The 69,323-nt window shown below is 56.9% G+C and overlaps 1 protein-coding gene across 9 annotated transcripts; it reads left to right on the plus strand.

The window, feature by feature from the left end:
- Positions 1-3,281: 3,281 nt before the first annotated feature.
- ELFN2 (extracellular leucine rich repeat and fibronectin type III domain containing 2) lies at positions 3,282-60,483 on the plus strand. Of its 9 annotated transcripts, XM_070453927.1 has the most exons (4): positions 3,282-3,745; positions 12,471-12,615; positions 39,143-39,272; positions 52,196-60,483. In XM_070453927.1, exon 4 carries the CDS (start codon positions 52,655-52,657, stop codon positions 55,136-55,138), a length of 2,484 nt encoding a protein of 827 aa, XP_070310028.1. In that variant the 5' UTR covers positions 3,282-3,745; positions 12,471-12,615; positions 39,143-39,272; positions 52,196-52,654; the 3' UTR covers positions 55,139-60,483. The 9 variants fall into 9 exon arrangements, with proteins under 9 accessions (XP_070310028.1, XP_070310025.1, XP_070310033.1 ...); XM_070453924.1 differs by lacking the exon at positions 39,143-39,272; XM_070453932.1 differs by lacking the exon at positions 39,143-39,272 and having other exon boundaries at positions 52,256-60,483.
- The last annotated feature ends 8,840 nt before the right edge of the window (positions 60,484-69,323 follow it).

Here is a 69,323-nt window from a genome sequence, read left to right on the forward strand (position 1 = left end):
ATTAAAACTTGCACAGACTGTTCTGGGAGCCAGTGGAGGAAGAAGTACCTTGGTCAGCTTAGCTCAGGGCTGGTCAGGGAAGGCTTCACTGAGGAGGCAGACTTTGAGCAATACCTGATGACAGACTAGAACTGGACTGGTGGGGAAGGAATAGGAAAGTAGGAAAATCTTACAAGTTGAGGGAACAGTATGCTCAAAAGCAGAAAGGTGTGAAGAGGTGAGAGATTCATGGTATGTTCTGGAAAGAGCAGGCACTGGTATCTGGGATCCAGAGCATGTGTAGGATGATACAAGATGATGCTGGAAAGGTAAGTAAGGGCTTGATGGCTGAGGGTCTTATTTGGGCAAGGCAGGAAGTTTGGGTTTTATTCCTTAGCAGGGAGGGTGTACCATTCATCTCTGTGTCTGCACCCAAGGCAGACATCACCAATCGATCATGATACTGTCTGCAAAGGAAGTACCCAGGTAGCTGCTGTCAATCACTTGGCATCATCATGAAAAAAGGAACACACTTCATCCTTGCATGGGCTACTGGAGAGTTGAAATAGGTGGGTGATGAGGGAGGTTGTTGCAGGTGTTCAAGTGAGAGATGATAAGTCCTAACCTAGGACAAGGACCATGGGGGTGGATTTGTTGCTGCCTGCATTTGTCTCCACCTTACCTGTCCAGCTAGAGATTGCAAGCAGTGGATTCATCTCTACCCCCAGGCCCGGTCAGGGAACTCAGGGTCCTGTGTGTGTGTGTGTGTGTGTGTGTGTGTGTGTGTGTGTGCGTGCGTGTGTGCGTGTGTGTGTGTGTATTAGCTCTGTCTGGGCTCCATTGTAGGGAGAAAGGTGTTGTACTTCTGGACCTGTGCTAACCCACAGGGTTTGCCACTAGCCACATATGGCCATTTAAATCTAAATTAATAAAATAAAAATTTTAAATGCAGTTCCTGAGTCCCACTAGCCACAATTTCAAGCACTCAATAGCTACATGTGGTTAGTGGTTACTGTATTGGATGATGCAGATATATAATCTTTCCACCACCACAGAAAGTTCTATTGGACAGCACTGGTCTAGAGAAAGCTTAGTTGGGTGTCCAGATCATGTGAACCACCATGACCCTAGTTAGCCTAGGTCAATTCCATCTTCTACCTGGTGGCAATGACTAAGTTAAGAGCCTGATAGTCTTGCCAATTTATGTTTGCCTGCTAAGGACAAAGCCTCTGAAGGGAGAATCTTAGAATGGACTCAGAGCTTAAAGTAATCTCAGAGCTAATCCACCAGACTTGGAGCTTCCAAGGGGAAGGGAGGGCCCTCGTGGTGACTCCCAGCACTGTGCTGGAGACAGGGCTGCTTCTGTTACTCTCATATCACAAAGGAGGAAACTGAGGCTCAGAGGGGCTTCCCAGGGGGCGCTGGTGGTAAAGAACCTGCCTGCCATTGCAGTAGACCTAAGAGACACGGGTTCGATCCCTCGGTGGGGAAGATCCTCTGGAGGAAGACATGGCAACCCGTTTCAGTACTCTTGCCTGGAGAATCCCATGGACAGAGGGGCCTGGTGGGCTACAGTCCATAGGCTCGCAAGGTCAGACAACGACCAAAGCCACTTGGCACACGGGGGCACGAGGCTCAGAGAGGGGTGTGCCTTGTCCTTTGGCAGAGGCCTAGGAAAGTCACGCAAACTGAACCAGAACAGACTGTTTTGCTGCCTCGTATTCCTTGGAATCATTGCTGAGGTTTTTGGGCCGGAGCAGAATTGGTGGACCTCCTCCAGCGACCGCCTCTGGCAGGCCTCTGCACCGCAGAGCCGCCGCCATAGGGGTAGATTGGGGGAGCTTTCTGCTGTTGCTCCCTAGATCCACCAGAGGGCGCAGAAGCTGTTGTGCGTCCGCCTGAGGTGGGCGGTGAGGCGCGAGTCCTTCCTTCTAGCAAGGAGTCTGGGCTGGGACCCTGCTTCTCGCCGGCCCTGTGCAGGGCCATATGGCCCATGTGGTCCCTGACCTCTAGGAGAGCTCAGTTTAAAGGGCAGAGACAACGTAATGGCTTCTTTGGGTCTGCAGCAAGGGGCCTTGAAGGGTGGGTAGGAGTGTGCCAGCCAGCTTGGAGTGCAGTTGTGGAGGGCAGAAGTGGGACGCCCAACAGTTTGCTCCTACTTGGAGAAACCGTGACCTCGGTGGCCTAATTCTCAGAGCTTGTCTGCCCTCCTTGCCTCATCCTGGACCTGCTTTTCGGTTCTCAGTTGACAGAATGGAGGAATTTCTGAACAGATTCTTTATGCTCTAGTAACACCTAAACTCCGAGGAGTTCCTCACACACAACAGGTGATCTCATGCCCCTGTGCCTTTGCATATGATGTTCCCGCAGTCTGGGACATCCTCCCCCACCTTCTTCAGCTGACCAACTCCTACTCATCCGTTGATTCAGCTCAGGCAATGGCTTTTTCCAGAGAGTCTCTTCCATTCCTGGCCTGGATGAGATGCTTCTTCTGGGAGTTCCTGCTGCCCATTTTGCTGTGCACGACTTGAGGACTGGCATTGGCGCATGCGGCCCCATAAAAGTGAGACGCATAAGGCCTGTCTCGAGCAGGGCTTCAGCCAGTAGGTTTGCAGGCCCCAGGGGCTGAGGAGGGGCATGTTTCTTTCTGCACGGGAGGGACATAAGCCAAGTTTTCTCACTGGGTGCTTGTGTGCCCAAGTGTGTGTGTGTGTGTGTGTGTGTGTGTGTGTGTGTAGGGTGGGGATTATAGGCCCCGCATGCCAGAGCTTCTTCCTGCATCTCCTCCCTCTGTGTTTACGTGGGGGACGGTGGCTAGGGAGAGGCTACGGCTCGAAGGCCTTAGGAAGCATCTCTGGGCTGCAGCAGAGCCCAGTGCGCCTCTGGCCATACTTCTCGAGGGCTGGGGAAAGGTAGTGAGCGCCGCCCAGAGTCCTGGCCCAAGGACAGAGAGACCTGGAGCCTCGTAGTGCTGTCCCTAATACCAAGCTGGCTGCTGACCTTGGGGGATTCCCTGCGCTCCTCAAGCCTCAGTTGTCTTGCCTGTAAAATGGGGACGCAGCAGCCACACTCCTCCAGTTGCCAGGGATTGAGCACAGGACCGACGATCGGGAATGGGGTGTGAGGGGGCTCCACTGCTGGGGAGGGGGGAGTCCAGGGGCTGCAGGCGTCTTCGGGAGGGCGCTGGGGGGCGCCGCGCACCTAGGGAGGCTCGCCCCGCCGTAAGTTTGCCTCCAGCTGTTGAATGCGCCGGGGGCGGTGGTGGGACCGGGTCCCCGCAGGGTCAGCGGGGCCGGGGGCCAAGGCGTGCTCAGGACTTAGCCGTCTGCGGGGCCGCGGCTGGCAGCCGCGGAGCCCGGCGCGGCCCCCGCCCGGCGGGCGTGTGTCTGTGAGCGTGCGTGTGTCCGCGGCGGCATCGAGCCTGGAGAGGGGGCGGGAGGGGTCTCGCTGCGGCGAGGCCTGCGGAGGGCGCGGGCGCGGGCGGCGAGGGCGGCGGACAGCCCGCGGCCGCGGCCCCTGACGCACGCTGCGCTCCAGCCCCCTCCCGGGCGCGGGCTCCGGCGAGGCAGAGGCGCGAGGCGGGCGGCGGGGGCTGCGCGCACCCGGCGGCGGCTCACAGACACACCGGCCGCGCCACAGACACACACCACACACCGAGCCCGCCGGGCACCGAGCGCACTCGCACTCGCCCTCACACTCCTGCGCAGGCCCCGCAGCCGGCGCGATCGGAGGCGGTGCTCGGCCCGGAGCCCGGCAGGGGCCGGAGGTGAGTGAATTCCTTCGGATCCGAGCGCCCGCGGCCGGCCCAGACGGTGGGAGTGGGCGCTGGGGCCAGAGGACACCCGCTCCGCCATGGGGGTGGGGCTTGGAGGAGGACCCAGCCGGGGGAGGATGAGACGGGGAAAGCCACCCCCGGCGCCTCCTGGGTCGGGGGATCCCCGTGAGACGCCCCCCGCCTCCGGGGAGGACCACCCTGTGCGGGGCTGGGGGTGGTGGACGGAGGCGGGGTGGGAGGACAAGGAGGACGGTCGGTGAGGTGAGCAGTTTCGGGGCTGGTGCAGAGGTTTGATGGTGGACGGTCGTGCCAGCCAGCACTACAGCGAGCCTCTCTGCCCCCATCTTTGCGATTCGGGGGCCCTCGCACCCCTCTTTCAGGGAGTGGTGCGGGGGTCAAGGAATTCATCTTCTAGCTGGTAAGGGGGAGTTGATTGGTGCGGGATGACAGCTGAGATGGGGGGGTGGGAGCTAGGGTGGGGCTTTACTCCCCTTCCCCGCAGGAGGGCGATGGTTTGGTAAGAGGACCAGCTTTGGGGAGTGGGGGCCCTCAGGGGGTGGGGACCTTTGCAAAGGCTTTGCCCCTTCCTCTGGTGGCGCTGGTGTGGGGCAAGCAGCGAGGCAGCAGAAATCGGCAGACTGCAGCTCTGGCAGGGCCAGGGCCAATGCTGGTGTGTGTGTGTGTGTGCTCCAACAACTGGCAGAAGAGGGGGGCAGGGGGTGGGTGTGTTGGTTGGTAAGATGATGTGTGCACGTGGGGAAGGATGTGTGTTCTGTGTGCGCACACAAGGCTGTGTGCAGAGGTGGACTCCGCTCTGTCTGTACACACACACACACACACACACACACACACACACACTCTCTCTCTCTCTCTCTCTCTCTCTCTCTCTCTCTCTGTCTGTGGTCCAGCAGAATATTTGGAGGGGAGAGGGCTGTGTGTTTGTCTACGTGTGAGCTGGGGGAGCTTGTGTCCAGGACGGAGGCAGCCAGATTGTGGTGTGTCAGGCGTGCCCAAGGAGGGAGATGACTGGGATGGTGGTGCTGACCCTCGCTGGGTTCAGCTCTGGAGAAACGTGGTACGTGGTACTTGAAGGCACTTTCTGCAGCTCTGGGCTCCCTGCTATGTCCCTTCCACCCGGACCCCTCCCACCCCAGTGCCTGCCTTTGGAGGGCACTTGGATCCCCTTGCCGAGACACAGGTGTTGGACGGGAGAGTGTGTGTGTGTGTGTGTGTGTGTGTGTGTGTGTGTCTGGGCTGCGGCTGTTGCTGTCAGCAGGGCAGGCTGTCGGAGGAGAGAAGGGGGGAGGAGGGGGTGCTGGCAGCACCTGGAGGGATGTGTTGGAAGCTGCCTGCCCCAGGCTACCAGATTTAGTTACGGAGGGACATTTTCATCTGGGGAGCAGCCTGGGGGGAGAGTATTTGCATGTGTCTATGTGTGTGTGCTTGGCTTACACACCTGTTCTCAGAGCCTGTGGGCACCTGTGGGACGTGTCATGTCTAGGCCATCAGCAGGGCATGTGGGTCCACATATATGTGTAAACATGTGTCTGGGGAGAGAAAGGTCTGTGCCTGCATGCACGCACACACACACACACACACACACACACACAGGTGCTGTCTGTAAATGCCCATCCTGAGTGAGCTGTGTACACCAGTGGGAACTCTGGGCCATCGAACCCAGGGCAGGAAGGAAGCAGAGAAACTGAAGGGGGTCTCAGGGGGGTGTGTTTGTGTGACGTCAGTGAGGATCTCTGGGTGTGACGTCAGCTCCAGGTTGCCAGTGACGTCACTAGGACAGCGGTGTGAGAGGTCACCCCCAAGGACCAGGATGATGTCAGTGGGCAGGTGAGGGAGGTGTCACCATGAGGGTATGTGGTTCAGCGGGGTCACCTCCCTGTGTTTTGAGAGGTGAGAAGGGGAGGGGGTGGAGCTTTGGAGTGAGCAGCCCTTCCCAAGAAGCCCCATTTCCTGAGTGGATGTGGGACCCGTTTCCACAAGGCCTGCCCCACCAATGGCACATCTCTGCTACCTCTCCCTACCCATGTCCCCACTCTCCCCTCTGCCTGGCACCCCACCAGTCCCTGCTCTCCACCCCATCCCAGTCAGGCGGCACAGACCTTCAGGTGAGTGTGTTCTGGTGGGTGAACATGTGTGTGTGTGTGTGTGTGTGTGCGTGCGTGTAAGTGCAGGTGACAAACAGAAAACAGTCACAGCGAGGAAGCCAGAGACCTTTGGTTCTCATTCCATGTTGCCGGTCTGTGTTTTGTGATATAGACATTTCCATCATCTCTTTGGGCCTCCAGTTCTCATCTGTCAGCTGGGAGATGGTTAGGGACTTGAGGGGGGAATTACAGGAGACAGTGAGCTTCCGGGGGGCTAGATGTCCAGCACATGGTAGAAGTGAGCCCCGTCCCTTGGCCTTCTGTCCCCCCCCCCCCCCGCCCCACCTAGAGCAGCTGTTCCCCTGTTTTGCTTTAAGTCGAAATTCGTCAAGGGCTTTCTTTTCTCTCCTTGGATCCTCATAGCAGTCCTGTGAGGCTGGCAGGCGGGCTATTGTGTGGCCATTTGACAGATGAGCAAACTGAGGTCCAGAGGGTAAAGTAAGCTATTGTTTCGTTCCTTAGTGAGAACTCCCCTGCTGGTGGATGTGGGGAGACCCCCATTTGATGGGCAGGGCACCTGCATTTAACAGAGGGACAGGGAGCTCTCTGCAGTGGGGCGAGGAGTGGGAAGTGTCAGGGTGAGGAGCCCAAGGCCGGGAGCTCAGTGGCGGAGATAGAGGCCTCCTGACTCGAGTCCAGCGCCTGCTTGTTCTGGCGCCCCAGGAGATTCCGAGGTGGCCCGACTGATCGGAGCGGCTGCGTCCAGCGCCAAGCCTCCTGTAGTGGGGTCGGCCTGGGGTGCTCATCGGGGGCTCTGAGCCTGCTCCCCAGGCTGGTTCCCTGTCCCTTGAGGTCTGGCGGGATGCCTGCTGTGGATGCAGTCCTCGTTCCAGGGACAGCTCTGCTGTGTCCTGGCCGTGTGTGACGCAGGGATCAGCCTCCCCGTCTGTCTCCGAGGTGGCGGCTGCTTGCCTGCCAGGCTTACTGCTGAGCAGGAGAGAGTGGCACCTCCTCGGGCAGTCGGGATGGTACCCATCATAGCTTCTCTCACCACTTCAGCTCCAGTGCCCCCAAGTCGGGCCCTCCATCCTGCCACCCCCCCCCATGTCCCCCACTCCAAAACTGCTGTGACAGCACGCTGTGCAGACCCGACAGCCAGGAAGCAGATTGCCTTGAACCCCAAGTCTCCTTAACAAGTCAGGCCTCTTTGGGGAAAGCTTTAATAGTCCAGGTTAACTCAGTCCTCTGCCTCCTGCTGTCCCAGCCCAATCCCCTATTAAATTTACCTTCTCCTGGCTCAATGAGCACCTGGGGCAGAGGCGCTGTCACTAGCACTGGGGATGGTGTCTGGGAGAGTTGCAATAACAGAATCCCCTCCTTCCCACCACCCCCAGCTCTGCAGACAGCCCCCAGGGAGGCTCTAGAGAGCCCCTGAGGACTGGGGAGCCATCTGAGCAAGCTTACACCTGGGGTGCCAGGGGAAGGGCGCTGGCTGTATGGTACTGCTGACAGCAATAATTATAGTGATAATAATAATGATATTAGCTGATATTCATCGAGCCTGTACTGAGAGCCAGCCCTGGTGGGAAGCTCTTTATAGGCGTACTCGTTGTTTAATCCCACTAAGCCTTCTGCAGTACAGCTGTTATTATTTCTCATTTCCCAGACAAGAAACAGACAGGTTACTGACCAGCTCTGGGCCACACAGCAGCAGAACCATGACTGGAAGACCCATGCATGTACTCTTTGCATTGTTAACCATTAACTGATGAAGCCTTTTGCTAGGGGACCCGGGGCATCTCGGGGTTCCCCTCTCTCTGAGGGACCCCTCAGGGACTCACTTTGCTTGTCTGGAAATTGGGACAGTGACCCTGCTGTAGGGAATCAGTGGGTGTGGCTGCAGGGACAGAAGCGCAGTAAGGCTCCTGGGTCTCAGCCCCTGTGCCCCCTCCCTCTGTATTGACCTGTGACATTCTGGAAGGCAGGTCCTTGCTCCCAGATTCGCCCACAGTGCCTAGCACAGTGCCGGGTGCACAGTGGGTGCTCCCTAGGGGTTCCCCTGGGTAATGGAGGGGATGCTGCTCTAGGATCACCATCTTCCTCAGGCCTGAGGCTGTCGAAGCCTCAGCGGGGCCCCCTGGTCCACTCCTCCTCCCTCTCCCTGTCTGACTTGTGGAAGAGTGGGAGCTCAGGGTCCCCTTTCTGCCTCTTTGTCTCCTTGATGTGTGTCCCGGGAAAGAGAATTCACTTCCAGAAGGTTCTGTCTCTCAATGTACAGGGGGGGTAGTGGTACTGAATTCCTAACTCGGGTTGGTTACATAAGGGAATGACAAGCATGTAGCATTGTGTCTGGCACATAGTAGGTGTCAATTAGATGATTTCCCTCCCCCTTCCCATCTGTCTCCTTTATTCATTCCTGGTTCCCTGGAATGGGGCTTGGGGTGTGTGTGTGTGTGTGTGTGTGTGTGTGTGTGTGTGTCCAGCCTTCTCTCTTTTCAGCCTGTAGTTTCATTCCCTGAAATGCATAGAAATTGTTTTCTAGAGCCAGGCTAGGGGAGCCCGAGGAAGCATGAGAAGAACTTGGGAGCAACATACCTCCCAGCTGGAGTGTATAGAGGGGCTGGGAGGGGAGCAGGGCATGTTTTTGTGGGTGTGTCTGTGTGTGTGTATGTACACTGGTCACCACCTCTCTTGGGCAAGCAGGGAGCCATTCCCAAGGGCCCAGCCTCAAGGCTGACTCAGTTTCCCTCCTTGCCCTGTCTCTATTGCCTCTCTTCCCCTACAGTTCTCCTTGGGTCTGGGAGGAGACACAGGCTGTGGGGTCAGCCTGCCTGCCATCCTCCCTTCCCTGCCCTTGTCATTACCTGGGGCGGATGGGGAGGAGGTCTCCTGTCTGCCTCTCTCACAGTGTCAGCTCCAAACAGGCAGAGACTAGCATGCCCTCAAAAGGTACTTGTTGAACAACTTTCTTTCATCTACCAGCTCCTGAGAATGGGCTGATGTATTTTGTATTCAGTTCACACGCACACACATACACACTATTACAAGGATGTCTCCCTCAGGAATAACTGCTGTGCCTGGGACTCAGACAGGAACCCCCAGAGATGAGTTCCTGTCCTGAGGAGACATGAGACACTGGGATTGTCTGCCAGGAGCCTGGTATGGGGCCTGCACACAGTAGGGCTTGCTTGATGGGCGGTCCCTGTTAGTCTGTGACCTGGCAGACCAGGGACTGGTGCTGAGCCGGCCTTGGAAGCAGAGCCAGAGAGGGGATGGCTTCCGCTTTGGGCACTGCAGAGTCCCCAGGATGGCATGCCCGCTACGAGCCAGGCTCAGGGCAAAACACTGTCTATTATCTTGTTTAATTTTGGCTAGAGGATTGTGGAAGAGGTCCAGCTGGCCTCTAGGGTGGGGGCATGCCAGGTGGAGACCATGTGAGCTGAGGTCTGGAGGTAGGAAAGCCCGGAGTGGAATTTGGGACAATGAGTCTGGACATGAAGTTTGGGGATCAACCACACAACAACGTAAATAACCCTAAAATCAGAGCTAAGAAATCCAGCATTATCCTTTCTGTCAGAGAGGATCAGAGTCTGTGGGTACTTATTTAGATGCAGATCCTCAGGCCCTGCTGGCAGAGAGTAGGGTCGATGGGGAGCCCAGGAACTTGCATTTTTAGTGCATTTCCAGAAGATGAATTCACCCTGTTTGCAGAGTGGATGGCAGCTGAGGAGGCTGCTGCCTATTCCAGGGGATCTTCCGGACTCTCCAACGCAACCTGGTAGGCATCAAAGCCATATCCGATTTACAAAGTGGGCCTGAACACAGAGGAGCTAGGCGCCCTCCCTTGGGTGATACAACATTAAGATCCAGGCCCATACTGACTAACACTGACTAATAACCTTCGTGTTCACCGACTGCTGTTGTAAGCCTGCTCAAGGAGTCCTTCGTCAAACCCTCAGAACGACCCTCTGCATCCTCGCTGTTGCACAGAGAGATGGAGGCAGAGTGTTCACGGCCTCACTGCTGGTAAAGGCCTGAAGTGCGGTGGGGTGGGGAGGAAGTAAGGCTGGAGCGGGCCTGCTCCAGCATCTTGGAAGGAGCGATGCCCTCCCGTCTCTCCGCCTTTGGTGCGAGGACGCGGGTGGAGCTGAGCCTGCGGCTGTGCCTGTGAGCAGAGGCCAGAGGCGGGGGTGGATTGCGGAGCGGAGCTGCCGGGAGGAGGAGGGCGGAGAGCCAGGAAGGCGTCCCGGAGGAGGCGGCGACGCAGAGTCGCGTAGCGGCGGCCCGAGGCGGTTCATCCGGTGGGCACTCTGGCCGAGGCAGGTCCGGGGTCTGGCGGGAGGCGGGGTGTCTCCGCCCAGGGGGCGAGTCCCCAGGCTGGCCCACGCGGTGTACCCAGGCCCCCTACTGGGCACGTGCGCGGCGGTGGGGCTGGAGCCGGAGCAGCCGGAGGGGCGGGGGAGGAGGACGGAGCGGGGGAGGAGGACGGCGGGGAGGGGAAAGCCCACACGGCCTCCGACCCCCCGCCGCCAGTGCGGCAGCAGGGACCCCGCGGGGTCCCATCCCGGCCGCCCGCCGCTCTGCGGAGCCCCAGCCCCGCGCCGCCGGCCCGGCCGGGTTGGCTGGGTTTCCGCCTTACTTTCCTGTGCTTAGAATTTGCAGCCGCATCTCCCGGCGCTCGAAGCCAATTTCACAGCCTCTGGGCTCGGCGCGGTGCGCGCGATTGTAAACCGGCCCGCATCCACGGAAAGGGGGCCGAGGAGGACCCGCCGAGGCCCCGTGTTTTCTATGGGGTGTGTGGGTCAGGTGGGTGTGGGCCGGATGGGGTGCGCCTCCGTGAACTGCCCTGGGAGAGATGGGCGGGGATGCAGGCGTGGCCATGCGTGTGCAGAGTGGCCCCCCAGTGTGAGCCACCTTGGGGATGCCCGTATGTGTTGGCCTGTGTGTGCCTACAGGGGCCCCTGTAGGCTTGTTCGTTTGGGTGTGTATGGGGTATGGTCCGCAGTGAGCAGGGGCCGGTGTGTTTCTGTGGGTGTGTTGACCTGTGTCTATGCAGGGACTCAGGTGTGTTGGTACATGTGCCAGTCGCCAAGTTAGGGCAGACGCCCCCGTGTCTGGATTCTGTAGGCAGCTGGGTCCAGTACCTCAGGGTCTGTGTGTACACGTGTGTCTGCGGGAGAGTGAAATTCTGGGGGGTTGGTTGCTGTCTGGGTGTGACCCATGGGTGCTGGTGTGTGTGTGAGGTTGTAGTGTGTAGCCCATCCCTACAGGGTGTGTCCCATCCCTGTTGGCCACTGGGTGCAGGGGCAAGTGTGAGCCCGGTGGCTAGGGGGAGAGTGTCCCTCCGGACCTGGAGCTGGAGCTAGCTGGCTGCTTCTTTATCCTCTCCGGCTGGGGCTGGTGGATTTGAGGCATCGCGGGGATGGTGGATGGGGCGGGGTGGGGTGGCCGAGTGTGTGTTTCTGTTTCATTGCTGCCGCTGGCTGTCAGCACGCGGTAGGTCTACAATATGTTTGTGAATGGCCGTGTCGAGGGGGCCGAGGTGTGAGCCCCTGCCTGCGGGGGAGGGCCGGGAGTACCATCTGGGCTGATGAGGTGTGGGGCCAGGCAGAGAGGGGCCTCCGCGGGACGGGATGAGTTGTATGCATGTGCACGTGTGCGCGCAGATGGAGGGCAGATTCGGCATGTCTGCCAGGGGGTTTGTGAGTCTCTGCAGGTGGAGGTCAGGCAGGTACGCTGCTCTAAGGGTGTGTGAGCAGTGGGGCAGAGACACTACAGCCGGCAGAACACAGGTGGGGGCCACGGGTGGGTGCCGGTCCTCGCAAAGTTCTGAACAAGAGATGTGCTGGGGGTAGGGGAGGGGTGCTTCTTCCCTGCAGTAGAGAGAAAGAGGCCCAGCTGTAGAAGGGAGCGGGCCCAGTCGGTGTTGGGGTGACTAAGAAGAGGGTGGCGTGGTTGGAGGGGTGTGCGTGGGTATCGGCCATCAGGTCAGTGCAGGGTGCGTGTGGCCATCCCCACTTGGGTGTGTGTCTGTAATGGGAAGTGAGGTGTGGAGCTGGGACCATGACTTGGGAGGACCCTCCAGGCTGTGGGCCCAGCCAGGAGTGAAGGACATGGGAAGGGATGAGGTGGGTGGGAATGGGGGCCCTCAGCTCCCAGAAAATCTCTCCATCTGTTGTTTGCACCTCCTGCCCAGGGGCCACGGAGAGATTGGAAAAAGCCTTGTGGCCCCCGCCCCTCCCCTCCTCTCACCCCTGCACCTTGTGGGGTAGGGTGGGGAGTTCCCATCCCTCCGTCTGGGTCTCGAGCCCCTTCCCCTCCCTGTCTCTGCCCTGTCATCTTTCTGTCTCCATCTCTCTGCTCTCATCGCCCCATCTCTCTGCCTCCATCTCTCTCCATCTCTGCCTCCATCTCCTTCCACTCCTTCCCTCCCTCTTCTCACACTGATATTCATTTGTGGTATATTCGGTTGCCATGGGAAACCTAAGAAAGAAGTGAGTGTACCCTTCAAGACTTCAGCATTTTTCCCTCCTCCCCCCCTCCTGCTGTCCCCCCCTCCTCTCCTCTCCCTCCCTCCCCTTTCTCCCCTTGCCTCCTCCTCCTCCTCCTCACAGGAGAGGACTTGGGTGAGGAGCTGCCGCTGCACCTGAGACCCCACTGCTGCCTCTGCCGCTGTGGTTACCGTGGGGACCTGCCTGAGACCAGGCCAGGGACAGAGCTTCGCTGGCCAGAGGGGCTCCTTCCGTCTGCAGAGATCTGGTAAGGACAGGGTCCTTCTCACGGTGTGTGAGTGTGTGGCTGTGTGTGATCACGGCTCACATGACCTGGCCTTGAAAACCCGTGATGTAGCCTGGCCTCTGCCTCCTATTCCCTTGCCCCTGCCCCCAGCTGCAGGCACCCCCAACTCTGCTCCTCCCCAGCTTCCCTTCCACAGGGCCTGCGAGGCAGCTGGCAGAACGCAGGCCTTTGAGGGTCTGGGGCAGTCCACTGGGGAGGGGTGGGGAGGAAGCCCCTGCTGGCTCAGAGACTCCACTCCTGCCCTGTAGCCCAGCTGAGAGCCTGAGCTGGGCCTGCCTGAGCCCCAGAGCCCTGGGGGCATCTGTGGCCCAGCTGGGGGTGGAAGGACTGGTTTCCAGGGGATGGCCTGGGAGGGCATGGCCTCTTCTGCCTCAGGTGGGGGCCTTTCCATGTGGGGCGGACTGAGGGGCTGGGAGTGAGCTGGGAGCAGAGAAGCACCGGCAGCATCAGAACTAGGCCGCATCCAGTGTCATTGAACTTGGAAGGAGGCAGGAGAGCAGTCTGACACTAGGAGGCCACAGGCAGGGCAGCCGGCAGGAGCTGTCCCAGCTGGGGCTGGTGGCGGCCCTGGAGAGGAGAGGCCAAGGCTGTCACTGTCACCGTGGCTGTGCTGGTGGTGGCCACGTGGAGGGAGTTGTTGTCCAGGCGGGGCGCTGAGTGACGGTGGTTGCCGTGGCAAGGGAGCTGCCTCTGTGGCATTGTGGTCTCCATGGAGAGAGGAGACAGAGGGAGGAGGCTGGCTGTCTGGGCTTGGTGTTGGTGGTTGCTAAGGAGAGGGAGATGTTGTCTCTAAGATGCGGTGGTCCCCATGTGGAGGGGCTGTGGCTGGGCAAGGTGTTGGGGTTCCCCAGGGGAGGGCTGGTGTTGGGTGCTCTGGAGGGGGCTTGTGGAGGGAGGGAGTGTGGTGGGTGCTCCATGGAGGATCAGAGGAGGGAACGATGGGGGAGGGGCTGCTGCTTTGGTCTTGGTGTTGCTGGCACAGGCTGAAGGAGGGTTCTTTGGTGGGGGCAGTGAGGCACACTGGGTGAGTCTGAGCTGTGCTCTCTGCTCCCGTTGCTCACCCTGCTCTGTCCAGACCAGACTGGGGCCCCTGCTACACCCCTGGCATCCCTTCTCCCATGGCCTCCTCTTGCCCAGGCCTCCTGTGCACTTCGTGGCCAAGAGCTCCTGCCTCCGCTCCTTGAGCCTTCTCTGTCTTCAGGGCCTCACTCATCCTTCATCTGGACACGTCCTCCCTCCTTGTCCCCAGATGACTTTATTCCTATCCTTCGTGTTTGCTGAGCTCTGGGAAGCCCAGCACTGATGCTTGCCTTTGAGGTATCAGAGAGGGGAAGAGACTCGCCCAAGGTCACACAGCACAGATGCCCTGAAACTGGGGTTTGATCCTGGCTGCCTGCCTCTCCAAAGGTCCAACTTTTCAGGCCTAACTCCTTCCTCCAGAGCCTCCCCACCCCATTCAGAGTTGTCTCTCTTCCCTCAGTCCCCAGATATTCTCCAGAAGCACACATTCCATTTTAATGTCACTAAGAGGCAACATGGAAGAGCACAGAGTTTAAATCCTGACTCTGTTGCTTACAGCTGTTTGAGTCTGTGCCTCAGTTTCCCCTTCTGTAAGATGGAGATGATGCTTCTGCCTCTCAGGGTTGCTGTCACCTGAGATAACTTCTGGGATGCCCTGGTTCCTGGCATGCAGCAGACTCTCAGAAAGTAGTAGCTACCACCATTATCGTAATTCCTTTAAAGAATGACTTTAAAATGTTTTTCTTACTTGCCTGGGGTGGACAGGGTGACTTCTCACCAGAGATCTGCCTCATTTTGTCCTTCTCTGTACTCATTGGGCAGCGGAGGTGCTGACCTGACATCAAGGAAGCAAGAGGTGGGGCCTGGTTGTCAAGTCAGGGTGGAAGCTGACTCCCTGTCTGGTGCTCCCTGTGAGGTGCTCCCTGCCTGCTCGCTCCAGGGGCCTGGACGTGCCCTTTAGTCTCGTGGGCCTTGTACCCCTAGCTGTGCTGGGGTACCGCAGCCCCTTGGCTTCCTCCCCAGGGCCCAGGGTTCTGAGCCAGCTCAGCCACCCCTGGCTGATGGTACCCTGGAAGTATCAGGGGAAGGCTGTCCTGTTAACCTCTTGGCACCACCAGAGGACAAGCCAGGCAAGGGACTGAAAAGGATATACAAAGAGGGACATCTTAGGGGTCTGGGAAGTGACCAGCAGGATGTCTTTACAGTGCCAGAGATCTGAGTTCAGATCCTGCCTCTGCCACTGTCTCGGTGGGTGGGCCTGGCAACTTTTCTCTGCCTTTCTGGACCTCAGTTTCCTCATCTGTGTAATGGGCATAGTGAGAATCGTCGCTACATCACCTTGACAATGTGAGGCAGGGGAATGAAGTTAAAACCTACAGGGAGGTGTTTCCTGGAGTGGCAGCTGCTCCTTCTAGAACCTGTCAGCCTTCTTCACCTTTCAGACTGAGTTGGGTAAGAGGGGAGGGAGTGGTCTTGGGTGGCCCCAAATGACAGAAGTGGGCCCAACCAAGTACAGACCTCTGTTAGTCACGAGAGACTTTGTAACAGTCAGAGCTGTCTTCGGATGGGGTGGAGGAGGAGCCGAGTGCTCTAAGTGCAGTGAGACCACAGAAGACTGGCAGGGGCAAGAGCTGAGGATTAAAAGACCCAGGTTCATGTCCTAATGTTGCCCTTTATGGGCTGTGGGATCTCGGGAGCCTCAGTTTCCCCACCTGCAAGATGGGAGGAATAATAATGGAACAAGGGTTCTGTTAAATGAGTTCAGATATATGGAAGAGATCTAGGAGTCCCTTGAATCCACACGGCATCTCATTTTCCAGAAACAGAAAGAAAGCAAGGTTCAAGAAGCTTAAGGGGTTCATAGCAGTAATACTGACACCTGCTCTCTACCAATGTTCTGCTATGTGCCAGGCATTTTCCCACATGCTCCAGGTCTCATTGAATTTCCTGGCCTTTGCACTTGCTGTTCCTTCTACAGGAGTGACTGTCCCTTCTGTGCCCACTGCTGCTCCTCAGGCTTGTGGTATGGCCGTCTCCTGTTCTGGCTCATTGTCGACTCCTCAGGGAGCTCCCCACACCCCCTACCACTCTGTTCATTGTTCTGGTTCTTTCTCTGTTTCCTTATAACCCCAAATGCAGCCTATGCTATTTTGTTTATTTGTTTATTATCCATGGGGCTTCTCCAATGGCTCAGCAGTAAAAGAATCCTGCAGTGCAGGAGACGCAGGAGATGTGAGTTCAATCCCTGGGTCTGGAAGAACCCCTGAAGGAAGGCAGTATTCTTGCTTGAAAAATCCCATGGATAGAGAAGCCTGGCAGTCCAAAGGGTCGTAGAGTCTGATGTGACTGAGCTACTGAGCACTTGTTATCTGCCCTCCTACTGTCATAGAGTATCAGCTCCATGAAGGTAGGACCTTTTTCTGTCTTGTTCTCTGCTCTGTCCTTAGGGCCTTGAATGGGGCCTGGAACATAGTAGATGTTCAATAAATACATGATGACAGCATGGATGGGTAGCCTGCGGCTACCTGGAGGGTCATCTCATCAGCCCCATTTTACACAGGAAAGTGGCTCTAGGGAAGGTTGGTAGTTGCCCATGGACACACACCGGAAGTAGGTAGCAGACCTGGCACTTGACCCCAGATTGGGCTGATTCTGGATCAAGTCCTTTTCCTGCCATACCACACCTCCTTGCTGTGGGGAGCTTTGCATTTTAGGCTATAGAGTTTAGACTTTACTCCGAACACAGAGGCAGAATCACAGAAAGGCCTTTAAGTAGGGAAGGCTCCTGCTGGAAGGAAAAGATTTTGGTAGCAGTCAGAATTGTCAAAAGAGATCAGTTCAGCTGCCCGCTAGCTGTGTGGCCTTAGGCAAATTAATCGCTCTGTGTCTCAGTTTACTTGTCCATAAAATGGGGATACTATCTTGGCTGATCTCAGCTGGCTTCTGGGAGGCAGTGGGCTTTGAGCTTTGGTTTGAAGACTTGCCTCCATGGTCCCCTCCTCAGGGTGGGAAAACAGCATCTGCTGAATCACCCCAGTCCCCAGAGGCCCCACTGTCAGCCCTGAGGGATTTGAGGTTTTGAGTTCTGAAAAGGGGACTTTTTCTGTGCCTGGGACAGGCCATTTTCTGCCCTAGCAGCCTGGTCTCTCTAGTCCCACTCCACCCCTACTGCCCTTAGAAAAAGAGAGAGAAGATCAGAGAGGAGAGAGAAGGTTTTAATTGAGCACCTACTATGCGCCAGGGCCATTCCTGTATGTATCCCCTTTCACAATCGCAGCAGCACCTGCCGAGCAGGTTTGTTATACCCATTTTCCAAATGCCCAGACTCAGGCTTGGGGAAGTCTTCCACAGGGCAAGAGCAGGGATTTGAACCTAGGTTCGGAGGCTTCTGTCTCCTCTGTGTTGGAGGAGGGGAGAGAGTGATGAAAGTGTCTGGGGTGGGTCTGCTCTGGGGTTCCCTGGGGGGGGCTGTTGGTTTCAGCCCTCCAGGATGGGAGCTTAGAGTGGCCCTGATTTCAGAGGCTAGACCTCAAGGGGTTTGGATGGGCAGACCACTCCCACCAACCCAACTCCCCCCCACCGAGTGCTGGCAGCCTCACTTACCCCGAGAATAGATCTAGCCTTGTGTGTGGTTATCCCAGTGTCTCACTCAAGACCCCATTTGTTTGGGGAGGAGAAAGGGGGGTCTGTGGTACCCAACAGAGGTGGGATTCATGGACAAGACAGGGGAGGGAGTAGCCTGCCTGGTACGGGCCAGGCCTGAACGAGTGCCAGGAGGGAGTGAGAGGAGGGGGCGTGGGCATGGTCTGAGGTCCTGCTTGGGGCAGAGCCTTGGGCTGGGGGCTCTGTGAATGGAGGTGCAGGAGGAGGGGGTGGGAGTCCCACTTTCAGGACTCCTGGTCTAAGGGAAGGAGAGTGTGGTGGCCCTGTCCTCTGGGAGCCTCAGGTCTTAGGGGAGGTGGGGAGAGGCCAAGCCACCAGGATCCTTGTCTGAGGGAGATACAGCCCTGACTTCCAGGAGACCCAGTCTGAGGGTGGAAGCACTGTGGGTGTTTCTGGAACCATCTGCTTTCTGAGTGCAGGAAGAGAGGATGGTCCAACTGAGTAGAGTCTCCCTGAATTCTGGGAAGACTTCCTGGAAGAGGTGGTCCCTGAGGACTGAGAAGGGGTTGGATTCAAGGCGGGGCCTACAAGAGGGCCTGTTTTGTGGTTGGAAGCAAGGCCTGGTGGGTTAGGTCCTGATTCTGAGTGGTCATGTGTGCTGGAGTCTCAGTTTGCTTGTCTGTGAAATGGAGATACTGCCAGGCTCCTGGAGGGGATGGAATGAAATGGGACTGGAGGGAAGAGCACAGAGTAGGCCCACAGGGCTGTTGGGAGTTGCGTGAAGAGTTCCAGAAGCTGCCAAAAGCCCATTCCCCTTCCCTCTGCCTCCATCTGTGGTCACAGCTCCGCTAACCCGGCTTCGATCTTTACAGGCATAAGAGGGAGGGCAGAGTCTAGGCTGAGCACTTAGGTGGAGAAAGGGCTCCTTCCTGCCTCTGACTTACTGTGTGACTCTGCCTGGTCCCTCACTCTTTCTGGACCTCGAGGGTAGAGTTGGGGCCAGCCAAGGACTCTGAGCATCCTAGTAGGAGACAGATCACAGCAAGGGGTTGGCAGAGCTGAGCAGGTACCCCAGGCCATGGTGGCTCAGGGGCCCTGGAGCTCAGCAGAACCTGGGGGAGCAAGGCCTTTCTTGCATTTGCCAGACACTCTGGGGTTCTGGCTTAGGGACAGCAGGTCAGAACAGAGAAACTCCTGGTGCTGTAAAAGGGGGTGACACAGTGGTCAAGCATGTGGGTTCAGGTTTTGGGTCTCCCCCAGATTCTACCCATAAGTGCCTCAGTATTCTCACCTATAGAATGGAAATAAATATAGTAACCACCTCATAAGGCTGATGCTATAAAGTGCTTAGCCCTGTGCCTGGCATACAGTGATACTCAATAAATGCTAACTCTGTTTCTTGGGTTTCCTGGGAGCAGGCAGGCAAGGGCTTCACAGCCATTCCAGCCACCACCTTTCAGGCTGTTGAGGACAGGCGGTGGCTTGTGGAATCATAAAGCCTGGGATGCCAGGGCAGGAAATGTGGGGGTGTCTGCCACTGGGGCTCCTCCCACTCTCCCCAGTGCCTGCCGAGCAAGATACTGTGGAAAGAGATAATGAGTTTTGGAGTAGGCAGCGTGGGTTCCATCGCAGCTCATTCATCCGCTTGCTGGCTTCCTGGCTCTGGGCGGATCATTTTCTGAACCTTAGTGCCTTCATCTGTAAAATGGGATCAAAGGCTTTTATGAGGATTAAAAGGCAGTACCCATCCAGTCCTGTGCCAACGCTGTTGATACCTACTGCCTCCCATCCTCCTCCTCCTCTTCCGCTTACTGATTTGGTGCTGAGGTTGCTGGCAGGTGAGGGGCTTTGGAAATGGAATTCCCATCTTAGTTGAGATGGCAGCTGACCCAGAAATTCTGTCCTGGACTCGGTAGGGAGCTTGAGGTGGGAGCTGTCCTTGGAGACAATCTGAGTCTCCAAGGCAGCTGCAGATGCTGAGGACCCTGGGGACAGTTGGGAGGTGGGATTTGATGGGAAATCAGGACCCTAGAACTCTGGAGGTTTCCATCTAGAGCATCTGTACGAACACCTGCACCCACGGGCAGGCTGATGACCACAGAGGTACTGGCCCAGGGTCACCCTGCCCTGAGTGGCCGGGCTTGAAGGTAGAACATGGTCTGGCAACTTCAGCTTGGGCACTTTCATTTTCCATGGCACCTCTGGGCCAGGCTGAAATGACTGCAGGTGGAACAGGGTCACCCAGGGCCTGGGCTGAACTTTCTTAGCTCGGCCTCCGTCTCCTCTTCAGCATCTGCCCACCCTCTGGCCTGTACCAACCCCCAACAGCCTGACCCTCCCTGTCTGTTTGGGGCAGCCTTCGTATCCTTCCCTCAGCCACCTGAGGGAGATGGATGGACTAGAGCCGGGTGTGCGTGGGTGTGAGCACACACGCCCGGAGTGGTTTCATGTGTTTGCAGTGTGTTGGAGTGTGTGCATGCAAAAGGGCATGTGTGTGTGCAGCCTCTTTCTAACTAGGGGCCTGGAACGTGCCCTGGGACAGCTGCTGCCCCCGCATCACTGGGGGCCTTGCCATGTTTCTGGGCACCTACAGACACTTGAACACCAGCCTTTTGCCCATGGGGTTCAACTTGCCATCTCTACTCAGGAGGCTGTGACTGCACGCTCCAGGCATCTCCCCTCGGGCACAGCGGGACCCATCCCGATCCACCTTGGCCTGGGGTTCCCTCACATGGCTGTCCATGCTATGGGTGACTGGGTCAATTACAGTTTTTCCACTTTCACTAATAGTGCATGACTTCAAATCCTCACCTCTCTCACCCAGCTAGCTGCCCTGTGACAGCCGGCTTCCCTGTGCCCTCGTTTGTGGGGGTCTGCTGCCAGGGCTGAGTATGGCTGGCTGTGCTCCACTGTGGGCTGAGGGTTTTAGGCAGGACCCCCATTCTGAATGGGTTTCCTTCCTGCGGGGCCCACCAGAGCCTGGGGAGCAGTGCGGTGTGGGGGTCCCAAGCCAGGAAATCCCTGGCTGTCCCCAGAGCAGGATGCCCGGATCAAGATGGCTGTAGCAGTGCTGGGGGCCAAGCCATCCCTTGCCATCCCCACCTGCTGGGTCCCGGGACCAAGAGCAGCTGCTTTATGACCTGGCTGGGCAGGTCCCCTGAGTAGCCACAAGAGTGCCTGAAGCCTTTGGGAGCTGGGGCAGGGGCAGGTGGGTGAATTCCAGCCCCCAGAAGGAGGAGATTCGGGAGGTGGGGACAGGGTCCAGAAGCTTGGCCCCCAAGCTGCACTCTCATCCCCAGGGGCCTGAGTCTGGTCAGTCTCAGAACTTCTTTGTTCTCTTGCCTGAGTTGGAGACACCTCAGTGCTGTCAGGAGAGAGCTGGGCCCAGGGTTTGAGTGTCGGCTCTACCCCAACCCTCAGTGGGACCCAATCCTCAGGCTGCCCATGGAATCAAAGCGAGTCATTTATTCCTTTTATTTAACGACATCCATATAACATTTGGAGCTTCCCAGGTAGCACTAGTGGTAAAGAACCCGTTTGCAGGTTCTTATGCAGGAGACAGAAGAGATGCGGGTTTGATCCCTGGGTTGGGGAGGTCCCTTGGAGGAGGAAATGGCAACCCACCCCAGTATTCTTGCCTGGGAAATCTCATGGACAGAAGAACTTGGTGGGCTACAGTCCATGGGACCGCAGAGTCGGACAGGACTGAGTGACTGCGCACACACATTTACCTTGTGCGGGCACTGTTTGAAGAACTTTATAGAATTTAAAAACTCACAACAATCCAGCAAAATACCATTATCCCCATTTTACAGATGGGAAAATCAAGGCCCCAAGAGGTTAAGGCTTCTGCCCATGGTCACACAGGGAGTCAATGGTGCGACTGGGATTTGAGCCTGGGCCATCTGGCTTCTGGGGCTGTCCCAACTGCTTTGCTGTGTTGCATGCCATGGTAGTCTGTAGAGGGTAGTGCTTGAACTGACTCCTAGGCCAGCCTGGTCCCCTGGTCTGAGCATTGACAGTGGTCCAGGAAGGTGGTCTTGGCATCCCGTAGTTGTGGCAGCTTGGGATCAGGCCAGATTTGAGTGTCTAGTGTATCATTTACTGAGTAAGGAACTTGCCCTAACCGAGCCTCAGTTGCCCCATATGTAAAACAGGGTAACAGTATCTACTTGGCAGGGCTGTTATGAGAATTTGATGCAATGCGCTGTGGGGGGTACTCAGCATGTGGTGGCAGCTGTGATGGCCCCATGACAGGGTGAGAGGGAGGCAGCTTAAGGGGTGCCCTGTGCCAGGAGAGGGGAGTGTGTGCCCTTGGGAGCCGGTGATTAGGAGAGGATGGGTCGGAGGGGGTGTACTGCCCGTCCCTCTCATCGCTGGGGCCACCTCCCACCTGGTGCAGCCGGCCCGCCCGGGGCTGGGACACACACAGACACACCTACTGTGGAGAAACAATGGCGCGTCCTCTCCTGTGAGGGCTGGGGTGAACCCTGGAGACCCTCTGGTCCTGCTCCCTCGTTGTTGCAAATGGGAAACTGAGGCCCAGAACAGAGAAGGGATTTGTACTGGGGCCCACAGACAGTTCTGATTATCTGAAGTCATTGCTGAGCAGGGCCTTTTCTAAGGAATGCAGCAGCATCCCTTCCCACAGTAGCCCTGTCCTGGCCACACTGGTTCTCATTCTGCAGGGTCTATGCCCTGCAGGGGATTTTTCTACAGCCTGCGCTCTGTGGATCTGCTTACATCTGACTCCCTGGCTTGTCCACCACAGCAGGAGCCCTGAGCACAGGACCTTGTCACAGCTGAGCCTGTATCCCGAGCACAGAGCCTGGTGCCTACGCAGTAGATGCTCAGTAAACAATGGGTGAGGAATAAGTGACCCTAGGAGTGATCCCTCCAACACTGTCTCCCGGGAGAGTCTGAATTTCAGTGGGGGGTGGAGAGTTGCCCAGGGCCAAGCTGGAAACTGCACCCTGGCCTCCTGGCTCCCATCCTGAGCCCTCTGTGCATTCATAAACAGATGCAACACACACACACACACACACACACACACACACACACACACACACACTCCAAAATGCACACATACTCTATGCCATGATTCAAAAGCTTCACGCTGATCATTGCTCAATTTTCTAGCTTTTTAGCTTTAAAGTGTCCATCTGTCCATCTCTCTGCCAAGGCCGTGGGCTGGACACCTACTGAGGCACCTGCTCTGGGGCCTCTCCCAGAGCCTGAGGCTGTCCCAGGAAGGGGCAGGGGTCCTGGAAGGGGGCCCTGGGAAGGTGTGATCTGTCCAAGTGACACCCCCCCCACAAGGTACATTCCCTGCTGTGAACCCAGTGAATTCTCTGTGTCCCCTTCTTCCAGCCCCACCTTGAAGGCCCACCTGCCCAAGTCTTCTGGTCCCCGCACCCCAACACTGAAGCTGTCTTAGGTTTGGGGGAAGGGGTATCATTCCTGGGGACCAGACTCCCCCTGCCTCCCCCGGGAAGTCTGCCCTAATGCCCGGGAGGATGGTAATTAGTATGAGGCAGGCTGATTAGCTCAGAAATTAAGTCTTTGTTTTCTTCACTCCCCAGTTTCCCTAATTGAGCAGATGCAGAGCGGGGGAGGGGGAGGGACTGCGGGGTTGGTCACGGGGCTGGATGGGAGCACGCGTGGCTATGTGCTCACTGCAGGGGTGGCAGGGGTGGGGGTGGGGGTGGATAGGGGGCACGGTCAACTGGGGTGGCCTGGTGGAGGAATGCCAGGGCAGGTGTGCCTGTGGGTATGTGCCCAGGCTGCAACCCCTTGGGAGGGCATCACACCTGGGGCCCCTCTATCAGAGCTCCTCTGCATTCATTCCTTCCTTCAGGTCTTCACATCCAAAAATTAGTCATAACTGCTGCTTTTATTGAGCACCTACTGTGTACATCCCCTCGGCTAGATGCCTTTTGTGTATTTCCTTGCTCAATCCTCAGATGATGGTGCAGGTAAGGGACCCTCATTTCTTCAGGCTCAGAATCTAAGGCTCAGAGAGGTGAGGTGACTAATCTAGGGTCACACAGCTCGGAGCAGCCAGGGCAGGGTTCATACCCAGGAGGTCTCATGTGGCCCTGCCCTGGGCTGGGGGAGAGAGGATCCTCTGACCAAATGGTGGCCAGTCCAGGTCCTGGACACTATGGTGGGTGAGGCTTATGTCCTTCTCCTCAGTTAGATGGGGGCCAGTCCATCTACCTTCTTGGGTTGTGGGGGAAAGCGGTAACAACAGCTGTATTGATGACAACTAAGTGATGATTTATGTAGTGCTTTCTGGGTGCCAGGCTGGTGACAAATGCTTTACGTGTTTTCACATTCCATGTTCACAGTGATCCCAAGAGCCGTGGCAGACAGCCTAATCACCCCATTTCACAGTCTCAAAAGCCAAAGTCCAGGGAGGTGAGGGGCCTCTCCTGGTCCTAGTTAGTAAGTAGGGGACCAGGATTTAGCCAGGTGCCATCTGACTCCAGACCCTTCCTCCTTGATTGCGGCCCTTATGTGTGGTCTAAAACCCCTGTGCGGTGCCCTGTGCCCGGCAGGTGCTCAGCAAAGGTCCGTGGCCTCTATCCTCCCTGAAAGGTTCCTCCCTCCAGGTTCCTGGAGAGCCTGTGTCTCTGGGGCACAGCCTAAGGGTCCAGGGGGATGGCCCTCCTCATAATATTCTATGGGGTAGGTATTACTTTTATTTCCATTTTACAGATGGGGAAGTTGAGGCTCAGAGAGGTGAAATGACTTGCCCAGCCTCTCACAGCTGGTGAGGTGAAGGGTCAGGGATTTGAACCTGGTTGGTCTGAGTCCTGGTGCAGCCGTGTGGCAGACTCCCAAGCATGAGTGTCGGCTCCCAGCTGTGTCCATCCCTGAGGGCTGATCCTGCCTGCCTGGTCTCTGGGCGATCCCTCTGCTTCCCTGGTTCCTCTTAGCAGCCATGTACAGGGGATGCCCAGGTCTCATCCTTCTCTGGCTGTTCGGCAATGGGCATGGCTACCTGCTGACTGGACATGTCTTTTGGGGTGTCCCTCTGGCCCCCAAAACTCAGCTTGTCCGATGCAGGCTCTTCCTTTCTCCTCCTGCCTTCTGGCCCATTATCTCCTTCTCTGAAGTTCCCTGTTCCAGTGTGGGCATTGCCATCACTCAGCCAGTCACTTCAGCTAGCCACCTGGACTTGGAAGTCATCTCTGAACTTCACCCCGGGCCTCCCAGCCTGCAGGTCACCAAGTCTTGCACTCTGATTATCCCACTGCCTGTCCTCCCTGCTACCTTTATCTGCGTCGAGTCACCATCATGAGTCTAGATTATCGCAGCAGCCTCCTCAAAGGTCAACTCTCATTTTGCCCAATTCATCCTTCACTCTTCTGTTGGCCTGGACTTCCTAGCATGTCACTGGTTCCCCGTTGTCCTGGGGCTTAAGTCTAAGTTCCTTAGCCTAGCTTCTGAGACCTGCTGAACTTGGCCCAGCCACAGGGCTCCTGCCTCTGGGCTCCCTCTCCTTCTCATATGCTGTGATCTTGTCTCCTGGCTTCATTCCAGTTTCTCCGAAGTGCTACCTTCTGGGTTCTGTGCAGGCAGTTTGATCATCAGGATCACCCTCAGTAGAGCATTCCTTCCCCGGCACTGGGGACATCCTTCTAATTCTAAGAGCCCTTTGCAGGGAGCAGTGTTGCCCATTTTGCAGATGGGGAAGCTGAGACTCGGAAAGCTAAGCTGGCATCTGAACCCAAGTCTCTTGCTGTGGAGTCTGTGTTCTCCCCCATCTGTGTCCATGTGTGTCTGCACGTGTGCGCATACAGCAGGCACTGCTGTCTGCCCTTTGAGCCAGGCAGTGTTTGGGCTAGGATGAGCGCTGCCTCCCTGGGAGGAGGTCTGAGATTGTCTCTGGAGGCCCGAACCTGTCTCTTCCTGTTAGGGGTGGAGATGCTATATGTCAGCGTTGTGGGGGTGTCAACCCCTCACTAGCCCCCGAGACCACAGCCTCCCAGCTTCTCCCACTTCTCTCCCCTTCCTTCAAAATAAACACCCGCGAGCCCAAACCACCCATCCAGCCAAGGCACAGATGGAACCAGAGTTGGAATTAATTAGTTCTGTTGCCAAGGCAACTGGGATCCAGTCTTCTCTCTCCCGCCTGCCCCTACCTCCTAGGCCCCGCCCCTGCCTCTCTCGGCCCCACCCCTCAAGACCCTGGCCCCGCCTCTTCCCCAGCAGCAGCTGGTGGTGCCCTTGTGCCCTTGGAGAATCGAGGAGGGAGAGGATAGGTGTATCAAAGAGCTGGGTTCGCGTCCCCACTAGGACACTCTTGGTTTGGTGAGAGCTTGGGCAAGGTCCTGAACCACTGGGAACCACGCTATGAGTCGACCTACCTGGGGAGGGGTACCCTGGAATGGATTTGAGAGACTGGTAAGAACGGAAGAGTGAAAGTGGCCTGAACTGGTGATACCATTGAGACTAGCAGTGGGCATGTGGACTGCAGCAGCAGGTGTCCAGGGTCGGGAGCTATCAGAGCTACAGCTGGCAGCAGCTATGCGGCCCCCTACCCTGGCCACAGGTTCTGACTCAGCTCTGCCTCCTCCATCCCGACCTTCCTGGCATCCTCTAAGCCTGCATCTTGCTGACTGGACACCAACAGCCAGGGCTGTGTTCTCCATCTTTTGTCTGTTGGTCTGCCCACCAGTCCACTCTGCACTGTCTCTTCCTGGATGACCCTGAGCAAGTTACTTAGCTTCTCTGTGCTTCCACTTGTCTGGACAATGGGCATAACAGCATCCACCTAGTAAGTATGAAAAACCCCCAGCGTGGTGTTAATATTTAGTCCGTGCTAACCACTTGTTGCTTCTGTGTCTCTGCTGGCTGCGGGCCAGGGGGTGCCCTGTGAGAGGGGTTGTGAGGAACATGGGACAGTGGTCCCACCTTCTTCTTGGGGAAGTTGAGGATGGTGATCACGGCCACACTGTTGAGTTGTTGAGACTCCCAGCCTTACCTCTCTGCTCTCTAGGATGGGCTCACTGTGTCTTGTCGCAATGCAGATGGAAAAATCAAGGCCAGCAGGGGTAGGAGACAGTGGTGGCAGTTGTAGCTGGTGTCTCAGGGGCTGGCCCTTCCAGCGTTGGCCCTGCTTTCTGGATCTTGCTAGTTGATGCTGGCTGGAGGGTGGGACAAGCCAGGTCTTCAAAAGCCAGGGCTTGAGTCTACCTCATTGTAACCATAGGGAATGTTTTTCTCCTGCCTGGGCCTCAGTTTTCTCTTGTGCAAAATGGGAGCTCATGGGACTGGAGCTGGTGATAACTGATTGGAGCTGGCCGGGGCCATGGCTGTTTAGACTTTGTGCCAGCAGAAGGGGGCCAGTGTGGGCAAATGAGGTGCACTGTCTGGCCAGGGCCGTTCCTGGAAGTGCACTCAAGGTAGATGTTGTAGAGGGAACCTGAGAGGAAAGGGCAGCTCTGACGCCCAGGCCCCATCTTTTGGAGGCCCCAGTGCTGGGCTCTGCTAGGCTTGCTATCATCTGGCTAATAGGCTATTTGCTCTTCCAGGGAAGCCATCAGGGAGGTGGCTCTTAAGCTGGCATGGTGAGGCAGGGGCTCTGGAGAGAAAACAGGCCAGGACTGGGGAGGGAACTCTCCTCCGTTCCGCAGCCCCTCCCTCAGGGACTGTGGGTAAGTCGCTACCCATCCGTGAGCCTGTTTCTTCATCTGTGAGTTGGGCCTAATGATGAGATCAATGACCCACTGGAAAAGCTTTTGAGAAGCATAAACTAGGGGTAGCTAACTCAGATACCCATGGGGGCTTCGTCACAAAAAATGAGCATCCGGGCCGAGGAAGGCAGTAGGGTGTGATGGGGCCTGTGGTAAAGGCTCTGCCTCATAGCATCAAACCCAGATTTGCATCAGCTCTGAGCCCACCAATAAAACCGATCCATGGGTAGCCAGCTGGCCCCAGAAGGCAAACCCTACAGATGGATTAACTGAAAGGGAGCTGTTTAACTTTTTTTTACATAATAACAAGGTCTGACATTTATTGAGGGCTTGCTCTGTGCCTGGAGCAGACTCAGCACTTCACTAGGATTACCATGTTTGATCCTCACACTGACCCAGAGGCCAGCTGAGTGCAAGCGTGCTTCCTACTTGGTAACTGAGCCAGTGAAACCAGAGAGGTTAAGTCAGAGCCCAAGATCACACAGCTGTGGGGGTAGGGAGCAGGGCCCATTCCCGGGACTTTGGTTTCCTATCTGAAGGGCAGAATGGGGTAGGGGGAAGGGCAGACCCACTTGGCAGCCCCAAAGATGTGGCTTTTCGTTTCTGTTGGAGAGGAGGCTGGGAGAAGGAGGAAAAACAAAATTAAACAAACTCAGGGTGTTGTGGAGCTGAGGAAGAATAACTTATTTTTTATGAGCTTGTTAGCATTTGTGAAGTTAAGTAAGTAGAAATTTATGCCATTCATTTGCATGCATTCAAGGAAGGGCTCCCTGGGCCCAGTGTGGTACCTGGATGCTCACAAGCCCCCCAGGGCAGCTGCCCCTCAGCTCACAGGAAGTAGCTGTTTTCTGGGGTTTCTTCAGATCCGTTTCCTGATGGCCCACTGTGTGCCTGGCACTAACAGCTGTGGCTGTCCTTGCTGTGTCTAGAAGCAGCTGATCTGGATGCCATCAGAGTGGTGTGGCCCTTGGTTCAGAGGTTGAATGTTCTACACATGGTTTGTAGTCTCTTCAGGGGCCTCAGAAGGTGCAGGAGGCCCAGAGACCACCAGCTTGGCTGCCCAAGAGCTGGGGGACCTGAGACATGTGATTTCATCTCCCCGGGCCTCAATTTTTCTCAGCTGTGAAATGGGGACAGTAGCAGCAGCACATGCTCATCTGAGATGACGTTGGCTTGCGGGGCTGGCCTGCCCGTATTCCTAGTTAACCTGGCTCTTTGGGTCCCTTTGTTTCTGGTGGAGCTGGATGATCTGAGAACTGGCAGACCCCCTTTCTAGGAGGCCTTCCTGGAACCTCTACTGGGCCTCAGCCACTTTGTCTTGAAGCCCCATGGCTCTCTGACCTTCTCCCTGAGATGCCTGGTCTCCTGCGCTCCTGCCTTTGAGCTGTGAATGTCCTCAGGACAGAACCATTGTGTCCAGAGCCCTGGGAGGCCCTGCTCCTGCCCCAGGGCTTGAGAAATGGTGCTAAATGAAAGAGTCCGTGAAATATTTAACCTCAGCCTCGTTTTCACTGCTCTGGAATGAAAAGCCCCTTCCAGGCGTGTAGTGATGTGTGGTTTTACAGCACTTTCAGACGCGGCTGTCATTTGATCTCCACCTTTTGATCCCCACATCCCTTGTGCTCCCCTCACCCCCAGCCTTGGAGAAGGGAGGTCAAGGACTGCAATGAGGAAACAGGCCCAGGCAGGAGCGTCAGGATTTGAATCCAGCACTCATTCATTTGTTTTGGTTGCTGGGAAAGATTGAGGGCAGGAGGAAAAGGGGGTGACAGAAGATCAGATGGTTGATGGCATCATCGACACGATGGACATAAGTTTGAGCAAGCTCCAGGAGTTGGTGATGGACAGGGAAGCCCTGGAGTGCTGCAGTCCTTGGGGTTGCAGAGAGTCAGACACAACTGAGCGATTAAACAACCAGAGTTTGTTCATTTGGCTGTGTCAGATCTTAGTTGCATCATGTGGGATCTTCATTGCGATGCACAGACTATCTAGTTGTGGCGTGTGGGCTCCAGGGTGCATGGGCTTCAGGCTTTAGTAGTTGCTGTGCATGGATTTAGTTGCTTCTGGGCATGTGGGATCTTAGTTCCCTGACCAGGGATTGAAACCCAGGCCCCTGTATCACAAGGCGGATTCTTAACCACTGGACCACCAGGGAAGTGCCTCATTTATTTGTTCATGGAAACTTTTGAACTCCTGCTCTGTGCTGGGTATTGGGGATCTTGGGAAGAGTAAGCCATGTTCTGCCCTTCAGAGTCTTAGAGGCTGCACTCAAAAAACAGGCGCAATGAGGGTCGAGGGTTAGGAAGCTGCAAACTCTCATTCTTTTGTTCACCCAGAGGAGTAAGGTGGCCTTCCCTGGGGCTGGAGCACACGAGTGAGGAGAGAGGTGAAGCCAGGAAGTCAGGGAGGGCTGTGGAGGTTCTTCAGGCCTGATGGGAGTCTGCAGGCAGGTGAGGGTGTCGGTGGGGAGGAAGGTGAGGGCCACAGCAGTAGTTCATGTGAGCCACTGGAGGCTGGCGGAGGTGGGGAGAAGCGGGTGGATTCACATTGGTCACGGTTGGCTAATGGAACTTGTTCCCTCTGCCTCCAGGAGCTCAAGAGGGGAGCAGCGTGTTTATTCGGCAGACAGTTCTCCAGCGTCTGGTGTGGGCTGAGCATCGTGCAGGATTCTGGGGAATTGGGGGGGGGGGGGAATGAGAACAGTCCCTGCCATTAGGAATCTCAGAGCCAAGTGGAAGGCAGATGAGGCTGACTGCTGCCTGGGTGGGCTGGAGGGCTTCCTGTGGGAGGTAGCTTTGAGTCTGAGGAGTAGCAGGCAGGAGGCAGGAGCGGGACATGACAGGTTGTGGCCATTTCAAGGGGAAAGGCCAAGAGGTGTTGGGTGAGAAGGGTAAGAAGCTCCTATGTGAGGACTTTGCAGTGGGCAAGGAGCGTGCAGGAGTCTGTGCAGGGCCTGTGAGCTCCAGGCAGGCCAGAGGAGTCCAAACTGTGTAGCCTTCCAGCAAGAGAGAGCCTGCCACCAGCTTTCAGAAATGGTATTGTGGATGATGCGGATCAGGACGGAAGGAGTGGGAAGACCTGAGGAGTTGGGGAGGGGATTCTCCAAGGTGCTCTTCTGGGGTCAGGCTGAGGAGTGGGAGGCTGGTGTAGTAGAAGGGGGCTCAAGGGTGAGTCCCAAGTAGGAGGAGTCAGGCAGGTTGTGGCGGAGGCACGTATATGCAGGCATGTGTATGTGCAAGTATGTGTGGGGGAGGCACGTCTGCACAGGCATGTGTGTGTGCAGGCATGTGTGTGTGCAGGCATGTGTGTGTGTGCGGGCATGCATGTAGGCGGCACACATGTGTAGGCATGTGTGTGCGGAGGCATGTGTGTAGGAGGCATGCATGTGTAGGCATGTGTGTGCAGAGGCATGTGTGCACAGGCATATGTGTGGGAGGCACGTGTGCGTAGGCGTGTGTGTGCGCAGGCATGTGTGTGTGGAGGCATTTGTGTGCAGAGGGGGGTGCTGTGTCTCTGGACAGTAGCCTCATTGCAGGAGGGGTGTCAGCGGGCAGAGTTGCAGAGATGGGACCAAGCCCAATCTTGACTGTGGGGATAAGGGCCTGGGAGGCACCAGAGGCTTCCGAGCAGAGAGGCACTCCATGAACCTGCCTATGCTTCAAGAAGTTTCTTCAGGCAGCTGTGCAGGGGCTGGGCAGAGGCAGGTCTTCTAGGTGTCTGTTTGCCAGGCTGCGGGACCCTTCCGGGGAACTTTAGCAGGTGGCAATGGAGAGGACAGAGGGTGGTGGAGCTCAGGAAAGCCTCAGGGGAGAGGTGGTATTTGATCCGGGCCACTGAGGGCGAGAGGGTTCACTCTGTGAAGGTGGAAGGAGGACCCAGCAGGTGGTTTCAGTGGAGATGGGAGAGGCCAGTCTATTCAGGCTGGCTTTGAAGGATTAAAGGGAAGGTCTGAGCTGGAAAGGAATATCATTAGTGAGGACCCATCCCGTGCTGATCATTCTCTGCCCAGCGCTGCACGCCCAGCTCTACACTTATAGCTGCAAGGCTTTGGGAAGATCCTTTGTGCCTTCATTTTGTTGTCTGTAAAGTGGGGATATTGTAAGAATTTGCCTCTTGTGGGGCCACTTAGGGGAGTTAATCTACCTGTAGCCCAGCCTAGGAGATTCTCTCTAGTTATTGGCTGTGGTCATTTCTGTCTCCTTTGGCACTCATGGCAGGCCTGCAGGGCATCCTCCCATCCTCAGGGACAGATGAGAAATCAGCTCAGAGAAGCTGTTCAGGCTCTCTGAGGCCACACAGCTGACAGAGGTACAGAGCAAGTGTCTGAACTGAGGGTGTGCAGGACCCCAGTCTTAGCGCTCTCTCCTTAGTGCCTGAGGCCTCCTGGAATGACTGGACTCGGGGTGAACAAGTCCCCTCCTTTGACTTTGAGAGCTACCAGATCTGGTGCAAGGAGAGTGGACAGGAGTCTGGTGGGCAGGTTCGAACCCCTGGCTTGACCTTCACCGGCCATGAGGCTCCAGATTAGCTGCTTGCCCTTGGTCAGAGCCTCAGTCTCCTCATCTGTAATCAGAGGCCCTGCGTGCCCAGATAAGAGCTGCTAGGTCTTCTTCAAGGTCAGCTATGTCAGCCCCCTGGCCCAGGTGAGGCTCCCAGGAGGGGCTCTATCCACCTTCTCTCCATTCCTCCGCTCCTCTGCCCCTGCCTGACCATGCTGCCCCAAGCAGGCTGGGACCATGGTGAACACGGGAGCCACAGCACTGGTTGAGGCCTGAGTGGTCATAATAATAATGATAAGGAGCTGGGAGGCCATGTTGTCATCAGTAGTAAAAACAGGTCCACTCAGCGAGTGGGGAGGGGGGCAGGTGAACAGGGACAGAGGCCAGCTGGGAAGGACATGCCTGGGGGCCGTGTGGTTCTTGTGCTTTTTCAGTCTGCATGCCCCAGGTACTTCCTCCGTGCCAGGCCTCTTGATGGCACTGAAGTGACACACTGTATTGCCTTGGCTCTCAGGAAGGGAAATGGTGACTGAACGGGGGGACACCACTTGGAGCTTGTGAGCCGGGGGATGCTGTGGAATGATGAGGCCAGGGTTAGGGTTCAGCGCAGGCTTCCTGGAGGTGGTAGTGCCTGAGCTGAAGCTGGTAGGGGTTCACAGTGCTGGTGGCAAGTGGCAGGGAGAGGAAAGGGCCTTTGTCAGTAAGGGGGCTGGGCCAGGAAAGTGAGTAGGGGCCGGGGCAGGAGGTGGGGAAGGTATGGAGTCCCCTCGTGGAAGCGTCACATGCCAGGAAGGAACTTGGCCCCTGTCCTCGGGGCTGCAGGGAACTCCCAGAAAGATTCTGAGGAAGAGAGACAGTGTCAGGGCTGCCCTGTGCAAGACTCCCCCTGGCCACCATGAGGGAGGGGCTGGAGAAAAACCGGGCCATGATGGGCAAGGGGGCGAGTGATGATGGCGGCAGGTTCTGGTGAGGTGTGGAGCAGAGGACACATGGGGGAGACGTTTTGAGGATGAAGTTGGTGGCTGGTCTCAATATTCTTTTCCGGCAGGGGCAGGAGGAGTTTGTGATGGTGGGATCTGTGGTCTGGGCAGGCAGGCAGGATGGTGGTGACCTTGACCAAGAGAAGACGTGCACAGAAGTGGCTTGGGTGAAAGGATGACCTGGGGCTGAGCCTGGGGCCTTTCAGGGCACCTGGGGAGACATCCGACAAGCTAAAGTTCAGGATCTGGGGGACCAAAGGCATGCCCGAGGTCACCCTGGAGGGGGCTGCACACATGGGTGGGTGGAGACAGAGCCTAGAGGGACAGCAGCCTTTGGGGAGCTGAGGCAGGAAGCGGGGGCCTGAAGGAGAAAGGATGTGGCTGCCAGTCTTGGGCAAGACTCTCACCCACTCTGGACTCAGTTTCCTTACCTGTTACATGTCAGGAGCCCAGATGTGCTGAGGGGGCTGCCAGCTCTGACCTTCTCTCAAGTACCCCAGAGGGCCTGAAAGTGGATGAGGGAGGTGACCTTGGGGGGGTTTCCCACACACAGTAGTTTTGATACAGGGCCCTGGAAATGATGCACTAACAGTTTGGCCAGAATTACTGAGCATCTTTTGTGTGCCGAACCCCAAGTTGGGGTCTGGGGCAGAGAGGGGAACTGTCTATTGTCCCCACCCTCAGCACTCACACTGGGAGTGCAGTGAGGAAGTACCCAGAAATCCACTGGTGTTACCCCACTTTTAGCAACCCCAATCTATGAAAATTCAGATTCTCTCTTAAGAGAAATTAGAGGCTGGTTCACCTCCTGGTGGCTCAGATGGTAAAGCATCTGACTATAATGCAGAAGACCAGGGTTTGATCCCTGGGTCGGGACGATCGCCTGGAGAAAGGAATGGCAAACCCACTCCAGTATTCTTGCCTGGAGAATTACATAGACAGAGGAGCCTGGTGGGCTACAGTCCGTGGGGACACAGAGTTGGACATGACTGAGCAACTAACAGTTTCTCTATTGTACCAAATATGGATTGGCCAAAACATTCATTCAGGGTTAACCCTTGGTGAATGAACATTTTGGCCAACCCAATAATCTGCAGGAGGGTTTTCTTAAACAGCCAAGATCCCAGGGCATGTGTGCTGGGTTTCCTCTTGCCCGAATTCCCTCCTGGCCAGAGACTTCCTTGCCCATCTTTGTTTCCTCTGCCTTGTGCCGGGAGTCCTAGTCCAGCCCCACAGCAGGGGCTCATTAGCTATGGATTGTCTAGTTGGCAGGGTGCAGTCCTTTCTGGGGATGCCCGGTCCCCCTGGGTCCTGGGCGCAGGTCTTCAGAGGTAACAAGCCCCTCAGTTAACCATCGTCTTCTCTTCTGACCTCCTGTTACTCTTGGTGACAACAGGCAGGCACCTGAACCCTGTTACTCCCAAACTGTGAATGAGACCCCTGCCCCTTCCCACCCAGGGTCCCTCACCCCCTGGTGATCCCCTGTGGACCAGAGACCTGTTTTTCCAGCCCGGGGCCTGGTGTGTTGTAGGCTCTTAGGCGTGGGGATCATATGCTGCTGGTGAAGGGCCCCTGGTCTGTCTGTCACCCTCTTCCAGATGATGAATCTGGGGCTTGAGAGGGAAGGGCATGGCTCAAGTCCTTGCTGCCATGGAGCCGGGGCTGGTGAGGGAGACACGGTGGAGACGCTTCTCACCCAGGGCAGCCCTGGCATCAGAGGCCTGGGGGGATTTGAGCAGAGCTGGGGGGACAGACTAGCTCCACGGCTACAACTTGGGGTGTTCCAGGCTATTTCACTTCCTCGCTGTGTGCCCTTGGATGAGTGGCTTCACTGCTATGGGCCTCAGTTTCTTTATCTCTCAAATAGGTATAATAATTGTGCCCATCTCCCAGGGCTATGGAGAGGCTTGAATGAGTTAGTGTAAAACCTACTGAGGTCTGGCATGTAGTTAGTGCTCGGTGCCTGGAGCCCAGGCAGTAAAGCTTGGCCCCAGCCCCGCCACTGACTAGGGGTGACCTGGGAGCCCACGTTCTCTTTCTGAACCTCTCACTTGAGAAATAGGTCTGATGACCTTCACCTTGTCTCCCTGTTGACAAGGTCACAGGGGGCTGTGTAAGCGGGGGCTGTGTCTGCATGCAGATGAAGAGTGGCAAGGCCTTCACCGGGTCTGCTGGGTTCCTCGTTGGCATGATGCAGCCCTATGGGCTTGCTCTCTGGACTTGACAGAGGCATTGGTTCAGGCCACAGAGCTGCCAGGCTGACTGTGCCGGGGGCTGGAGCTGCAGTGGAGAACACCCTGTGCTTGATGGCTGGGCGACGTGGGAGGGACAGATGCCATCAAGGGGGTCAGACAAGAGCCAGGAGAGTCTCCATGGCAGAAGGGAGAGCTGCCTTGAGGGGAGACGCAGGAGAGGGGGCTGGAGTGGGAGGTTGGGCCAGGCCTCACAGGGCCTTGACCTTCAGAAGGACTTCCAGCTTCAGCCTGGAGCCACAGAAGATTCTGGAAGGGCTTTAAGAGAGGGGTCCTCAGCGAGTCCACAATAAACAGGCTATTTTGAGAGGCTCTCCGGCATCTGAGCTAAGGGTTTGGGGAGGCACCCAGGGGACACCTGGAGTTGCTGGGAGCCAGTGCTGCCTTCTAGACAAGGGCCATCAGTGACTTGAACACTCAGGTATGTGGCTTGGGCAGGTGTCAGGATGGATTGGAGATGAGGGATGAGGCAGGGGGTGGAGTCAGGTGTGGTTTAGATAATGCGGCCGAGGCACAGAGAGGTTTGGTAATGGGCCCATAGTCACACAGCCAGAGAATGAAGCCTCAGGCCCAGCACTGGCATGAGGCGGCAGCCTGGCCCTTCTGCTGTTGGCAGTCCAGCAGCCCCACACAGAGGCGCCTGAGGCGCGGAGAAGGAGGGCAGTGCAGCCAGCAGGGCAGCGTCCTCACGCTTTGTTCACGGGCTCTGCTCTGTGCCAGGCATAAGGGGATCAATTAGGGCATATGCCAGGGAGTGGGGGCCCATTCTGTGTTGCCTGCACCCCCCATTAGGTAGGGTCGGTGTACAGAGGAACCAGTCAGGAAAGGATGGAGCCAAGGCAGGATGCTGACCAAGGGTCCCACCTCCAACCAAAGCGGGTGATGGTGATGAGCTGGGGATCCCAAGTGAGATGGGGAAATGGCCTTGACCTCACTGGGCTTGGTTTCCCCATCTGTAAAGTGGACGTGGTTTTGAGAAGGCTGAGACAGTGCAGGACTTTGCCCAGGGCCTGGGGCCTGGTATGTGCTCAGGAAATGCTGGGCGCACTTATGATTATTGTTGTTGTCATCATCGTTGTTGTGTGGCAGCCGGAGTCCACCCTTACTGGCCACGAGAGTCAGTTGGCCTCTGTGATCTGGGAAATGTTCTGGTCTGCCAAGCCAGCTTAGCTCAGGATACATGATGCTGGCTGCAAAGCCCAGGCTCAGGCCCAGGTGTGAATGGGGGCCACTGGTGGAGGAGAATCCAGAAAACAACAGGGACAACTGGGTCCTGTTTTGTGGAGAACAAAAGGTCATGTGAGCCCAAGAAAGACTTGTAAGTGCAGGGAAGGGTTGAAGGAGCCTGCAGAAGGTGGGACAGGGCCAGTCTTGACAAGCCTGGGCAGTGTTTGGAGACTGTCCTTTGCCTCATTTTACCAGGTAAACATGCGGCAGGCCCAGAGAAGGTGAGGGCCTGGCTCAAGGTCACACAGCAGCTGGTGCAGACCTACTAGCTTGGGGGCCGGGGCGCTGCCCCACTCTGTGAAGGAAGGATGTGATCATTTATCAGAGGAGTTTAATAATGAATGAAGTCGAAGTATCTTTAATGCAGGCAGCAGGCCCGAAGTAATAAGGGGCCCTGTATTAATTCGTAAGTTAATGAATATGCAGGTGTGTCTGAATGATTAATGGGGCTCCCGAAGGCCTCAGAGAGGGGTGCATGAGCTGCTGCTGATGGAAATATGAATATTGCATACATCTGGGAAGTTGGATAAACCAGGGAACAGGTGGGCATTAATGAACTAGAGGACTCTAGTGGCTCCAAAGGGCTGAATATACAGATACTTGAAAGCAGATATACAGGGTCATGGCTAAGTGCTCTTATTTCTTGCTGTGTGATCTTGAGAAAGTCACATCACTTCTCTGAACCTCCATGTCCTCATCTGCAGAATGGGCATAAAAATAGTAGCTGATTCCTAAGATCCTGGGGATGAAATTCAAGACAATCCCTTAGTACCAGAGGCAAGCGTAGTGCGGGCATCTGATAAAAACTGTCATTGCCTTGTTAGAAAGGAGGGCAGAGGAGTGGTTGAGGAACGAAAGTATAACAGTAATGATTAAATTCCCTTCAATATCACTAACACTTTACAGTTTGTAAGGGGGTTGATATTTCCTCTGTGGCTTCCCAGTTGGCGCTAGTGGTAAAGAACCAGCTTTCTAATGCAGGAGATATAAGAGATGAGGGTCCGATCCCTGGGTTGGGAAGATCCCCTGGAGGAGGGCATGGGAACTCACTCCAGTATTCTTGCCTGGAGCATCCCATGGACAGAGGAGACTGGAGGGTACAGTCCACAGGGTCGCAAAAGTCAGAGACAACTGCAGTGACTGATCGTGCACGCACGCTGTTTCCTCTGCTCCTTGAAGCAGCTGCATGGGGCAGAGGACATGGCTCTTGGGAAAGCTGAGGCTCCAAGAGGGCTGGTCCCTGCCTGAGTCACCCAGTCGGCAGAGGCAAATTCAGGCCCGGGCCCAGGTCTGCACCCCTTGCCGGTGAATTTCGGAGGGGACGGAGGTGGAACTGCCAGTCAGCAGGAGAGTCCCACTGAGGTATTGACCAAGAAGGGCCTGGGGTTGGGGAATCCTGCACCCTCTCCCAGAGCCCCAGTTTTTCTGTCTGTGGCATGAGGGTCTGTCTGCCACCCAGAGCTGTTTTGAAGCTTTGGAGAGAAGATGGGATACTGCACCCTCACCTGTGCTCAGCGTTTCGGGGAGTCTCAGACCCTGCAAATGTGTACCCCTCTGATGCTTGAAGCAGCTGTACCTGGAGTTTATATGCACCAGCCTATCTTATATATGGGGAGTTGGGTCCTGGGCCATGCTTGTAGCTTTGAGGTCCTTGGGCACATCCCCTAGCCTCTTTCAGTCTCCATTTCTCCATCCTCCAAGTGGGCAAATTGTGTATTAATTGTGTGGGCTCCTTCCTGCTCCCCACCCCCCCGCCCCCGCCATGTCATGGCCTTGTGTATTGGCGCCCTTTCTTTTAAGCTCCGTGACATTTTATTCATTCTTCGGTCCTTTTGTGAATATTTATGGAGTGCTTCCTGGTGCTGGGTTGGGCTCTGGGTTTACAAGAAGAGCGAGACTGCCCTCCTTGTCCTTGGCCTTGACGAGGTACTGGTCCAGGCAGACGCAGGTGTGAATCTAGTGTCAGGTGACACAGGCTGGGATGGGGCACGGAGCCTGAGGTCGGCCTCTACCCTGCCGGGCTTGTTTGTCTTGCTGTCTTCCTCACTGGAGCACCTACCTGAGGCTGTGCCTTTTGGCAATGAATCCTCGGCTCCCCCAGCAGGAGATCCTCAGAGAATGGCTGTTGGAATGAATGAGAAAGTGAAGGAGTGAATGGCTGGCATCCTAGGCCCCTTGCCCTGGCTCTCCCAGGCTCCAGGCCAGGGAGCAGAGGCCCAGCCAAGCCCTCCCTTGGTTGTCCCAGGTAGACCAGGGCAGCCTCTCTTGCATCCTATTTTATTCCTCCTGGAACTCTAGCCTGGGCCCCAAGGCCCCCCTGCCAGCCTGGCTGGGTCAGGGAACTCTAGGTTGTTGGATAAAGAACCTGAGGCGTCATGGTTGTGTTGTAGCCTGCTCTTGCCAGATGGGGAAACGGAGGCCCAAGGAGGAGGGGGCCAGGGTTTGAGCCCCTGCTGGGCTGCTCCGCGGGCTTGGCCCTGCAGTACCTGGCCTGGCCAAGTATTTATAGTCTCTGCTGATCTATATTAACATCAGGGCCTGCCCAGGCCTTTGCAGCCTCTGGATCTGAAAGGCTTTGAACCTTCACAGCCATGGGGCTCATGCTGGGCCCTGTGCCTGGAGTTCTTTCTTCAGCCCGGGCCTGGGCTCCAGCCACCTTTTGGTGGGTTCAGCGTCTTTGGGGTTTTTTTTTTTTTATTATGCCTTGCTTTCCTCCCTTCTCTGCAGGGAGACTGTGTGTACAGCATGGGATCAAGCACGCGGGCTGTGCGGCCTCAGGGGAGAAGCCTCCCCGCCTCCCTGAGCCTCAGTCTCCTCATCTGTAGAATGGGCCATCATTCCCACCTGACTTGGTGTTCCAGGCACTGAGGGCTCAGTGTGAGCGGGAGTCACTGTGTACCCTCCTCACATCTCTTCTGGTCCTCATCACAAGCCGTCCTCAGAGCCCCTAGGGACTGGAGTGTCCTATCCAACGGCCAGAGGAGGCCACTGAGGCCCCAGGGGCGGTATGACTTGTCAGGGCCGCGCTGCCTGTTGGAGCAGAGTTTCAGACTCCTCTAAGTTTGAATGTTCCAGCTTCCCAGACCCTCTCCTTTCCAGGGCCCTCGGGGTCCTTGGGGCAGGCTGCCCCCTCACCCCACCAGCTTGGTTCCCATCCCCGTCGCCATGGGAACGGCTCCACTAACTCTATGCTTCTCTTACAGAGCAGAGACGACTGGCCGCCCTGAGCGCAATTCAATTCAACAGACATTTACTGAGTGCCTACTATGCGCCAGGCCTTAGGCTAGGCACTGGGGTGGGGGCGCAGAGAGGAAGATGGAGTCCCGTCCTCAGGTAGCTCTGGGCTGGGGGGTGAGGAGAAGACAAGCAAGGGCTGAACAAGGACAGCTCAGCTCCAGGAGAAAAGCTGCCTGTAGGTTTGGTAGCAGCAGATACTTGGGTTCAAGTACATCCCTGGAGAGCTGCTGTCCCTCGCCTGTGCCTCAGTTTCCCCATCTGTAAAACAAGGGGTGGGGTGAGGTGGGGTGAGACAATCTCTAGGATCCTTCCAGGGGTCCAGGAGGGTGGAATCAGGGCACGGGGGAAGACATGGTAGGGAGGCCCACACCCTTCCTGTGGAGAAGAAATCTCTGAAGGCTTCCTGGAAGAGGAGGCATGAAGCCTGGGCTGCAAGGGGGTAGGGAAGGTGGAAATGGTACCCCAGGGTCAGGAAGAGCTTGAGCTAAGGCCCAGGGGACATGCAGATGGGAATCCCTGTAATTCTGTAGGTTGAGAAGGGATGTGGTGGGGTGTGAAGCTAGAGAGGGAGGGGGGACCCACGGCTTCATGGTGGGGTATGAGCTCTGTTCTGTGGGCCGTTGAGGACTGAGAGTCAGTAAGAATGGCCCACCTTGTGCTGCCCCCTTCGCCTGCCCTCTCTCCTGCGTACACTTGACCGTCACGTTCCTATAGAACCTGTGACCATGGTGGTACCTGCATGTGCTGGACACATTACACATCAGTTCCCATGGCAACCCCATAAAGTGGGCATTATTGGGCCCATTCACAGACGAAGACACTGAGGCTGAGAGAGGGAAGTTTTTGCCCAGAGTCATGATCTGACCCTCAGTTTTCCCATGCTTCTTCCACTAGCTCTCACTTTTTGTGGGGGGGGGGGGGCATTTCTGTCCTGTGTGACACCGGCCATCCTCGGAACCCCCAAACTCATAGAAGTACCTGCCAAGAGCAGTGCAGTTGGGTTTGGAGGTTGGGGGTGGGCAAACCCTCAGATATTAGCAGGGCTGGCTTTCTCCAAGACCTGAGCTTCTGTCCCCACAGACATCCTCTGAGATGGGAGTGAGGCAGGGCTCCTTCCCACTTTACAGATGAGCAGACTGAGGCCCTAGGAGTCCAAGGTCAATGCAGTGACAGCATTGGCAGGGAGCCCCTTCTCATCACCCAGCTGAGGCTGGAGGGAGATTCAAATCCCCTGAGATCTGTGCAGAAGCTGACCCCCACAGCCCTCCCCCCACCCCAGGGAGTGGGAAAGACTGGCATTAGAATCACAGACCTGGGTTCAAATCCTGGTTTTGTCTTGCACAAACAGTGTGATCTTGAGCAAGTAATTACTCTGAGCCTCAGTTTTCTTATCTATAAAGGGAGACAGCAGACCTCTTTCATTCAGTCATCAATACATGTTTATTCAGAACCTGCTGGGTGTCCGGTGTTGGGCTTTAGTGGAGAATCAGACCTTTACTTGGAGAACTCAGCTCAGGAGTCAGAGCAGCGGTTTTCATTCTGGTTGTGATGGAAGAAGCCCAGGGTGCCGTGGGAACCCACAGGAGGGACCCTAGCCAGACCATTTTGATTGGTGGAGGGAAGCAGGAGGGCAGGAGAGGAAAGCAGGAAACCAGCTCTGCAAGACCCCAGAGGCTGGGCTTCAGATGATTCTTGTTGGAAACTTCTCAGATCTAAGGGAGCCAGTGAAGGCTTTTGAGCAGGGGAGCACCATACTCTGATATATGTTTTAGAATGCTCCTCCTCTGCTGGGTGGAGAGGGCGCTAAGAGTGGAGGCAGGGAGACCCCTGAGCATGCAGATTGAGAAATTCACTTGGGGCAAGGAGACTGAAGCAGGACAGGAGCAGTGGGAGGACATACACCAACACCATCCAGGTTGTGGGCACGTGGGGATGCTCCTGGCTGGCTCAGGGACAGGGGAGAAAAGCAGGGGTTGGGGAGCGGGCGGGCAGTGGGAGGCGAGTCCAGTCTTGGGTGAGGACAGGTTGAGTTTCACATGCCAGGGAGGGGTCCAGAAGGCAGTGGGAGGGAGATGGTGGTTGGTACCAAGCTACTAACAGAAGCTTTGGGAGGGGTGGAGATGCTGGGCAGTAGGAGTGGGAAAGTAGATTTGGGAAAATCAGAGGGTGGGGACCAGGACTTCAGGGAAGGTCCCTGCAAAGTAGCCCAAAGCGGGAGGGGCCTGGCAGGTAGGAGGAATCCCGGGGTGTAGGGACTTAGGTCTGCCCAGGAGATGACAGAAGTCACATGTGTCAGGCAATCTGCCCAGTGCCAGGAGCATGGGAGGGGCCCTGGAGGGTCAGTTCCCAGCTGGCTGTCACCAGAAAGCAGAACCGTAGTGTCCCCTACTGCCATCCCGAGGAGGAGGGGGCCACCGAGGAGGAGGAGGTATTTGGGAAGGAGGGAAAGGGGAAGAAACATTTGCATGCATAACAAGGCTGAAGCGAGGGAGAGAGAAAGAGGGAGCAGGGGATGAAAAGAAATTACCATACGCCGGGATCTTGTTATTCAACCCAATTTTCAAAGGACCACAGCTGTCGCACTGAGATAATCCGTTAATTATAACAGCCATTGTGCTTTGGCAATGGGAGAGAAACCGAGGCTGGGGAGCAGGCTAAAGGCAGGGGTGGGAGCAGGTCTCTGAGAGGGCAGGAACAGGCAGGAAGGCAGACACTGTCCAGGGCCAGGCCTCATCCCTTCCTCACTGCCACTGCTGCAGCGATGGGTGACACCCTGTTTGTGCCAGGCATTGTGCCACATCTGTGAGCCAGGCCATCCTAACCATTCTAGAGGTAGCTACGAGCACTTATGTGCCAGACCTGCTCTGAAGCTTTCGTTCTCCCACCCTCTGAGGTCGTGCCCTTCTAGTCCCATTTTACAGAAGAGGAGACTGGGACTCAGAGGAAAGAAATAGTTTGCCTGGGCCACGCTCTTCGTTCAGTGGCAGGGCTGGGATTTGAGCTGAAGGTGGCCTGTCCTTCTAGGAGAACACTGAGGAGGGCCGGTCTCCATGGGTTGGCCACACAAACTTGGTGGACACGTGTCCTGGGCTCTGGTTTCTGTGCAGCCGGCAGTCCATGGGGTGGCCCTCCCCTGGGCACTTCCGGGGCTCCTCCTGCCCAAACAGAGCTTCCTTGTTCTCTGATGCCACAGCTGCAGGCCCCTGCAAGCCATACCCAGCGCCCCCCTCCCCCGCCTTGCAGAGAAGCCAATCTCAGGGCCAGGAGAGGGACCCCATGCAATCACCTGGTTTGGGATTGTGATGGACTGTCACCCTGGGACGGGCCTGGCCCTGGCTGGCTATGTGCCCAGGTGGTGGCCTGGGAGAGGCCATGGGGAGGGTGGGCAGGAGTGCCAGGTGAGCAGAGCAAGGGGAACCTGAGCTCTGGGGGAGGGGCAGGAGTAAGGGGCCATTCTAGAAGCCCCAGAGCCCTTTGCCGCAGTACCCGCTCTGGTCTGTGACTTGAGCAGCCAAGGCTTTAGGCCTCCTGGTGTTCACAGCAGCCTTGGTGGGAGCCTCAGCCCGTCTTGGCTGGCAACATTTTATGGAGTAGGAATTGTATTTGGGAGCCTGTTACTCCCAAACCCCAGCAGGAGCCCCTAACTTGACCCAGGAAACCGAGCAGCATTGTTGAAGAGCCAGGGACCCCGCAGGGCGACAGGCAGGTCAGGGGGCTGTGTGGGGGTGCCCTCCTGGTTTGGGGTCCCCACTCCAGTGGGCCTGCTTGGAGGTGAGCAAGGGTTGTGGATGGGCCAGGGCAGTCCTGTACCATCAGTGACACAGAGGCCAAGTAGACTTTTAGGATCAAGGAACTACAGAACTCTAGAGCCCCAGGTTCATAATCAGAGACCTGCCATCCCCACAAAAAAGATCTATGCCTTCAGAGCGTCCCAGAGCCACAGAACCAGGGAGGCTTGTGCCATCTGCCCTATCTCCACAGGGATGTAGAAGGTAGGCAGCCAGTTCTTCCAGTTTGCCAGTCATTCCAGAAGTGGGGATTTTAAAAATAAAATCTCCCAAGTTATCAACATTGGCAAGTAATTAAAAAAAAATTTTTTTAAGCCATTGTCCAGATGAAACAGGAACTCATAATATGCCTTGACCCAGAGCCTGGTGCCATGGAGGGTCAAAGCCACTCTGTAGCAGTTGTGAAACCTCAGTTTCCTCCTCTGTAAAGTGGGAATAATAATAGCACGACTCATGAGGTTGTGCAGAGGATTAAGTGAATTCACATGAGAAGTGCTTAGGCCTACCCGTGTCAGCCCAGGACTCTACTTTCGTTTTGCCCCAAGGGCTGTGCTCTCTGCCACCCGGAGCCTCCGCTTCTCCCCGTGGGCTCCAGCCGTGCCAGTCTGCCCTAGGACAGGCCTGAGGGTGTTGGAAAGCAGGGAAATATTCACCCCTTGGGGCCCTGGAGAGCGAGCAGAGACGGGAGGGTGGGCCTAGCCGGCGCCTGGTACATAGTAGGTGCTCCATAAATGTTTATTGAATGAATGAATGGAGGCCATGCAGGCAGAGGCAGCCGTGCGTGCGCAGGCACTGGTGAAAGAGCGGGTCCAGTGGAGACTGGTGAGTAGTGCCCGGGGCTGCAGCTGAGCGGGGCCTGGGGTGTGCCGGAGCCACGGCCAAGGGGCCAGCAGGGAGCAGGTGGGGGGGCAGAGGACAGGTGTGGGGGGAGGCAGGGGCCAGGTGAGCGGCAGAGACCAGGTGGGAAGGCAGGGCCAGGTGGGGGAGGGCAGGGGCCAGGTGGGGGTGAGGGGCAAGGTGGGGAGGCAAGGGTCAGGTGGGGGAAAGCAGGGGTCAGTTGGGAAATCGCAGGTCAGATGGAGGAGGCAGTCCCTTGAATGGCCTGGAGGATTCTGGGAAAGTCAGAGCTGACTCCTGCGGTGGGACTGGGAGACAGACTTATAATACAGGGCATTCTTGGCTGTGAGCAGGAGGGTCACATGCTCTACACAGTAGTCCTGGGGGTGGCTGGGGTGGATGGTGTGTTGCTTAGGTTCGGGGGGTGGGTACCAGGGAGTGGGCCATGTGAAGACTTGCCCATAGAACCAGAGTCAGGGCCTCTCCTACCAGGAGGCTGGGTGGTTTCCCAAAAGCCCTTCCATCCTCCTGCCTACCTCCTTCCACGGAGGTCTGGACCCAGCACTGGTGCCAACAGATCCCACACCCCTGGGAGCAGGGGAAGCCCAGGCCCCAGTGGGGTTCTTGGGAGATGACCCAGTAATCAGTCACAGAGGGCTGGGGGTGGCCCCAGAAAACCAGAGAGACAAGCACTCAGCTATCCCCCCTATAAACAGATGAGGAAACTGAGGCCCAGAGGGGGCAAGGCGCTGACCTGCCCAAGGTGACACAGAGAGCCTGCCCTCCGAGTGTCATAACAGCGCGTGGCACAGCAAGCTGGCCCAGCCCCCTTCTCTGGCCGAGGTTACTCCTCAAGGAGATGGGTGCACAATGCATTGAGGCCTTGCCAACCCAATTAACCCCTGTAACTGTTGCTGTTGATATGGCCGTGTTCTTACTAAGCTCTTCTGGGTAAGTTGGAAACCTGGTGAAGGTAGAGCAAGTCTGTCTGCAATAACACACATCACAGGCACACAGAGGGTGTGCAGTGAAGCTGTGTGGGTGTGTAAGAGCGTGGGCGAGTGTGTGGCTGGTTGGACAGTGTGCCCTCCCTGCCCCAGCGCTGAGCTGCGGGCCTGCTCCCTGATTCCCTGTGACATGGATGCAGCCGGCACATCCTGCTCACCTGGTGCACCAGGGCACAGAGCCGGGAGCGGGTGCCACGGCGTCAGGGGGCAGGAGCCAGCTCCCCTGAGATGTGGAGCAGCTGGCACGGAGGCCTGAGACTAACAAGACGTGATTGAATGGGAGTGGACGGAAACCCGGCACCTCGGGTGAAACCAAAACAGATACTTCCCGGAGCTGCCTGACGACATTCTGAGGGCATCGGGGCAGCCTGGCAGGATGTGCGAGGGGGCCTGGGGGTTTGGTTGACATCTCGGACAAGGTGAGGACACACTGCTGTGCATGTTCATGCTGCTCTAACAAGCATGGAGCCGAAGCGAGTGAGGCAGAGGGTCCCTGGTGCTTGTCACCACTCCAACCATGTTGGTGCTGAGGCTTAGCTCTAGGTGACACCTTTTAGGAGGGACCCTGACAGCAAGCATGACCCAGCATGGCTGGACCCAAGGGTGTGGGACTTGACACCATGGAGTAGGAAGAGCAGTAGAGGACTTGAGGCCGTTTAGGCTGGATATGCGGATGGCAGAAGCATGAGATAACAGTTGAACAAATACCAGAAGGACCTCTGAGGAGGATTCTTGGCCGCAGTGGCTCCAGATGGGCTGTGTCTGGCCAGTGGCAGGCAGGGACCAATGAGTGGACAGAGGTATAGCAGCTAGGTCTGGCTTTGTAATATAAAGAAATCTCTAACAATCAGAGCTGTTCAAGAAGGGAGTCAGTAGCCTCAGATGGTTGCTGAGATCCCTGTCTCTGGAGGTATGCAAGTCAGGGGAAGTCATATCTGCAGGGATCCTGGGAAGTCTGGTAGTTCTAAGAGCTCAGGCCAGTTCAAGTTCCTGGCTATGTGGTCTAGGGCAGATGATGGCACCTCTCTGAGCCTGTTTCCTCATCTGAGAAATAGGAGGCATCAGCAGAGCCATGAGGCTAAAGAGAAGGCTCAGCACATTTCTTGCACACCATGAGCACCTCATCAGTAGTGGAACACCTCCCGCTGATGGTTCAAGTCCTGACTCAGTGGAGTCAGGGACTCCAGGATCTCCTTCTGTCCCTCGTCCCTGTCCCTAGCCCCAATCTATCACTCCACACATCATGTTCTGGCACCTGCTAAATGTCTGACCCTGTTCCAGGCATGGAGGTTACAGTTTCGAACAAGGTAAAGCCTCCTTTGATTTTATGATGGTGGCAGGGAGGGGATGATAAGGAGCTAAATGGTGTCTGGTATTGTTGAGGGCTCTGAAGGAAACAAAGCAAGTGAATCATCTCAGATTTGGTATCAGGGAGGGCGAGGTTGAGGGGAGCAGTTGAGCAGAGACCTGAATGAAGTGAGGTAGTGGGTTGTGTGGATATTGAGGGAAGGGCACGCCAAGCAGAGAGAGTAGCATGTGCAAAGGTCCTGAGGTGGGCATGTGCCTGGGGATACTGGAGGAGCATAGCTGGCCTGGACTAAGTACTTCCTGATGAATGGATATGTTGAATTCTCTCTCGGTTTATGGCTGGTCCACTCTCACATGCTTTCCTGGTCAGGAGGAAGGTGTCTACTCAAGGGGCAGGAAACCCAAAAGATGGCCCACAGGTCCAGTCCCTGTGATGGACCGAGCTCTTTGGAGGAAGCTGGGGACGGAGGGGGCCTTGGTGTTTCATCTGTTAGATGAAGTCAACAGCACCAACCATGCAGGGCTAATACAAGATTCAAGGAATGTGAAATATCAGATGCAGATGAGTCTGTTTAGCTGTGTCGCTCTTATGGGAAAGGGACTGAAGCCCCAAGAGGTTAATTAAAGTGCCCTGTGTCACACAGCACAGCATTCACTCTCAGGACCCTTTGCCTCCCACATCCATGGTTTCTTTTTTCCTCTCCGTCCTGCAGCTGGGGTCCTTTGTACCTGAAATCCTGATGGTTCATTTACCAGACAGTAGTTCAGGGCCGAAGGTATAATTATCCCATTTCACAGGTGAGGAAGCAAGGGCCAGAGCAGCCTGCCCCAGGAGCCCTGGTGATGTGGAGGCAGCGACAAGACCCAGTATCCAGTTCCCAGGGGGTGGCAGGCTTTGTCCCTGAGGGCAGAGCGGTGGCAGCCTACCTCTGGGACCCCTAGCTTGGTGCTGTGCTTCCAGCAGAGGTGAGGTGGCCGCCCGCCCCTTGAGTTCTGGCTGGACCCCAGGGGTCCTTGGTTCTCCTAATCCTGGGTAATGGCATTGACACAGTGTCAGTGGCACCTCAGGGAGCCTTGGCCCAGGGAGCCTTGGCTCAGGGAGAAGCCTGTGCCAGGGCTGATCAGCTGCTGCAAATGAGATTTCCCTGGCTAAGCCTCACGTCCTGCTCCTGGGAGGTCCAACACGAACGGCATCTCCCCCATTCGCTCCCAGGACCCCACCAACACCCATGAGGGTGTGACATTATGGGCGGGAGCTGTGCATTCGCCAGACCTAGTGCCCTGTAGAAAGTGTTTGTCTCCACTGTGTCCTAGGGTTTTGTGGGAGCCCTGCGAGATGGGAGACACTCACCTTGCCACACAGGTGGAAAAACAGGTCTGGCAAGGACCCAGGGTCTCAGAGTCAGCGGCCCCACCTCTTGCCTTCTGACCTCCGCCCACCCCCGTTCCCCACCCCAGCCGCCCTGAGCCTGTGGACACACAGGCCCTTACCCTGTCCATCCTCTCGCCTGGCCCAGGCAGGAGTGGCCCAAGGACCCCCTAACCCTCTCAGCCCCACAGCCTGGGGTGGAGAAGTCAAGGATCCCCTCTGACTGGGGAGCTTGGTGGTCAGCTGAAGTGAAAGGGTCTAGGGGGATATGACCGAGGGCTTCAGGGAGCCTGAGTCCAGGGGAACCCTGATGGGCTTCTGAGGAAATCATGAGAAGAGCCTCATGAAGGATGGTAGCTAACATTCTCTGAGGCCACCTGCTCTGCCCCAGGCAGCGTGCTTGCCCTGCAGCCCTGCAGGGAGGGATCATTCAAACCCACTTCCCAGGCAGAGAAACTCACCCGTGCCCAGCGTCCTGGGGCAGCTGGGGGGCAGGGCCCCTGTCGGGGGAGTAAGCTCCCAGAGAGGATTCGAGGTTGGAGTATCAGGGTCTGTTCTGTCGCTGCAACCCTGGGTCCTGCGCAGACCTGCCACCAGCTGGATGTGCCCTCCCCAGTCCTGGCCTTAGCTTCCCCTCTGACAGTGACTGGGGCTGGGCAGAGCCAGGACGCCTCGTCCCGGTTGCTCAGAGACTCTAGTTTTCTGAGTCCATGGAGGGGTCTTGAATCCTGGCCACTGGAGGAGGGTGCAGAATCCAACAGGGTCAACCAGTGACTTGAGGGTGGGTGCTGAACCCTGGAGAGAGGGGAGGGCTCTGCCCAGAGTGACTTGGATGTTCTGAGGCCGTGCCCAGCTCCAAACAGAGACCCCTGGCCCCTCATCAATTCCTCTCAGACCCTCATGGTCTTGCTGACTCTTCCTTCTGTGCAGGGGTGTCCACATGAGAGCGGACATCATGCAGTGTGTAGCCTACTAGACTGGGGTCCCCAGGACCCCTCAATGGCACGCTGCCCCCCAACTTTGCCGCGTTCCATCTCTGTGGTGGCAGGAGACGGAGACCCTCAAAGAGATGCTGGTCTGCCCCCCTCTCTGGCCAGAAGTCACTCAATACCCCACACCTATGGGAGTGGGGCGAGGGTGGGACATTAGGGGAGGGGTCCAGGCCAGCTGGGAGCACTACTCCTTGCCGCACAAGCCCTGGCGCCTGGCCACTGGCCCACTGTTGGCTTCCCAGGGTGGCCACCGGTTGCCTCCTTCCAACAGCCGCATCATGCCTCGGGCTGGTCACAGACAGCATCTTGGTGGCTTCAGAGCTCATCTGTCTCCCTGGCCCCTGGGTGGGTGGGCAGAGTGGGCAGCTGGACTGTTTGCCCTCCCTCGAAGCCCCCACATTTGTCATCTCGCCGAGCTTCTCTGCCGATCGATTCCTCCGTCTCCCATGCTCCCTCTCCATTTATCTCTATTCCTCTGCCTCTCCCTGCTCAGCTGGCTCCAGATTTTGGCTTCTCCCTCCTCCTCAGCTCTCGCCTCTGGTCTGCAGCTCCTCACTTCCTCTCTCTCACCAGCCCCTGGCGTGTGGGGCGGGGCGGGGTGGGGGGGGTGCGGATAGGGCCCTGGTTCCTCCCAGTAGTGTCTGGGCTGGGGCATCACTCCTGTGGGAGCAGAGGGAGGCCCGGCCCCCAGGACGCTCAGCCCTAGGCCTGGCAGCAAAGCACCCCTCCCCACACCTCGAGTGGGTGTGCAGCCGGGCGGGGGGCCAAGTGCTGCTGTCAGCGCCTTAGCGGCCTTGCCGTCCCCCCTCCCTGGCTGCGTCAGGCCTCGACGGGTGGTGGGCAGGCAGCCCGGGGACAGGGACAGGCGGTTGACGCACACGGGAAGATGGGACGGGGTGATGGGGAGCCTCCTCCCCACTCTGAGTCACGGGGGAGGGTGGGGGGAGCTGGACACCGGGAGAGGAGCAGGAGAGAGGGCGGGGTCACCTTGAGGGCCGAGGTGGGCAGAGCTCAGAGGGCTAGGGGAGGGGCACGGGTGCCACCGTACCCCTTGGACTGTTTGGGAAGGGAGGAGGCAGGAAGGGACTAGTGTGCCCCCAGCCCCGCCCCGGCCCTCTCTCAAGCCTGGGCCCCTTCGCCTACTCCCCTCCCCTCCCCTTTGCCTCTTCCCACACCCTCAGCTTGGCCTGGGATTTCCAAGAGTCTGGCCAGCTTTGCCTGCCTGCTAGCTGCTAGGTCCGCCTGAGTGGGTTCCGCTTTGAGCAACTCAGATCTGAGGGTGGTGGGGGGCGGGGGAGGGGGCGCTGACGCGGCTAAAGTCGCGCATGTGCATACATACACACATTCATGTGGGACACACATGCTTATTAACATGTCAACATACAGGCAGGCGGATGCCTGCATTTCCATGAGATGCCCCACATGCATCCCTTCCCACCCCTCCACTCGCAGATCGCCCCTTCTTACTCCGCCGTTCACTCCTGTAGCTGGCCAGGCGGGCACATGACCTGTGCACACGGGCATGCGTGTGCACACGCCGGCCTGCACACCCGTCTAACTCATACACGCCAGCACAGCCGGTGCTCTGAGCCAGCGCACACCTGCACATCACCTGCATACAAATGCGGTCCCTAGATGTTCTCAGCCGGTGGAGGCGCAGACGGAGGGTCCTCTGACAGGCCAGACCTGGCAAGTCAGCCTCCTCCAGTTCAACCTCCCTGCCTGGCAGGGAGGGGCACTGGGGCCCCAGAGGGGTAGGACTGGCCTGAGGCCCCCTGGGAGCCAGCTGCCACGTCAGAAGGGAGCCGAGGTCTCCTGACTCCAACCATGAGAATGTGCTTGGCAGAGCCAAGGATAGAAATGCTCTGTGCTGCCTGGGGACCCCCATCTTGACCTGCAGCCTCGTGGTTACCTCCTCCCCTGCCCCCATCCAGCCTCTCAGCCTGAGCTGGCCCAGGGACTGGTGGTGGGGGCTGGGGGGGACGGGGTGGGTGTTGAGGAGGTGAGAGGCTGACCCCCTGTGGCGACCGTGATCATCACAGCCTCTGATGCTGCATCCGCCTTCCATCCGAGGGGACATCTGGACGCCCTGTTCACTTGCCACCTCAATGAAAACTGCCTGCCTGCGCTGCTCTGGGGACTTCTCTCCCTCTCCACTTCCTTTTCCTCAGTTCCAGCCCTCTGGGGCTCAGGGCTGTAAATTGGTTTTTCTTTTAACAGCAAAGGTTTCACATTTTTTCTTAAAGCACTCTCTTTCCTAGAGTTTCCCGGGAGGAGGAGCGGGAGGCAGAGATGGCCCTTGTGAACAGTCTTTGGCTTCCTTGATCCAAACATGAGTTTCTCTGGCTTAATCTTCACATCCCTGGCCAGTGCCCAGGTTGGAGGGAGGGAGGGCTGAGTTCTTCCCAGTCAGGAGAGCACTGGGTGTGAGAGACCGATCTGGGTGCGGGGCCGTGTCTGGCTTGCTGGGAGACCAGGCAGGTCTCCCCTAGATTGAAATTCAAGAAATTGAGGGCCTGCAGGCCAGGAGCCCTGCACAGCCTCCCCTGACCCCCTGCAAGTCGAGCATGGGCAACATTGACTTTACTTCTCCCTCCATCAGAGGCCCGGCAGGGGCCTGGTCCTCAATTTACAGATGTGGAGACAAGACTTAAGAGGTGGTGCAGTCCATCTGACTAATCGGGCAGGGTGGATGGGGCTCCAGGCCTGATTGCTGCTGGCTCAGGAACCTTGATCCTGGCCGTGACCCAGGCTGCAGTATGTGACTCTGGGCAGGTCACTGCCCCTCTCTGGGCCTCTAACGCTCCAGCCACTGAGGAGATGCCTGGGCATTCCAGATGCCTCTGACTTCTGCCTGAGGCACCCCCTGCAGGATCAGGGTTGGGGGTGCCCCCTACTGGAAAGCACTTTGAGGAGGGGCTATTGGGAGTGTGTCTGGGTTCCCAGACTCGCCCTCTCTTTCCCTCGGCTCTGCTTTTGCTGTAAGAAAAGCTCATCTCATGCCCTCCCACTGCGGGAGACCCCAGCCGCTGTGCACCCCCCTGCCTGGGGGGCTCACAGCCATGTTGCTCTGCTCCCCCTCCCCCATGGAAGCCGAGACAAGGGAATTATTTTTGGAACAAGAGCAGTTACACAACAAATGAATTATTTATCTTTGGGCATGGAGGAGAGGAGGCATTTTGCTGGGCTCCTTAATTCTTTTCTGGATTGGAGGGTGGCTTCTTGGGTACGTGGCCATGTGTGTACGGGCCTGTTGTCGTACACAAGACTGTAGGTGCGCTTGTGAGTGTGTGTGTGTGGTTGTGTGCACCTGTCTATATGTGAGCTTGCCATGCAGTTCTGATTCACCTCGGGGCATGTGGGTCATTGTGCAGGCAGGTGGACGAGTGTGGACACAAGGATGCTGACGCGTGTATGTGTATCTGCACCTGCCCTGTTAAGTCTCCAGTCTCCCTTCTTTGTCTACTGGCTTCAGACACTCCCCTCCCCCCTCCCTCTTGTTTCTTTGATCTCCCTCCTCCCAGGTCCTCTAGCCCCCTCCTCCCCCTCTTGCCCCCCTGCCACCTCCCTTCTTTTACGTAACAGGGACCCAGAGTGCTGCTGGCACAGGACGCCCTGGGAGGGGGTGGGAGTGGGGCTGGGGGCCTGTGCTGGAGCTTAGAGCGCTGCCCTGAGTCTTCACACTGATCCGTCACCCCCTCTCGGTGCTGCCTTTCAGGAACCAGGTGACAGACGGGTCCCTTCCTTCCTGTCCCCGTCTTTCGTGCTCCCCCCTCAGAGTCCCAGTCTCCAGCCTCCTGTGGGAATCGTCTGAAACTCTGAGCCCGGAGTCCCAGGAGGAAGAGGAAGAGGCGGAGGAAGTCAAGCCCCGAGAACCTGGGCATCTTCCTGGCAGGAAAGGAGCACCTCGGGGAAGCAGGCTGTGGGGCCCGCAGCCCCCCTGGCCTTGGTCTGGCTCTGGTGCCTGGAGACTGTGGGTAGCACCCCAGAAGGCCCCCTGACGGTTGGCACTGGCCGTGCCCACGTCACCTGGGGCCCCCGAGCTGGGGGTCCCGCCAAAGATGGTGGCAGCCCCAGGGAGGACTGTGCTGCTGGCCCCAACCTCTGGCCACTAGGCCCCCCGGCGCCCCGGCCCCCTACCCTGAGCCAGGCCTGAGAGGGGGCCGTGGCCAGAGCCATGCTGCGCCTAGGGCTGTGCGCGGCCGCGCTGCTGTGCGTGTGCCGGCCGGGAACCGTGCGCGCCGACTGCTGGCTCATCGAGGGCGACAAGGGGTACGTGTGGCTGGCCATCTGCAGCCAGAACCAGCCACCCTACGAGACCATCCCGCAGCACATCAACAGCACTGTGCACGACCTGCGGCTCAACGAGAACAAACTCAAGGCCGTGCTCTACTCCTCGCTCAACCGCTTCGGGAACCTCACCGACCTCAACCTCACCAAGAACGAGATCTCCTACATAGAGGACGGCGCCTTCCTGGGCCAGTCGAGCCTGCAGGTGCTGCAGCTGGGCTACAACAAGCTCAGCAACCTGACCGAGGGCATGCTGCGGGGCATGGGCCGCCTGCAGTTCCTCTTCGTGCAGCACAACCTCATCGAGGTGGTGACGCCCGCCGCCTTCTCTGAGTGCCCGAGCCTCATCAGCATTGACCTGTCCTCCAACCGCCTCAGCCGTCTCGACGGCGCCACCTTTGCCAGCCTGGCCAGCCTCATGGTGTGCGAGCTGGCCGGCAACCCCTTCAACTGCGAGTGCGACCTCTTCGGCTTCCTGGCCTGGCTCGTGGTCTTCAACAATGTCACCAAGAACTATGACCGCCTGCAGTGTGAGTCGCCTCGTGAGTTTGCTGGCTACCCGCTGCTGGTGCCCCGGCCCTACCACAGCCTCAACGCCATCACCGTGCTCCAGGCCAAGTGCCGAAATGGTTCGCTGCCTGCCCGGCCTGCAAGCCACCCCACGCCCTACTCCACCGACACCCAGAGGGAGCCTGACGAGAACTCAGGCTTCAGCCCCGACGAGATCCTGTCGGTGGAGCCACCGGCCTCGTCCACTACGGACGCGTCGGCAGGGCCGGCCATCAAGCTGCACCAGGTCACCTTCACCTCGGCCACCCTGGTGGTCATCATCCCGCACCCCTACAGCAAGATGTACGTGCTGGTCCAATACAACAACAGCTACTTCTCCGACGTCATGACACTCAAGAACAAGAAGGAGATTGTGACGCTGGACAAGCTGCGGGCACACACCGAGTACACGTTCTGCGTGACCTCACTGCGAAACAGCCGCCGCTTCAATCACACCTGCCTGACCTTCACCACCAGGGACCCAGTGCCTGGCGACCTGGCACCCAGCACCTCCACCACCACCCACTACATCATGACCATCCTGGGCTGCCTCTTCGGCATGGTCATCGTGCTGGGAGCCGTCTACTACTGCCTGCGCAAGCGGCGCATGCAGGAGGAGAAGCAGAAGTCGGTCAAGGTCAAGAAAACCATCCTGGAGATGCGCTACGGGGCTGACGTGGACGCCGGCTCCGTTGTCCACGCCACCCAGAAGCTGGGTGAGCCCCCCGTGCTGCCTGTGTCCCGAATGTCCTCCATCCCCTCCATGATCGGGGAGAAGCTGCCCACCACCTCCAAGGGGCTGGAGGCTGGGTTGGACACACCCAAGGTGGCCACCAAGGGCAACTATATCGAGGTGCGCACGGGCACAGGCAGCGAGGGCCTGGCGCGGCCGGAGGATGACCTCCCTGAGCTGGAGAATGGCCAGGGCTCGGCTGCTGAGATCTCCACCATCGCCAAAGAGGTGGACAAGGTCAACCAGATCATTAACAATTGCATCGATGCCCTCAAGCTGGACTCAGCCTCTTTCCTGGGGAGTGGCAGTGGTGGTGGGGACCCTGAGATGGCCTTCGAGTGCCAGTCCCTCCCTGCAGCCTCCACCACCTCCTCCACCGCCACCCCTGTTCCTGGGGTGCTGGAGCGCCCCAGCTTCCTCTCGCCCCCCTATAAGGAGGGCTCCCATCACCCGCTGCAGCGCCAGCTGAGTGCTGATGCCGCCGTGGCTCGTAAGACCTGCAGCGTCTCCTCCAGCGGCTCCATCAAGAGCGCCAAGGTCTTCAGCCTGGACGTGCCGGATCATCCGGCCACTCCTGGGCTGGCCAAGGGCGACTCCAAGTACATCGAGAAGGGCAGCCCCCTCAACAGCCCGCTGGACCGGCTCCCGCTGGTGCCGGCCAGCAGCAGCGGGAGTAGCGGCGGCGGCGGCGGTGGTGGCGGCGGCGTCCACCACCTGGAGGTGAAGCCCGCCTACCACTGCAGCGAGCACCGGCACAGCTTCCCGGCCCTGTACTACGAGGAGGGCACCGACAGCCTGAGCCAGCGCGTGTCCTTCCTCAAGCCGCTGACCCGCACCAAGCGGGACTCCACCTACTCGCAGCTCTCCCCCAGACACTACTACTCAGGTTACTCCTCCAGCCCTGAGTACTCGTCCGAGAGCACGCACAAGATCTGGGAACGCTTCCGGCCCTACAAGAAGCACCACCGGGAGGAGGTGTACATGGCCGCCGGCCACGCCCTGCGCAAGAAGGTCCAGTTCGCCAAGGACGAGGACCTGCATGACATCCTCGATTACTGGAAAGGGGTCTCGGCCCAGCAGAAGCTGTGACCCTCTCCCCACCCCCGACCCTGGTGAGGTTGGAGGGGGAGGGCCAGGGGCACGCGGGGAAGGGCCGGGGCGGCGGGCCGGGCGCGCTGGGGGCCGAGGAGTGGACGCACACGCACACCCGCACACACGCACCCACGCACACACCTGACCACCACCTGACTGTGAACAACCACCACCCGACAATAACGGACAGGAAAACAAAGACATGTTCTCCTTAAAGTTTACACACTGATACCGAAACCAGTCGTCTTTACTGTGCTGCCCAGGGACTCTGCCGGGGTGTGCGGGCCGGGTTGGGGGCAGGGGGGAGGGGCAGACGAGGAAGTCAGAAGAGGGTGTGGGGTCTGGGGCTCTGGGACTAGGGACAGGTTTTGGGGTAAAGGAGCCTGGGGTGGAGATGGACCCAAGCTCCCCTGGGGCAGGGAGCGAGTCCCCCCAGATGGGGGACAGGTTACTGGGGGACTTAGTAGCAGATGGACATCGGGCATCGTCTTCTCCCTTTATGGATGGGGAGACCGAGGCCCAGAGGAAGGAAGTGATAGCCCCAGGGTCATGTGGCAGGTTAGAGGCAGTTTCCCAGTTTCCCAGCCCAGTGCTGTCCCCCACTCCCCCGGTGGCGGCTCTGGGGCCCTCACCCTCTGCTCATTCACTACCCGGTTCCAGAGCTGTGGTCTCCTGGAGCTGAGGGGTCAGGCAGGTGCTTTTCCTTCCTAGAAAGTCGTATGGCCATGCCCCCAGGGCGTGGAACTGTGATTCGTCATGGGCTGATGGTGGGGGGGTCTCTGCCCCTGATGCCAGCACCCAGGAAAAGTGGGAGGTCCTGGTCAGAGGGAGGTGCAAGCGTGGGACAGCCCAGCAGCCCACTTCAAGTGTCTTCCAAGTAGCCTGGGAGCTGTGGGTGGGGTCTGAGGAGAGCGCCTGGGCCAGCGGCCTCGCCATCTCAGGTGCAGGCCTCCACACCCAGCCCCCTAGCCTCTTTGGTTCTCCAAGACCCCTGCTCGTCCCAGAAGGGCAGGGGTGAACTGTGATACCTGAAAGAAGCCGGAAGGTGGAGTCCACTGGGGGCCTTCCTGCTTCTGCCCCTACGTCCTGGCCTCCCACCTACCTGCCAGACCCCTGCTGTGGGCTCTCCGGGCAGCATCTCAGCCTGCCCAGAAGAAGGAGGGCCTTCTGGGGCTTTTCCACCCACACCCTCTTGGCTGCCTATCCCCAACTTACCCACTGGCCTGAGAGGCCCCCATGTTTCCATGGAAATGGCCGCTCCTCCCATGCTGACCCCCACCCAACATCGAACAAAGCACAAATGGTGAGCACCTCCTGCACCCCTCCTGGGAAGGAGCAGGCTGGGTTCCTGGGGCCCCTCCCCCTCCCTGGCCTGCCTCTGTCACCATGGCAACCCAGAGCCTGGCAGTTGGGACCGTTGGGCTTCTGGGGGCTCTCCGTCAGTGTGGGTGGCAGAGGATGGTGAGGGAGGGCAGGGCCAGATGGGGTGACTGCCTTTCTCACGAGCTAGGGGCTTCCTGGGGTCAGCTCTAAGGGATGGATCTGGGATCCTGAGACTGTCTTGGAGACTGTCTTGAACACTGTCAGGGTGCTGAGGGGCCAGAGTCAGCTCCCCTGCACCTGTGGATGGGAGGTGGGCCAGTGGGCAGTGAGACGACTCTAGCTTTGCCCACCTGCCCATGTGCCCCTTGGCGCCCCACCCACCTCAGGAGTGGAAGGAGCCCCCTGGGCTCTCCTCACACTCCTGCTTTCGGCCTGTCACTCAGTTGGGTTCTTGAGTTTTGGGGGTGTGACTGGGGTGAGGGTGGGTGCTGGATGGGACCAAGACCTATACTGTGGAGGGGATTCTGACCAGGAAAGCTAGTGCCATTCCCTGGGTGGTGGGCTCCAGTGACCTTCCTGGGGGAGGACAGTGGAGGGGAAAGAGGCCTTAGGGCTCAACTGAGCCCCACTTGGGAGACAGACCAAGCCTGGGGCTCACTTTGGGGGTGACATTTGCAAAGAAAGGACTGTTCTCCTGGGGGAGTGGAGGGGAGGAGGCCAGCATGGATATGCAGAGCAGACCTCCCCCAACTCCCCAAAACCTGCCCTAACCCCTCCTCACACCGGATCGATGAAACAGAAAAGCAAGCAGAGAAGCAGTGATGTGAGAAAGCAGATTCCCTGTTATATTTGCATGACGATTTTACTGTATTTTTCTGAGCAAACATCTGTCGTGTATGTGCCAGTTTGTCCAGACTCCCTGGCCCTCCCTCCCCGCCGCGCTCCCATTCCCACATTCCCTCTGTTGTGATCTGACAAGCAGCTCTTGAAACCCAGGGAGGGGCCCGCTCTGCAAAAGACCCAAAACAGGTGCCACCAAAAACACCCCCCACCCCCGACCCACCTTCTGTCTTTCTGGACGTCGGGGCCAGTCCACAAGTGCTGCCTCCCCTCCTCCCATCAGCCTTTTCCTGGCCAAGGAAGCGCAGCCCCAGGGAAGGCCGCCTGGGGGGACTGCTCCTCTGTTCCACTTGATCCCATTTTGCAGATGAAGAAGTGGGAGCTCCCCAAAAGGGAGGGGTCTGGTGATTTGCTGGGAGAGTCAGTCACATTGCTGAGTACAGGAGGCCAAGAGCTTGGGTCTTCATGGATGGCTGTACAAGTAGGGGGCTTGGGGTCCTGAGGGAAGAACCCATAAGGGGTTCCCCTCCCTTGAGGTTGGCCTGGGGACAGTGCTGCCCACAGGGAGGACTCCTGCAGCAGGAGCCAGAGCTCCCCTCAAATCCCCCGTCATTCCTGCTTGAAGATGACCTATAAAAACCTCAGATAGGCTGGCTTTGTGGGGCTTCAGAGGATAGGTCCCCATCTTAACTGCAAGGGTCTTCCACTCCAGGAGGTGAACCCATATTCACAGCCCAGGGCATACAGGTCTATGAAGCAGAATAAGATGACTTCCTAGGTGTCGGGGTCTTCTACTTCAGGAGGTGAATCCATGTTCACAACCCAGGGCATACAGGTCTATGAAGCAGAATAAGATGACCTCCTAGGTGCCGGGGTCTTCCACTTCTGGAAGTGAATCCACGTTCACAGCCCAGGGCATACAGGTCTATGATGCAGATTAAGATGACCTCCTAGGTACCGGAGTCTTCCACTTCTGGAGGTGAATCCACGTTCACAGCCCAGAGCATACAGGTCTATGAAGCAGAATAAGATGACCTCCTAGGTGCCGGGGTCTTCCACTTCTGGAAGTGAATCCACGTTCACAGCCCAGGGCATACAGGTCTATGAAGCAGAATAAGATGACTTCCTAGGTGCCCAGGCCAGGCCAAAGTTCCGGGGAGGGGGGCACACACTGTCGCTCACCCCAGAGGCTTTCCTGCATCTATGTCCTGTGTCCTGTTCAGGGAAAAATATTCACAAAAGACTGGTGAGCATTTACGTCCAGGAATCTGGCTGGCTGGGGTCCTGTGTTTGTAATGGCAATGAGCACGGTGGGCCCCGGGTTCGTGGCCTGGGCCGGTCAGGAGGGCAGGCAACCAAGAGAGAAGGGAAAGGGTGGGGGGTCTCCCAGGGAGCAGATGACAGGGGGGCCTGGTGAAGTGAGGTTGCTGTACCCTGGACCTTCTGGAGGCTGGCTGGCCTCTGAATAAACCTTCACAGGAGCTTCCTTGGCACCTGTCCCCGGGAAGGGGCACCCATGGTCTCCTGGAGAATGCACTAGGGATCATGACCCCTCTGCTGGAGCTAATGGCCTTCCAGAAGGGAAAAGTGGGGGTCTGGCAGGAAGAAAGCTTAGTCTGGGGTGGCCACCTCCTCGGGGGTCCCAGGCTTGTCTCCTCTCCACACGAGGGGCCTGTGTTGGCCCCGAAGAGGCTCCTCGCCCTTGACCCCTCCTAGGGGACAGAGCAGGAGGATGATGGTGGCCTGTGTCCAGCCTGGGAAGGAACTGTCTGCGGGGGTGGGGGCTGGGGGGAGGTTGGAGTAGAAAGACCCACCTGGGGAAGAGGAGGTCTGCAGAATCCCAGAGAGGCACAGGGAGGAGAGTCTGAGCCTGGCCGAAGGGCTCTGAGGTTCCTAGCGAGGAGTTGCCCACCTGCACCCCTCCTGTCCTGGACATGTTAACAGATGGGGAAGCAGAAGTACAGGGAGGGGAAGGAAAGAAATCTTCTAGGGTCTCAAAACATACTAAGGCCAGGAGAGGCGCCAGACATGGGGGACAAGAGTGACAGGTCCCGGCTTATAAGGGGCTTACATGCAGTGAAGGGACAGCCACAGTGTTCCCCAGTGAATGGACGTTGCACAGAGAATTAAAAATTGGGAGAATAGAGTGAGGCAGGGGCCGGGGGAGTCCTCGGGGCAGGGGAGCCAAACTCTGAACGACAGAGCCAGAGGACTAGCCCGCTGGCCAGGGGAGGATGACATGGGATGAGGGAGAAGTAAGGTTGTTAGCAGGGGCTGGACCCCCCCGCCTACCTCCTCCGGTGACCTCCACTACTCTGGCCCTGCCCTGCAAGAACCCCAGGGTTCAGCAGCATCCCACCACATTCCTGAAGAGGGAGTGTGGGGCCTTCTTTCTGAGGTGGTGGATGGGTGGTCCAGGCATGAGGAGGCCTGGGAGTGTCAGAGCCCCACAGGGCTTAAGGAGCCCCCCTGAAGCTTGCCTGCCAGGCCAGAGTGAAGGTTCGGGCTTGCCTGACGGCAGGGCTGGTCTCCTCTCTTCTGAGACCTCTGCTACACAGCCACCTCAGTCCTAGGAGCTGCCGTGCTCCTGATCTATCCTCCCACCTTTAAGACAGAACCGGTATTAGACTCCTTGTTCTCGTGCCTGCCACCGAGTCCCCCATTAAGGTCCATCACTCCTGCCGAGAAGTAGGGAGAGGAAAGGGGGTGGAATGGGGTGGGCTTGAGAGGGTCTGGTCAGCCTCCCCTTCCCTCACCTGCCCCTCACCAAACAAGCACAGGGCTGGGCAGGGCCGAAGGGGTCCGCTCTTGTCCCCTGGCTTCCTCTGCCCCCCCCCAACCCCGGCCCTGGGGCCACCAGCCCCTCCATCCCACCCCACAGCTTGGCACCTGGTTTGGGTCCTGCAGAGCTGGGCTCCTGGCCCCGGGCTACGAACCTGTGAACCCCAGCTGTGTGTGGACCTTTCTTCCCGTGGCGGGGCCTGAACTCTCCTTTTCTTCTTTTTGGGGTGGGGGGAGGGGTAACTTCATTTATTTTCTCTTCCCTATATCTGCCTCTCCCTCCTCCCTATTTCCTGTTTTAAACTGAATGGCACGAAATTGTTTTCCTCAACTCGGAGATTCCTGTATGGAGAGAATCAATTTCTATATTTGCAATAAATTTCTTATTTAAAACAATAGGACCAAGGTCTTTGTTGAATGTTGACCCCTCCCTCTGCAAGTTGGGATCCCAGTGCCTCCAGTTTCTGGTAGCCAGTTCCCATTTCCTTTTCTCACCAGAGCCTCACACACAGGGTTAAGGAAGGGGGCCTATCAAATGGGCAAGTCCTCGCCCATGGTCAAGGAAAAAAGTGTGTCCCCCAGACAGCACATGGGCCAGCTGGGAACTCAGGGTCACTTTCCCTGCCCCAAGCCTAGCCGGCTGGGGGGCCTCGTGGTATCATCGCACTAGGAACGTGGGAGCCCAACTGCCATGTGCCCCCACTTCCCCTCCTGGTGTCCTGGCCTCCATTATCACTGGATCTAGACTGTAGAGGTGGGAGGAGCATTGGGCATCACTTCAGTCTCAGCTGATTTCTGGGGGTTACACACTATAATGAGTGGTCAAGGACCCCACTTTCCCATAGGCCTGCCTCTAACAGCTCTGTCCTTAGAGGGTTGGGATGGTGGGAATACCTTTTCTCCTGGCCAAGGTTGCCAAAGCCAACTTCCAGACTGCCTGCCTCTTCCAGCTGTCTGCTACCCTTTTCTCCACAGCTCTGAACCACCCCTGCTGCTTCTCAGGCATCAAGAGATGCACTTTGTCTCTCTGGACAGGCATGGAGCTCAGGCTTCATCCAGTGACCTCAGGCTGAACTGCCAAAGCTTGGATTGGGAAGGGCAAATCGGGGAGCCTGGAGCACAGCTCCAAGCCCCAGCCTCCCTGTCTCCCCAGTAGACAGAGCCCCCCCACCTCTTCCCTGACCTCTGCTCTCCAACTGCTGCAGCCCCCCGCCTCTGGGCAGCCCCTGGATTCAGCCTGGGTTGCTCTAAGGGAGCTTGGCCTCCCTGACTCTGAGCTCTTCCCCATGAGTGAGGCCACACTCAGGCATTCGGCAGCCCCACCTGGGGTCCGTGTTCCCTGTGGCCCCCCTGGCTCCTGGCCTGTGGGCCTTTCCTGAAGCCTTTTGCCTCCCTGGGAGTTGGTATGGATTGGGGGGAGGGCTCCCCGGAAAGGCCCAGGCTGGAGCCCCAGCTTGTATCCTGTCCCCTCCAAGCTGCCCTCAAGCACCCTCTGTGCCGCTGTCATAAGAGGTCACAGCCCAGGCCATGGTCTCCCTCTGTTGCTTAGCTCTTTTAAGCAACTGTGTCCTGCTTCCCTGGTAACTTGCCCCCTGGGTGGAGGGGGAGGGAGCAGGTGTGTGGGGGAGGGTTCAGAGAACAGGTGCTGGAATCTCACAGGCTCTGTCATTTTCAGGCCTGCAGGTGGGACTGGCCTAGGGTCCCCCAGCCCAGCCCAGCTATCTTCTTTTGACACTCTGTCTTGGTTTCTCTTCATCAGCATGGGCCTTTTCTCTTGGAAAATTCTTTTTATTCCTGAAGAAACAAAGATGTGACCAAGTGTGGACATGTGTGTAGGAGGAGCAGTGTCCAGGTCAAGTCAGATCGTCCCCCTTCTGGCTGCCCCAGCTCCCCCACCCCGCTGAGTGCCACCACACCACTGGGATTAGGGAGTTTACAGTTACTGGGCATTTGGAAAGTGTCCTCAAAGACAGTTTTGCTTTGGGGTACAGAAAGGCTCGCTCCTTTGTTACTTGGATTCCAAAATGAACTTTTATTTACAAAGTTAGATTCAAAGACTCATGCCCTTTCATTTCAATGTAAAAGTTACTCTATGAATAAATCTAGTCAATTTGAACATTCATTCTTAAGGGGACTTTGGGTTAATTTAAGTTCTGTGTACACATGTAATTAAATAAGTGTCCTTAAGTCTCCCAAAACTATATCAGGAAGTTTAATATATCTGATTTCCTTTTTCAATACTTCATTTATGTGAGGAATCTTGTATCCTGCTAAGTTTCTGCTTACTCCTAGCATGACTCTGGGTTCTTGTCATGTGTTGAGCTTCTTATCACACTAGTGGTATTTCCAGGAAAATCATAGTTCTGAACTAATTCCTTATTTTCAAGTCATCGATTTGAATGTCAAGGACACTGGTGCTTTAACATTTAACAGAGCAAACATCATAAATACCCGGAACACTAAATATCCGAGATCACTCAACACAAATGTTTATTAATTAGGCAAATGTGACATACTTATTTTGTACCAACTTCTAATTCTTTCTAGGATGAGGCGGTATTCATTCAGTAAGGAAACAAATGCCTTGTGAACAATTTTGGGTAAAACTTTGCTGGGCTAGGGCTCCCAAGGACCTGAGGCTTCGGGTGGGATTGGGGTGCTATAGAAAGAGCCCAATGCCAGGAGGCACCCCACTTTTACACGTTCTGTGTCATGCCTTCCAAATTGGGGTTCTTCTAAACCAGTGCCCATGGGCCGAGCTGCAGGTGACATGGCCCTTCTGTCTTCTCCAGAAAGTCTGCCAGCCGCCTCATGTCCTCTCAACCTTGACCCTGTCTAGCTCAGGACTGCTTCCTCCTCCTCCACATTCACAAACACACCCCCTATATACAAGAGGCCCCACTACCCGAGTTCCGCTGGGGCTTGGTTTGAAGGTGTTCACAGTTCCAAGGTTTTTCTGTGACCCCTCACAGCTGCTGGCCAGGGAACTTCTGTTTAGTCACTTAGTTCAGTTCCCCTCCCCTGGGCTCCCACTTTGCCTTCACAACAAAAAGCTCTTTCTCTCAAAATACCCTTAAATTGAGCCCACTGGGGCTTCACTGGTTCTCAGAGGCAGCCCAGGGTTTGTGATTCCCAGACCCTTGCTTCTCCCAGGTTGCCACCTCCTGCCTCTGCCTTGGGGGGTTGAGGTTTCTGTAGGACCCAAGGGCCACCTCCTCTAGGCCTGGCAGGACCCCTGACCTAGGCCCCCTAGCTTACCTTGTCTCCCTACTCACTGCCAATGGTCTGCAGCCCCCTTTCTCCACAGCTCTGAACCAACTCTGCTCCTTCTCAGGGGTCAAAAGATGCACCTTGTCTCTCTGGACAGGCACGAAACTCATGCTTCATCCAGTGACCTCAGGCTGAGTTGCCAAAGCTGGGATTGGGAAGGGTGAGTGGGGGAGCCTGAAACCCAGCTCCAAGCCCCAGCCTCCCTGTGTCCCCAGTAGACAGAGCCCCTCCCCCTCTCTTCCCAGACCTCTGCTCTCCAACTGATGCAACCCCCTGCCCCCCCCCCCCCCCCCCCCCCCCCGGGCAGCCCCTGGATTCAGCCTGGGTTGCTCTAAGGGAGCTTGGCCTCTCTGACTCTAAGCTCTTCCCCATGAGTGAGGCCACGCATAGGTATATTCAGCAGCCCCACCAAGGGTCAGTGGGCCCTGCGTCCCTCCTGGCTCCTGGCCAATGGACCTTTACTGTGGACTTTTGCCTCCCTGGGAGTTGGTGTGGATTGGGGAGGCGGCGTTAGGAGGGACTCCCCAGAAAGACCCAGGCTGGAGTCCCAGCTTGTATCCTGTCCCCTCCAAGCCCTCAAGCACCCTCTGTCTGCTGTCCCAAGGTGGCCGCAGCCTGGTCCCAGTCATGCTGTTTACTGACTTCCCAAGCAGCTGTGAAAAGTGATAAAAGGAGGCCTCACTAAAATGGACGTGGGAGACCAGAAGGGAGAGTGCTCAGGCATGTACCATTAGCTATCAATACTGATCCCAACAAAAAGAGATAGACCCTGCTTTTCTGGCAGGAAGTGACACTACCTTAGCACTGCCAGCAGGAGGAAGCTTTTCTCCTGGCTTGGCAACAGCTGAGCCCGTGAGAGACTGTCACAACTCAGCCAATGTAAAACACTTTTCTCCAATGGACTTTTTGTTTATAACAGCCCCTTCCATGTCCCCTTCTCCTCTATAAAAGAGTTTCCTCTCCTTCACTTTCTTGGGATTTACAACTATTTCACCATAGTTACATATCCCCAAGTTGCAATTCTTAGCTGGTAGAATAACTGGCTGTTTTATTATTTTAGGTTAATATAGCCCATGTCTTGTTTCCTAAGGGAAGGTTCACTATAAACTTGCACCATGGGAGGAGGAGGAGAAGGGGCAGGCTTATGCGGCTGGGGGTGGTCAGAGGAGCAGGTGTTAGAATCTCACAAGCTCTGTCTTCTCAGGCCTGCAGCTGGGGTTGCTCCGAGATCCCCCAGCCTGGGTCACTTTCAGGGTGCCCTGCCCAGCTGCTTTCTCCCTTGCCCTCCCTTGCTGTCATTGTGAGGATGGGGGAGGGGGTGTGTATGTCTACAAACCTATCCTCCAGGAAGGACCTGGAATGAAGTCCTCAGGAAAAGAGGCTCTTAGAAGGGTCATGTACACACTATAAGGCCAGCAGCTAGGACCTGGGTCTGTGCTTCTCTTAGGCCCCAACCCTTCCAGGACTTTCTTTCAACCTGGAAATTACCTTTCCGGGTCACATGAAGCCTTCATTTTGAGGGAAGGTGCCAGGGAGTGGGGAGGTGGGCTGCCTCCCAGGCCTAAACTGAAGCCCATGCCTATGCCTTGCTGGTCTCCTTGGGCCTGCACCCCCGAACTGGTCCCTCTACTCCTCACAGCCTCTTCCTCCCAGCTGAGTGCCTCAGGGAGCTGCAGGGACCTAAACACTCTGCTCCGAGGTGACTTGAGCCAAGTGCATGTCCCAAAGCCAGGTCGCCCCAAACTGCAGTAGGGAGGGCCTGGCAGTGGGCCCAAGGCACCCACTGTTGAGGAAGGAGGAAGGGACTGCATAGAAAATATCCTTCTCATCCCAGGGGACCCTGAAGGTCCTCATCCAGTGACCTCAGGCTCCTTTGCACTATTGTTTGCTGCTAGGCCATCAGCCCTTCTTCCAGACCCTTGCCATCCTGTTGGGATTAGAAATGCCTTCTTGCAGGAAGGTGCCTAGAATTTGCCCATCAGCAGTAATAGTGACATCGGAGGGTATAGCCGGCTTTCAGCTAGCTTATCCCCAGGGGTGAGGCACCAATGTCCTGTGACAGGTTCCAGGCGTCTCCTTCTATCTCTGCCTTGAGTGCTTGGAGTATCTGGGGCACCCACAGGCTGCATCCTTCAGGCCAAGGCAAGGTCAGCCTCCAGGCTTCTTCACTGGACCTCTGCTTGCACATGAACCCTCTTACTTGCACTGTCTCCTATTGCCTGACCACACCAGTCTGTGGGCCCTTTCTCCATGGTTCTGAAACCACCCCTGCTCTTTCTCAGGGATCAAGAGATGCAACTTGTCTCTCTGGACAGGCATGGAGCTCAGGCTTCATCCCATGACCTCAGGCTGAGTCGCCAAGCTTGGATTGGGAAGGGGAAGTGGAGGAGCCTGAAGCCCAGCTCCAAGCCCCAGTCTCTCTGTCTCCCCTGTAGGCAGAGCTGTAACAGGAGGGAAAGGGGCAAGGCACAACTTTTGAAAAATGACATAGCCCAAGGACACAACATAAACTGATTAGAATCAAATGGGACCAAGATGGCAGACAAAATTAGACCTTGATCCTGAGTCAGCAACTGAAATGACACACCCAGAGGTGCCATGACAGTTGCAAGGCACTATTAAAAGATCAAGGACAGGAGGTGGCCCAAATCCAGGAAATCTCTGCCCCTTCCCCAGAATAGTTGGAACAGTCCTCCAAACTCATTAGCATATGAAAACACCTAGCCTATAAAAACTAACCATGCCACAGTTCACAGCTGCTGCATTCACCCTCTGCGGTGGCCCACACTCTGTAGGAGGAGAGTGCTTCTCTCTGAATCTGAATAAATCCACTTCTTACCTATCACTTTGTCTCTCACTGAATTCTCTGTGATGAGACATCAAGAACCCGAACTTCATTAGGTCTTTAGGTATTGTGGGTTCTGTCTGGGTTTGCGTCCCAGGTGCATGGGTTCAAGTCCCAGGCAGGGTTTTGGCTGGGTTTGCATCCCAGCCACATGCGTTCAAGTCCCAGGCAGGGTTTTGGCTGGGTTCACGTCCCAGCCGCGTGGGTTCAAGTCCCAGGCAGGGTTTTGACTGGGTTTGAGTCTCAATCTGTGGTAAATGGTTTCAGAGCCCCTCCCTCTCTCTTCCCAGACCTCTGCTCTCCAACTGCTGCAGCCCCCCGCCTCTGGGCAGCCCCTGGATTCAGCCTGGGTTGCTCTAAGGGAGCTTGGTCTCCCTGACTCTGAGCTCTTCCCCATGAGTGAGGCCACACTCAGGCATTCGGCAGCCCCACCTGGGGTCCGTGTTCCCTGTGGCCCCCCTGGCTCCTGGCCTGTGGGCCTTTCCTGAAGCCTTTTGCCTCCCCGGAAAGGCCCAGGCTGGAGCCCCAGCTTGTATCCTGTCCCCTCCAAGCTGCCCTCGAGCACCCTCAGTGCCGCTGTCATAAGAGGTCACAGCCCAGGCCATGGTCTCCCTCTGCTCCTCAGCTCTTCTCAAGCAACTGTGTCCTGCTTCCCTGGTAACTTGCCCCTGGGTGGAGGGGGAGGGAGCAGGTGTGTGGGGGAGGGTTCAGAGAACAGGTGCTGGAATCTCACAGGCTCTATCATTTCAGGACTGGCCTAGGGTCCCTCAGCCCAGCTCTGGCTCAGGGCCACCTGTTCCAGTTGCCTTCCCCTTGCCATTCATGAGGTCTCCCTATGCCATAGCTGTGAGGATGGGGGTCTGCTAACCCCTTCCAGGAAAGCCCTCAAATTCTGCTCCCCAACAGTAGGCTATTTAAGATGGTCTCACAGCACCTGAGGTATTTTCCTCATTGTTTTCTAGACTGTGAGGTTGGAGAATCCAGTTCTGGGTCTGGACTCTCACTTGGCCCCAGCTCATCCCACTTCCCTGATTCAGTTCAGTTCAGTCACTCAGTCGTGTCTTATTCTTTGATTCCCCATGGACTGGTGCATGCCAGGCTTCCCTGTCCATCACCAACTCCTGGAGCTTGCTCAAACTCATATCCATCGAGTTGGTGATGCCATCCAACCATCTCATCCTCTGTCATCCCATTCTCCTCCTGCCTTCAATCTTTCCCAGCATCAGGGTCTTTTCCCATGAGTCAAGTCTTTGCATCAGGTGGCCAAAGTATTGGAGCTTCAGCTTCAGTATAGTCCTTCCAATGAATATTCAGGACTCATTTCCTTATCTTGTAGTGACCCCACAAGAGACTGAGCCAGACTTGCCTGTGAGTATCCAGGAGACTCCAGTGGACGTGTGGGTTGACAGTGGCCTGCCACGGGGTCAGGGACACTGAATACAACAGTCCTGGAAGCCCTGGCATGCTAGCATAAATCCTTTGGAAGGAAGTGGCCATTGTCACCATTACCCCTATGGGAGGGAACACAACCCTACCCAACAACAGAAAATTGGATTAAAGATTAACTGAGCCCCGCCCATCAGAGCAAGGTCCAGATACCTGAACAGCCAGTCCCTCCCATCAGGAAGCTTCCACAAGCCTCTTATCCTTATCCCTCAGAGGACCACAGAATGAAAACCACAGTCACAGAAAACTAGCCAAACTGATCACATGGATCACAGCCTTGTCTGACTCAATGAAACTATGAGCCATGCTATGCAGGGCCACCTAAGACGGATGGGTCATGGTGGAGAGTTCTGACAGAATATGGTCCACCGAGAAGGGAATGGCAAACCACTTCACCATTCCTGCCTTGAGAACCCCATGAACTGTATGAAAGGCTTGCCTGATTTCAGGTCTCAATTTGTTGCTTCTCAGCCTCTGCATTTGTAGTCTCGCTCAGGGTGAGGACTCAGCCCCCAGGAGCCACCTTCGCAGGGCTCTTTACCTGCAAGAAAGATACAGGTCAGATGTGACAGTTCTGGGCACACTCATTGTCCGTCCTTCCCCCTCCTGTGGGTCACCCATTCTCTGTTCCTAGCCCTGCTCTCATCTTTGCCATCTTGTGAACTCAGCTACTGTCTCCTTCCATGGGCCCTTAGCTCTCAGAGTGTCTTCCCTCTTCACACTTGTCTTTGGCCCTAATACATCCTGATGTGTGAGTCAGGGTGGCAGGGTCTCTGATGCTGCCACCCTCATCAGCAGTTAACTCAGGGCTTACTCCCTCCCCGCTCTCTCACTGGTGCCCAAAAGGGGTGTGTGACGGGGTCTCCACAGTCCATCTTCCACATGAGGCCCAAGGCTGCCTCTCTGCCTGGCCTAGGTCCCCATTTTTCTCCCGTAGGCCTGGGTTGCCAGCCAATCTGTCCTCTCTCCTCAGTGCCAAGTCTGTCACATCCATTTCTGCCCAGCTCCCATGGGAATTGGAAGCCCCACCCCAAATCTCCTTTCTTGGACTGAAATGCTTCCCTCCATGACATCCCTGACAGCTTGTCTTGGGTCGTCGTGGTTCTTGCCAAACTAAGCAAGATCACACAGTCACAGTGACAGAAGTGAAGACCTGGAAGTTGTAGCCTCTGAAAGTCCTTGTCCTCAATATTCTTGCCTGCCTTTTTCCTGACCTCCTCTTCCAGCAGCCACCCCTCTGCATCAGAATCTATAATGGTCCAGGAGGTAAAACCCACTCATCCATTCCTTCTTCTAGTCAATACAAAAAACATTTCTGGTCCTTGTCCCTATTAGCGAGACACAACAGCTATGAATTTGGTTTGGACTCTGTTGACGACAACAGAATTTTCTGTAACCAGTTGAAACAGAGAAGGATTAAAGAGAGGGGGACCAAGAGTTGTACAGAATTATCAGGCGAGCTGAAGACCCAGACTCGAGCTTGTGCTTTCTGGATCAACTTTCTAAGTAACAGTGCAGACCTGGGTCACCTAGGAGGCAGCTGCCCCTTGGTCCATTAGCAGGATCCAGGCTGCCGGTGCCAGGACAACAGCGGCCCAGTGGATGCCCATGGAAGCCGATGATGGGCTGAAGGTTCTTCTGCTAAGGCAGGGGATGGTCACCGAAGTATACCCTCTG

The sequence above is a fragment of the Odocoileus virginianus genome, chromosome 23, assembly GCF_023699985.2.
Source record: "Odocoileus virginianus isolate 20LAN1187 ecotype Illinois chromosome 23, Ovbor_1.2, whole genome shotgun sequence".
Lineage (NCBI taxonomy): Eukaryota > Metazoa > Chordata > Mammalia > Artiodactyla > Cervidae > Odocoileus > Odocoileus virginianus.

Bases quoted from the DNA above. Each gene is read 5' to 3' on its own strand.
- ELFN2 (XM_070453927.1), top strand. From the start codon at position 52,655: ATGCTGCGCCTAGGGCTGTGCGCGGCCGCGCTGCTGTGCGTGTGCCGG.